We start from the raw sequence: 53690 nt of genomic DNA on the forward strand, positions 1-53690 counted from the left end.
TGGTGCAAATCTTCTGTTCACACGCAACGATCTGTCTGCGCAGATGTGATGTGCGCAGACAGATCGTTGCGTGTGGACGGGCCTTTACACATTCAACATGGAGGTGTATGTTGGCAACAGCCTGAAGGCCCTTACAGACAGGACAACAGACCAGTTAAACTTGTTCAGAGACTTTGCCAACTTATCCTGAATACAGGCCACGCCATAACTTGCGACAATTATTTTACAAGTTACGAGCTTGCAAACACATTGATTACGAAGAAGACGACCATCGTTGGTACCCTGAGGAAGAACAAGAGAAGTCCCAAGAGGATTTATTAACACTAAAAACTGACATGAAAAGTCATCTGTGTTTGGGTTTCAGAAAAATTGCACCTTAGTCTTTTATGTGCCGAAAAGAATTACTATGTCAACGACGCACCACAATGGAAATATTGACGAAAATACAGGGAATGATAAAAAACCAGAAATTATCACTTTCTATCACCTTACTAAGGGGGGTGGAGTTGACATTTTAGACGGAATGAGTGCAACATATAATGTAGCTAGAAACACAAGAAAATGGCCAACGGTTGCTTTTTACAGCATCATGAACACAGCTGTCATAAATGCTGCTATTATTTTCAACTCAAATCAGAAACAACAACTGAGAAGGGGAGAATTTTTGAGGCAGCTTTCTTTTGCGCTTCTGCACGATTATCTTCAGCAAAGAGTAATGTCAAAAATATTGCCAAGGAAGATAACAGAATTGGAGAGCTTTGCAGTGTGAAAATTTCAGAAGTGGCATCAACTGCAACTTCATGTGGACGGTGTGTGGACTGCAGAAGCAAAAACCTAAAAATAAGATATATTTGTAAGAACTGCAAGAAATACATTTGCCTTGAACATTCTGTTACTGTGTGCCACGACTGTACCGACAAAATATCTGATTGAATACATGCATTATTTTGACAACAGCTAAATTTTATGAATCTCCATCTGTGTAAGTGTTTTTGACCAAAATATTAAATTTATCCCTTAAATATATTTACTAAACTGATTTTTAATGATATTAGTTCATTTCATAAAGCTTCCCTCCATAATATACATCTAAATGCAAATTCAGAAAGATAGAAACTGCAAGGGTCTGCGAGACCAGCTGCGTGTACTGCCGTCCTGTTTCCAGGTGCGTGCACCGCCGGGTTAATTACTTGTGAATGTTTAAAAGTATTTGCTGTGTTGTGCTTTCCACAATAAAGAGTACTGTTCGTATCTCCTAACAATAACTGTTCTTCATAGTACCCGTTATTATCCGCTTCCCGAGATTATCAATCATTAGATTATAGTTGTCTCTTAATTATTGAAGTTGGCTTCAACAGGCAGAAGACTTGCTTTGTTGGTGCTGCACATTTTGAAGATTTTCATCGATATGAACTTAACGATTGTGTTAGGTCTGTTGGTCGATTTGGAATAACCGTGCTGTGAGGCAGCCCAAGAGCTAACAGAAAGAGTATGAATCGGCATGAAATTTACGTAATGAGAGATAACTACTACTTGCAGTACTGGAATTAAAGGATAAATTCTTGTTGTAACTAAAACGGTGCCATGAACAGTCTTCCACGCAGCGTAAGAAAAATGCAATGAAGCGTACCAATACTAAAGTCACACAAACCTTATTTTGCAGCAAACTTGGTGCTTAACAAAAAGTCAATTGTTACTTCTAATCTTCTGTGGCTGCCGAACATATAATCCATCAACTAAATCTTGATTATCACATATATACTTTAAGATGTCTTGCAAGATGGAAGAAATTACTGCCTTTTCTCCTGATAGCAGGCAAAAGTCATGCTTGTGAACGAATATTGGCGTAATAAATAAAAATATTCTTGCGCCTGTGCTAACAATATATGTACTTTCTTGTCTTGTCACACATCATTTACTACGAATTTTTGACGCACAAGCAAAAATTGCACGTCCTTTTTGGGTGACATTTAAAGTATAAGTACTCTCAAGCGAAAATGAAACAAAAGTATTGTTGAAAATTGAATATTCCCCGAACATTTATCTTTTGTTACAAAGACAATTTTAAAAGGTCACCTTTGCCATCCTCTGCACCTATGTAAAAATTTCTTATTCTTAATGAGGAAAAGAAACCATTCATACACATTAATAACGAGAAAAAAATAAAAGTTATGATATTGGGAGCTGCTAGTTTGGGTATTACACACGCTGCAGTGTTCTGCTTCGGCGCGCTAGTGTCTTGCTTCAGATCAAATACAGCTCACCGAAGATCGAGAGCAGCATTTGTCATCTCGAGACGACGGAGTCTGCGACTGCGGCCGACGCTGGAATTAGCGGCACTGCTGACAGAGCTGTAATAATCTGGAGGTGCACTGACACTGTGACAAGGAGATGATAGCACCTTACAGTCGACATGTGCTTTGTTCTTCCCACTCATGGACTTATTTGCTCCTTTTAATGGGGCCACTTTTGAGAGATTCACCAATTTCCCGTCAACAAATTTACTTTTTGCAGAATTTGTTTATTTTCAGCGCAAAAGACAGTTTATACGATCCACTATTCCAAGTTGTTGCCTCAGTCGCAAGGGCCGAGGATGTCATGTTTTATTCTTTTGTGCTATATTTGGATTTTAAATCGAACTTATTTCTTTGTCTCACTTAAATCCTCGTATTCGCTGGTAGAGATGCTTCCAGCCTACCTGTTTCAAATGGTGACAGAATGGAATCCAACGCTGTACCTTTGTGTATGCATCATATGGAAGTGGACTGTGTAAAAGTTTTTATGGTCACCACAACTAATATGTATTAAATGTTTCACTATATCCGGATGCAACAGAATCCTATTTCTAAGATGCCAAGTTCACACCAGCTGGAAATCTCAAACACCCACTGCAAAATGAATTCACATGCTATTTTTCCATCATTGCGGATGTGTTTCACCTCCATTACATAATTCCGTCTTAGATTATTACTCTAGCACACGACTACAGCAAAGTTCACAATAAATACTAGCCTTTGTAATTTGTGCTTATAACAAGACTATTTGGTGCGTGCTATAATAGAGCAATGATGCTGCCTGTCTACATCTACATCTACACTCTGCAACCCACCATGAGGGGCATGGCATAGGGTACTTCCCATTGCACCAGTTATTGGGGTTCCTTCCTGTTCCATTGACGTATAGAGCATGGGAAGAATGACTGATTTAATGCCACGGTGCATGCAATAATTATTCTAATCTTATGCTCACAATCCCTGTGTGAGTAATATGTAGGGGATTGTATAAGTAGTACATTGCTAGAGTAATCATTTAATGCCAGTTCTTTAAACTTTTTAATAGACAATAGGTCATTAATATACAACATGAACACCAAGGATCCCAACACACTTCCCTGGGGTACACTTGACATTACTTCTACGTCTGACGATCTCCATCCAAAATAATATGCTGTATGCTCCCTACCAAAAAGACTTCACTCCAGTCACAAATTTCACTTGATACCTCCACCCAATTGTACTATTGATAATAAGCTTAAGTGCGGTACCGAGTCAAATGCTTTTTGGAAATCAAGAACTGCTACATCTACCTGGTTGCCGGGATCCAAAGCCTTCAGTACGTCATGTGAGAAAAGTGGGAGTTGGGTTTCACATGGTCGATGTTTTCGAAAACCATGCTGGTTGGCACCAAGAAGGTCATTCTGTTCAAGATACCTCATTATGTTTGAGCTCAGAATGTGTTCCAAATTCTACAACAAACTGAAGTCAAGGATACTGACAGTAGTTTTGTGGATCACTTCCACTACCGATTTTGTAGATGGGTGTGATCTGTTCTGTTTTCCAATAATTGGGCTTGGTTTTCTTTCAAGGGATATATGATTGACTATAGTTAGAAATATAGAATCTGACAGGGATTCCATCAGACCCTGGGGCTTTGTTCAATTTTAGCGATGTCCGCTGTTTCTCAACACCACTGTCACTAATACTAATTTCACTGATCTTTTCAGTGGTACGAGGATTAAACTGGGGCAATTTGCCTGGTTTTCCTTTGTAAAGGAACATGGAATTAAGCATTTCAGCTTTTGCTTTGCTATCCTCAATTTCAGTTCGTCTCACTCACTAGCAACTGAACACTAATTTTGGTGCCACTTTACATATGACCAGAATTTCTGTGAATTTTTGAAATGGCATTTGACAACATTCTGCTACGATTGTCACTGAAGGCATAACACATTGCTCTCTTGACACCCAAACACATTTCATTCAGTATCTGTCCTTTTGTTTAGAGGTTTCTTTACAGGGACTGTATACCATGGAGGTTCCCTCCCATTATGAATTGTTCAACTGGGTACATATCTATCCAATCCATTGTTACTTATTTTTTTGAACTTTTATGCTCCTGACCTGTGCTTAAAGTTTCAAGTTCCTCATTGAGATATGAAATTACTGACTGCTCTGTGTGTTTTAGTTTTGTCCTTTGCATTTTGGTAATCTCTGTTGCCACAATCGCATCATGGCCACAAATACCAGTTTCGATGTGGACATCCTGAAAGAGGTCTTATCTATCTGTTGTCATTAAATCCAATATATTTCCGTCATGAGTGGGGTTCCTAAGTATTTGTTCTAGGTAGTTTTCGGAAGAGACATTTAATAAAGTTTTACAGGTTGTCTTATCACACCCACCACTAACAAAGTTGAAATTTTCCCAGTTAATTGTCGGACGATTACAGTCTCCACCGATGATTACAGTACGACTGGGGAACTTAGTACAAGTGAACTGAGTTTTCTCTGAAATTTTCAGGTACATAGAAAGACCCAGTTAGCATTTTATGCTCACCCCTAGTACTGAGTCCGGCCCAAACATCTCTCATGCAGCTTCAAAAATTCTATCTAGGCGGATTTGAGTTTTTTTGTCTACTGCGACAAATACACCACCTCCATTTCCCATTTGCCTATCCTTTCACTATAAATTTAAATTTTTTCCAAAAATCTTACATCAGGTTTCAACCAGCTTTTTGTACATAGTATTACATGAGCGTCACTGCTTTTCATGAGTGCTTCAAACTCTGGCACTTTCTTGCAAATGCTTCTGCTGTTACCATTAGGATTTTAATACTCTTACATTTGGGAGACATTTTTTTTTTATCTTACACTGATACTTCTGGGTTTCCTACAGCTGTTGTCATATGGATTGGATGGAGGACCACCTAAAAAAAGGGTGTGCAGCCCACACACAGTAGCAGCCTCTGCTATGTAGTGCACACCTGATCTACTTAGGGGGAACCTACAGTTCTCAACCCTATGGCACAAGTCCAGCAAGTCACAGCCTAGCTTTTCACAGAACTTTCGAAGTCTCCAGTTCAATCCTTCCTCTTGACTCAGAAACAAAGGGCAATGATCACTTCTGGGAAAATTACTACAAATTGTGAGCTCCGTCAAAACTCCATGTGCAAGGCCGGCCTTCTCAACCATCTCTGCCAGTCGTCGGAATGATCCGAGAATGACCTCAGTGCCCAGACAAATGGCATCATTTGTTCCAACGTGTGCCACAATCTGCAGATGGTTGCACCCTGTTCTCTCAATGACTGCTGGAATAGTCCCTTCAAAAAGTTGAATGAAACCCCCACGCATACACTGTGAGTGCACCTGGTGGCCTTTCCTGTCCCTTGTTGCCATTTACCTAAGAGGTACCATCATTCACCATACGTTGGAACTGCTGATGATTAATAGACACCTACCTTTTCACGTTTGTCTCCTCCTGACACTCGACGAAACAGGTTTCCCCAAAACAAGTGAATGTGTCTCACTGGCCCAGTTTCAGTGAAAGACAGCACCTCAAACTTGTTGGCGCGAGGGATCAGTACAACACCTTGAGTCCTCCCTGGTCCCCATCCACCCTCTAGAAGACGTGTAGATCTACCATTAACACTCCACTCACAGTCAAGTGGATGGGTAATGACAGATTGTGTACTTTCTGCAGAGGAGGCAGGATCCACAGGAGAGGATAGTACTTGAGGTACCTTTGATACAGGTAGCATAGGCCCAACTTTCAGGAGCCCTTCCAACACGCCGATTCACAGCAGCTTTCAATTGCTTGACAGTAGTGAGGGTAATTTCCAGATGCTGCGTTTTGGCTGTTTCCAGATGCTGAGTTTTGGCTGGTGCAATGTAGTACAAGGCAGTGAACAAATGACGTTAAGCTACACCTGCTGAATATCTTTTAATCTGTTGAGCTAAAAAGTTGCTAATTCCCTACAAGAATTGAAGCAGAAACACAAACAAGATTTCTTAAAGCAACACAAAACCTGTGGTAAAAATTACTAGTTTCCTAAAGTGTTTTGACGTTAATTATACTTACTAGCAAACTCTAAAACGGAGGTAATTTACGACAAATACAGATAATATCTAGGGCTATTCCACTTTAAGGGAAAACTAGATGTAACACAAAATTTCAGTTGGAAAATCTGCTACAGTAATGACATTACGCACACCGATTTGTTACAAATTGCTCGTACATTATTCAATGGACAATGGCAGCTTCCGAAAATTCTTAAAGATATTTCTCAAGTAATTGTACAATGAAATTAGAGGAAGATTCTTTTACAAGGATAAGTCTCTAGTCTTTGAAAATTTTAAAAGAGCTCAATTTAATTTAAGACTAAAATTAACAATAAAAATACTAGTTTATCACTGCACTTGGGAATGTTTATAATGTTACAATACATCACAATGCAAACGTGTAAAGATACAATCAACGAAAGATTACGCAGAAGAAGCGACGCAAACAGTAAAATATGTGAACATATAACTTTAAATCGATACACGATCTAGTACAAGCAGCCTCACACACAGGAAAATTCCTAAGTCAGCTTTTATATATAAACAAACATGCTTATTGGGTGAATTTTTTCACTTAGCTGAGTCAGCACTGCTGCTAACTCGAGCGTCGGCCGCTGTTGCAGACTCCGATGTATCGAGGTGACAGTATGCAACTAGCAGTGGAGAAAAGGATAGGGGGGCGATAAGAGTCTGAAGGAGGCAGGATGTAGCAAAATTACTTATTCTACAGTTATTACCTGAAGATGTTGGCAAACTATGCTGTTGAAATATCGTGTTATGCAAGTGACTGCATCAGGTTCGACACCTAACAGTACAAACCTTCTAATATGTTAGAAGGTGTTCATCAAACTCACCCAATTAGAATCCTGTGGTAGTGTACTTATTTTGATGAAGGTTTCTTGGGTCTCCAGCCGGGTGGTAGCGTGAATATCTCGCGACGTTTCGGGAAGTGTCATACTACCCATCTTCTGGCGAAATGTCGAGATTCGCGGAGAGCGGGCTATTTATATGCGCGGTCACCCCTCTCCACTAGACCTCGGGTGGCTGCGGTGGACCAGCGGCATGTGCGTGGTGGTGAGGATGGCGGTCGCCCCTGGCGGCCGCGTTCGGTTCTCGGTGTAAGCATTCTGTTTGCGTCCGCAGCGGAGGACCTTGACGGGCGTGCTCCCGACGGATTACCGCTATCGCCGGGTTCCGTGCTGCACTGAGTTGGTATCCCTTGTCTCTGTTGACCAGATTCTCATGAATCCTTATTTCTACGGATTCTTTGATCACGCTTTCCTAAAAGCCAGATGCTCAGCACAGTAGCTTCATGTTTTCGAAGTTGAAGGTGTGTTCTTCATTGATGCTGTGTTCCGCTATGGCTGATTTTTCTGTGTGGCCTAGTCGCACACATCTGATATGTTCTATGCAGCGTTTAGATATGCAGCGCTGTGTTTGTCCAATGTATTGCTTTCCGCATTCGCGTGGTATACTGTATACTCCTGGTGTGCTAAGGTTCAGCGCGTCTTTGGCAGAACCTAGGAGCTCCCTCGTCTTCGGTGGTGGTCGGAGAATGGTTTTCATCTTGTATTTTCCCAGAAGTCGTGCAATTTTGGTTGAGAGCGGACCCACGTACGGAAGGAAAGCGAGTCTTATCTTCTTCTTCTCCTTCATTATTTTCTTCTGGGGTTCTCACTGCTTCTTTCTTTCTTTTAAGCGCCCTGTTAATCTGCGTTCTACTGTAGCCATTTTGTTGGAAGACTTCTCTCAGGTGTTGCAGCTTGGATGGTAGGCTGTCTTTGTCGCAGATGGCGCGCGCCCTATGTACCAGCGTGGTCAGTACTGTTTGTCTTTGTGCTGGATGGTGGCAGCTTGTTGCATGAACGTATAGATCCATATGTGTTTTCTTCCTATGTACTGCATAGCCTAGTGATCCATCTGCCTTCCTCTTAATATATCAAGGAAGGGGAGGCATCCATTTTCTCCCAATTCCATTGCAAATTTTAGGTTCGGATGGATGCTGTTGAGGTGTTCAAGAAACTCACCTAGTGCCTGTTAGCCATGTCCCCACACGACAAAAGTGTCGTCGACATAGCGGAAGAAGTGCTTCGGTTTCCGTGTGGCAGTTTGAAGGGCCACCTCCTCGAAATATTCCATATAGAGGTTTGCAATCACAGGAGCCAATGGGCAGCCCATTGTTGGGAAACTTGCAGAATAATCGACAGATCTCGATTGCCTAAAAATAACATATCCGCGGAAGAACGAGCAGCTCTCCGGTCCCTTAGAGATGACCCTGATATAACGATCCTACCAGCGGACGAAGGGAACGCTACAGTGCTGTTAAGTACTGCCGAGCACCGACAGAGAATAAACCTTCTGCTACAAGATGAGGCCTACAAGAGGCTGAAGAAGGATCCAACCCCGACGATGAGTAGAAAGACGATAGCTCTGCTGAAGAAATCGGACTTACCAAATCAAATGAAGAAGCGACTGCACCTCAGAGCTCCAGCGATACTACGCCTCTATGGACTCCCCAAGATCCATAAGGAAGGGGTACCTCTGAGACCGATTGTGCACTCCATCAACTCTCACAGTTACTAACATGCTAAATACCTAGCGACACTGCTCAAACCCCTTGTGGGATACTGCAGCCACCATGTGAGAAACTCAGCCGAATTCGTAAAAATACTCAGGGACAGGCGACTGCAAGGGGAGGACCTACTCGTGAGCTTCGACGTGACGTCGCTTTTCACGAAAGTACCTCTTCAAGACTCCTTGGCACTTTTAACCCAGCACTTTGAACCACAAACAGTCAGCCTCTTCGAACATGCACTAACAACCACGTACTTTCAGTGCAACGGGGAATTCTTCGAGCAGATTGATGGTGTGGCGGTGGGCTGCCCATTGGCTCCTGCGATTGCAAACCTCTATATGGAACATTTCAAGGAGGTGGCCCTTCAAACTGCCACACGGAAACCGAAGCACTTCTTCCGCTATGTCGACGACACTTTTGTCGTGTGGGGACATGGCAAACAGGCACTAGGTGAGTTTCTTGAACACCTCAACAGCATCCACCCGAACCTAAAATTTACAATGGAAATGGAAGAAAATGGATGCCTCCCCTTCATTGATATTTTAATTAAGAGGAAGGCAGATGGATCACTAGCCCATGCAGTACATAGGAAGAAAACACATACGGATCTATACCTTCATGCAACAAGCTGCCACCATCCAGCACAATCAGTACTGACCACCCTGGTACATAGGGCGCGCGCCATCTGCGACAAAGACAGCCTACCATCCGAGCTGCAACACCTGAGAGAAGTCTTCCAACAAAATGGCTACAGTAGAACGCAGATTAACAGGGCGCTTAAAATAAAGAAAGAAGCAGTGAGAACCCCAGAAGAAAATAATGAAGGAGAAGAAGAAAAAGATAAACGAGTCGCTTTCCTTCCGTACGTGGGTCCGCTCTCAGCCAAAATTGCACGACTTCTGGAAAAATACAAGATCAAAACCATTTTCTGACCACCACCAAAGATGAGGGAGCTCTTAGATTCTGCCAAAGACGCGCTGAACCTTAGCACACCAGGAGTATACAGTATACCACGCGAATGCGGAAAGCAATACATTGGACAAACACAGCGCTGCTATCTAAACGCTGCAAAGAACATATCAGATGTGTGCGACTAGGGCACACAGAAAAATCAGCCATAGCGGAACACAGCATCAATGAAGAACACACCTTCAACTTCGAAAACACGAAGGTACTGTGCCGAGCATCTGGCTTTTGGAAAAGCGTGATCAAAGAATCCACAGAAATAAGGATTCATGAGAATCTGGTCAACAGAGACGAGGGATACCAACTCAGCGCAGCATGGAACCCGGCGATAGCGGCAATCCGTCGGGAGCACGTCCACCAATGTCCTCCGCTGCTGACGCAAACAGAATGCTTACACCAAAAACCAGATTGTGACCGCCATCCTCACCACCACGTACATGCCGCTGGTCCACCACAGCCACCCGAGGTCTAATGGAGAGGGTTGACCGCGCATATAAATAGCCCGCTCTCTGCAAATCTCGACACTTCGCCAGAAGATGGGTAGTATGACACTTCCCGAAACGTCGCGAGATATCAACGCTACCACCCGGCTGGAGACCCGAGAAACCTTCATCAATAGTTTACGCCGGGAAAGCCTACAGTCAAATGTACTTATTTTGTTAGTGCATGCCTGCAATAACCAAGCCAAGGCGACAAGTGTCCCTGGGTGGTTATAGGATCGAAGTAAGAGTACAGCTGATTTAAAGAACAAAATGAAACTATCAAAACTCTCTAACATTCTGTATTACTAACTGAAGAACCGAATTTGGAAAGATGAAATTACGTTTACAGGCACGTATTAGGGTATCTTGGCAAGAGTAAAAATGAAATAAATGTTAAAATTACAGAGTTGCAATCAAGATGTTAACTTTCAAGAGTTACATGACAAGGTACATGAATAGTGCAATATAGTAAAAATATGGTTAATGAATAATTTCTTGATATAAATGACATAAATAAAATGTTGACAATTGACGAAAGAGTAATTTGAAATAGTAAAACAGCAAATCCCAAACACAAAATCGAGGTTGACTATACTACAACAAACCAAAGAATCGGATTTAACAGTTATTCCCCATCTCCTGCCCACTCAGACAGACATGGGGAGAAATTCCATAAAATCTGGGACATGCTCAAGAAAACTAAGTAAGAGAGAAATAAGCAGCAGCTAGTGGGTGGTAGTGGATTGTAAGGTGAGAAATTGCAACTAGGAAATAGAACAAGTTTTTCCAAACAATTTTGCGAGTTCAAACCAGAGGGAGAAGTACACCTGTCATCATTTTTTGAGTGTATTTTCTGGGCCATTGGCTAAACATTGGGATCATTCAAGAAAAATTCCCCTTATTGTGTCATGCATTCTATGTTCTATAGATGTGTTTTATTTACTAAGTGTTGTTGAACAGCATGATAGGAAGTAAAGGCTTAAGACTAGCATACTGCCCAAATCCTGGCAGTAGATATGTTGAGTGCACTGAATCATTAAAGATACGGTACACTTGAAATCCCACTTTTTGGACAGCTTAAAAAAGTTGAAGCCACACTTGGAAAAGTGTACCGAGTTAAAACGGAACTATGCTAAAAAACAGAAAAATTCCCAAAATAATATGTTTTTCTATCTTTTCTACGGACTTAATGAATGTCCCTTATAATGTCTGCAGATTCATAAGTAAGAAAAAAGGGTTGCTCTATGTGACTCCGTAAGTACGCTAGGACATACATTACGAAAGTCCATCACAGGCTTTCTTAAAATGACCACCTCCTTTAGTCAGCTTCTGACTATCCATCACCACCCACGGTAATTCTAAAGGGAACTGCAAGCGAGTGCACTAGTCATAACGAACAACTCACTCACCAGTCAAAATGCATCCATTGACCACCTCCAGCTATCATGAAACGTGTAGGCATTGGGTCGTTTAGATGCCATCAACACAAGGATGTATTACGGGTACCTCAATTTAGGGAAAACCAGCACTGCAACAGCGAACTGCTGCTGGCAGATTGTAATAGCAGATACATCAGCATCAGGCTACTGCAAATCAATTGAACTTCAATGCTGTGCTACAACAACAACAACAACAACAACAACAACAACAGGAGAGCAGCAAATCCATCTAGAATGACCTTGTTACGGGATATATGTCACCACCATCCCACGTATCTATGCTCACTGAACAAAGACTAGTGTGGGTGTAAGAACACTGCCGTTGGGCAGTTTAAGCATGTGGAAAGCTCACTTGGACTGACGATTTGTGGTATACATCAGATACATGGCACAGTACAAAACATCAAAAACCATGAGGTGATTCCTCTGTTTGCCAACAGGATGTCATTCAGGTAGGTGGTGTAAGTATCCTCATATGGGAATGTTTGAAAGGGATAAAATGGGGCACCTGGTACCTCTGCCAGTGTCTTTAATTGGAAAACAATACAGGAAATTCTGTGAAATAATGTGTATCTTTTTTCTTACAGCAACCAATTAGTGTCCTGTACCTTCAGCAAAATAAGGCCTCATCTCATTAATCACTATTATAATATTAATAGTGTGCCTTATGGATTACATGTTTATTTTTGTGGTGAGTACTGTTTTAAGAGGTAATGGGGAACATCTGACATTCACACTCCAACAATGGTGTACGTGAAGAGTGAAAATCTCCACTGCATAATCATTTGCAGTAATGTTTTTTAGGTGCACAGCAACTCTGCCAGATGTAATTGTGTTTGGATTATACCACTTTCCTATAGAGACAACTTTCGAATACAAAGGATTTCTTGTTGGGAAAAATTTAACATGGAAGGCGCTATTAAACCATGTTGTTCAGAAATGTGAGGCTACCATCAAAACTGCGATGATGGAATCTGGATTGGGATTGAATATCAACACAGCATATGCTTTATTGGGCTATGATACATCCAGTCACGGATTTCAAGTCTGATGCTACAGACTTATCTGAGACAGCTGCCTTGACAAATGGAAACACAAAGTTGAGAGTGTGTTGCAGAGCTTCCCACCCTAATAATGAATTATTTGTCGAAACATTGATCTTCCAATTTATCTACCTCAGTACCAGTTTTCTTTCAATAAAGAGCTGAGGCAAATCATTCTTTATCTTTTAAATTTGTCCATAAAGCTACCAAGTCACAAGGCAACTATTCCTAATTAAATGTTAAAAATTCCAAATCTTATAATTTTTGTGTAGGGCTTCATCAGAATAACTGTACAATGCATTGGCATTACTCAGCAGCAGTTTAGACTTACAAAAAAAAGTGCATATATTAAAGACTGCAGATTAAGATAGGCTCCAAAATATTCAAACACTTTAGGACTGGAAACTTTCAAAGAGCTAATATTCCTATGTGTTATCTAGTTTAAACACTACTAAAAAGTAAACAGGTCCCTCACGTGTATTACTTTGGCAACTCTTCTTATTCTTCTGTGTCTCTCCATTTCACCAATTATTAGTTTACTATAAAAAGGGCAGGTTTGTTCAAAACATTACTCATTTTTATGTACCAGTACTATTTTTAGTGACAAATCTTCATAATTAGTTCACCGACATCGTCTAAATGCTTCAGACAACTTACCCTCTGAGCCTGTATAACCCAGAAGGGTGTTGAGCAAGTTGCTGAAATAAATTAGTTCCTGGTGATACATATTAATGGTGGTAAATTATACTAAATAGCTACAAAATTTAAAATTATTTTTATTTTTATCAACAAGTTTGTCTATTACTCAAAAACTGAGGAAAAACAGAACAACAATGTATTTTGTGTGATTTCGAAAGGGCAATCAAATGCAGAATGACAAAGAAACAATACAAACTGCCATTCACAACTTTCTAATGACTCAGCTGTTCTGTCAATAAATACTGCATTTACTAAAAAAAAAGGTAATTTATGTGTAAAGGATATAAAACAGAGTATCTATAAATCTCAGAAGGCACAAGAACTTTCACCTACCCTGTTTTAAGAACAGGTTTAACAAATGCTAACAGTCTGAAGCCATAAAGAGTGATATAAAATTTGTTCCTCTCCTGTACTCAAACTCCAGTCACAAACACACACAGAGATTCACACACATTTCAAACTCACAGATATAACTGGGCACAAAAATGTTTAGAAAATTCTCACATGTTGATATGATCAGGAACTATACTCTCTGTTCACAATGTGTTGAAGGCAAATCATTCGTTGGGAACCGTTTTATGAATGTTATCCGTATCATCACTATTCCGGCAGCCACCATGAACAAACATATCAGGAATCTCTGATCCATAATAAATTTTGTTGTTATGACTTATAGAGTCATATTTTTTCAGTTCTAGATATTCTTTTGTTAAGAGTAATTTATTGGCTTCTGCTTGCTTGTGCAGATTGTAAAATTCTGCATCTGCAATACTCTTCTGTTTTGCTAGATGCATTTCATCTGGAAAAAAGAAAAAAAAGGAAAATTTACTGTTTGAGAAGATATTACTCTAAGAGACTTGATTTTTCTACTTGCATCTGTAAAAACAAAGTAAATAATCTCATTATTAGAAACTTTGTGTGCCATGATTGGTTTTCCATTATTGTTTGGAGTAATATGAAGGACAGTCTATGCAATTTATTACTGAAAGAGCTTTTAACAGAAATACAATCTAATAATTGACAGTTTATAACAGAACATAGCAAACCTTCAATCTGCGACATTCTTTGAAGAGATTCTTTTTCCATGATTTTCTGTTCAAACTGAATTTTTGCTACAACTGCTTCTTTTTCTGCATCTATGATAGCTTTCTTCCGCTCTGTCTCTGCATCTTTTTCTACTACTTTTTGACGTTGAACAGCAATTAAAAGTTTAGTCTTTTCTGCTTCCCTGCAAATTAAGCATTTCACATGCAATTTGTATACAATGAAAATTTAATAATTTAATACATAAACATATCTTGTAGTTATAAACTACATTACTTTCACATACGTACATGAGTTCATAATTTTTCCTAATTGCTTCTGGAATTTTTGGCTTGGTAACACGCACAGCTTGAATAAATAACCCAGGTGCCATTTCATTCAAATCTCTCTGTAGAGCAACTTTCAAGTTCTCATCAATTTGATCAAACAGATCAATATATACCTAAAAATAAAACAGAAGAGATACTGCTGAGTAACTTTCATATTACGAAATGCACACAAATACTTCACTGAAGGTGAATTTCGTATTTATTCTTCCATTTGTCAGTTAATAAAAATCTTTCCTATGCTACTGTTTCTCCAAACATGAGACAGTGCATTAGGTACATTGTCATTTAACAATGATCAATAAGCAGCTTCATGGAGTGTAAATACAAATGAATGACATATGATTTAGTATTAGTGTCTAAAATGTTTTCTCACATGATAATCTAAGTACAACAGTACATATGATAAATTGTGTTACTGTTATTGTCTTCAATCCGAAAACTGGTTTTATGCAATTTTCCACATTATTCTACCCCGTGCAAGCCTCTTCGTCTGCGAATACCTACAGCAACCTACATCCTTGCTTTTGTTGATGTTCATCTTGTATCCTCCTTTCTAGACGCTGTCCACTGCATTCAACGGCTCTTCCAAGTTCTTCGCTGTCTTTGACATAACGGTATCGTCATTGGACAACCTCAAAGTTTTGTATGTTCTCCCTGAACTTTACTTCCTTCATTATTTTTTTTCCTTTACGGCTTGTTTAATGTAGAGATTGATATACAAATAGAAAATCCATAAGAGTGCAATCCTTTCGTAGTCTGTTACTTCTTTCTTGCAGCTAAGTGTTAAGTGTGTTTAAGAATTGTGTTAGGTCACAAAAACTGAAGCTTACAAAGGAAAAGCAAACAATCAATAAAAACAAACCTCTTGTAAACTGTGAACACTGCAGAACTGATTCAGTTCATGATGTACTTTATTGAAGATTAACGTCTTATCATAATCAGCAGTGTAATTTTTTACAATATCATATACTGAAAAAGAAAGACAGGAAGAAAACAGTTTAGTTTCATTATGCAAAATTTTTTAAAGGAGTAATGACATCTTAAAAGCACTAAACATTGCTATTCAAATTTAATAGATGTTATTCAGTCTGCTTAAACAAAGGACAAATAATTAGAACAGGGAACTGGATCTTAAACATCAAGATATTTAGTACTGCATAGTGGAACAGGTACAATATGGGACACCAGTGTTTCTGGGCCAAATACCCAGATGGACATTTAACTTACAGGTATAATTGCATACAAGAACTGGAACGCAGACAAACTTGCCAAGTGGGCACATTTGAAGAGTCAATAAATTTGTTCCATGATTATCCTATCTGTTTATTTTTTTTGCAGTACAAATAACTGTCTGGAAAATTTATGTCATTACTGAATTTGAAGAGAAGCAAGAAAATAATTTGAAAAATTTGAAGAGAAGCGGAAAAATAATGTTAGCATTCCACTAACACAGCATTCAAATTCATAAAAAATAAAGGATAACCATAGTCAGAGGATGTACTTACCACTAGAGGCACTAAGAATATTAACAACTTCTATTCGATCAAAATATATCATGACACCACCACTGGTACCACATGGTACATTTTTTACCTCATCAGTTTGAAGAGTAACCTGCAAAACATCATACTGAATTAACAATCATAACCAGTATAAAGGATTTCTTTCTTAGCAGAAATGTTTACCTACATTCATAGCAAAATAGAATGTCAGCAAAATACACCAAACAACATCACACAAAAAAGGCGGCAAACTGCAGAGCTTCTACTAAAGCCACAACCAGAGGTAGCGGGTGGGACTAAAATGTATCAGTATAGTAAATAGGAAAGAAAAAGTGCTACGATGAGGCAATTGTAAGAGTGGTATAAGGTATCCACAGACATCATTAATGAAATTAGGAATAAAAATATGACTTATAGACAAAAAATACAAAATTATTATTTATGAACAAAGAATGACAGGAATGGTTGTTAAAAATAATTCCCACAAACACAATGCCTAGTGGGTTTGTTTGAACAGCAACCTGGATCCATTATATGAATGTGTATGCACAATGTGAAACATCTAATTACTTCCAGCTCTTTCTGATTCCGAGCTGTTTGAGCAGCAGCTACAAACTAGTAATATGTGGTTGGCAACCGACAGAGATAGTGTGATTTTCCACAAACTGCTTCATATTGCTAGTCTCACGCATGAGCATAGTTACTATTTCATCTCATTCTTTGACTTCTTTACTGCAAGTAATTCTGTTTGTACCTGGTGTAGAGACCTTTAAGTGGACTAATTCTGATATTTTAAATTCATTTTTAGATTTTATTTTGTGTTAAAGGAAAATTCTCCAATAAAGTTCATTTTCTTATGGTAGCCTATAAGAATAGAAACATTTGGGGTATTCAGTTGATGGAAAAGTGAACTTTACCACAGATTTTACACATCCTTGCAGAACTTAACAATATACAAAATTGGCAATGTGCACTGCAAAATTTTACCATCTGTAAGTCAGTGTTCAATTACACAAACTATATCAAGAGTTACGAGTTTCACGTTTCAGGGTCTTGTCTTTGGTTGGCCACACTAGTCTTTCCTCTGCAAAGACTATTTACTTCTGTGTGTAACTCCCCTGCCACTTCATGTATTTTATCTTCACTACCTTCAGGATTCTGACGAGCGTATTCCAGTCAACACTGGCAAAATTTTTATCTACTTTTGGTTATTTTAATTTTAAAGCATTTTTTAATATGTCATTTCTGGTCTGTTCCGTATCAGACTTACAACTGCTTTTAAACTAACTTACTGATACTTCCTGGCAGATTAAAACTGTGTGCCCGACCGAGACTCGAACTCGGGACCTTTGCCTTTCGCGGGCAAGTGCTCTACCAACTGAGCTACCGAAGCACGACTCACGCCCGGTACTCACAGCTTTACTTCTGCCAGTACCTCGTCTCCTACCTTCCAAACTTTACAGAAGCTCTCCTGCGAAACTTGCAGAACTAGCACTCCTGAAAGAAAGGATATTCATTCTGGTAACTTACTGATGATCTAGAAACTTTTAACATAGCTGAGAACTGGATGACAACGCATATTAAAACCGTTTGGAGTGTGGCAGAGGATACTTTGTGTTCCACTGCCATTTCCTCCTTTTCCTGTTCCACTGGTGGACGTTTTGTAAGAAGAACGATTCTTGATAAGCCTCTGTGAGCGCTTGAATCTCTCCAATTTTTACCTTCACAGTATTTTCAAAAGATATATGTAATAGAAAGCACTATACTGGTTACCTCAAGTGAAGGGGGAAAATAATCTGAAATTCACCCCACACCTGTCACAAAATCTTCAAAATGTTTGACATCAATGGACTAAACATTATAAAGTAATTTCTCCTAGACCCACACAGATCGCTACCACCATACTGATAGTCCTCAAAATTTGTGACTGAATTGTTATAGTTATGAAAATACTCTTAATATTCAAAATATAAAAAGTGGGATGCATACAATATACAATTGATGTCACGAATAGCTAGCCTCCTCATTATCTCCCCGCCCCACATTTCTTGCTTTGAATCCTTCTAGTACTTTCATAGCCATTAAAAATTCAGTCACAAATTTTTAGAACTGTCAGTACGGGGTTAGGAAACTATACTGGACTAGGAGAAAGAGAGGTGGTCTCTGGAATAACAACTGAAATGTACTCATATCAAACCACGGAGCATCAGAAGCTTCAAATACTTCAGCAACCAAATTTCAGTCAGATATAAATAAAATACTGTAGCTTCAGACTATATGATGTGATAGCGCGGTAAGTAAAAATTACTGACCGATTTGGATTTCACTTAAGTCGTTATACCAGAGAATGCCTCAATTATTTTATACTTTTTAGACCTATTTAAAAACATGGTGTATTAAAACCGATTTTTATTTAAATAATTATTTGCCTTTAAAAAGCAGACACTAATGTCATTATGTTGGTTCCTTTCCATAGCCTCATTTGGGTTATTACAGAAAGACATAAATTTAACCTTAGTACTTTTTCTCTGTGGAAAGATTTGTTATTGCCTCACAGCATAAATTAAATTTATTTTTTAAAGATTCAAATATGAGTGACACACTGTGTACACAGTGTATCTGTAGCATCTAGTCAGTAATAATAACGAAGAATGTAAGAAAATAAGAATGTGCTTTCTGTATTCATTTGTATTTGATTCAAATAGTCAGTAGGTTTCTGCACTGGGATGCAATGGATGACTAATGCTGCTGGTAACTAAAAGCAAAATAGTCACTATAATTTTCCCAATGAGGCATTATTGTAATATCTTTCAGTTACGTTGTTAATAACCATTACTCATGTCTTTCCGGAGAATACCTAATATAATCAAGATTGCTCTAAGACAAACTTAACAATGGTATTTTGTTTTTCATTTGTGTGCATGTACAATAGGAATTACTGTATTGGAGTTTTCTAATGGCTGTAACCTCTGTGTATCAAACGTAAATTTTTATTTGTAGGACGCACAATGTTTCAAGAACTGAACGTTCATTTCACTGTCCACCAATACATTCTCATACAAAAGAACTGCTCGAAAAACTGAATTATGCAACTAGAAATAAATTTTGCTTCGTGTGTTCATCAACTTATAAGTAACTGCTGCTGCGCATGAGAAACAAATGAATACCTCTGCATGATTTGGAGCGTTCCTTGTGGCACAAGATTGCTAAAATGTTTGAGTAGCATAGAAATCTTTAACTGTTCCTGACCATTTATGCACAGAAGAATCAACTTACAAATGTCAACCGTTATCAGTAATTTGATGCTTGAATAAACACTGTACTTTGAAGGTAATGGAATACACAGGAACAATTTGAGTGTAGCAGCCTACTGTAGATACATCAAGTGACAAGCACAAGTGACTTAGAATAGATGGTAAGCAACTTCAGCAACAAGGATGTCATAGAAGTGTGTACACATCTCCTGCCACATTTCTGAACTATTGTACAGTTTTCGGATATACCACAATTCACACGAAATGCTAATGACTGGCTGCAGGATTTTCTAACTGTAAAGTAAAGTGCACTGTGTTGAACTTCAAAAATAATTAGAACTCTGAAATATCTAAGAAGTAATTCCTTTTTTAAGTGTCTTGTCTACCGTAAACAACAATAGTTTTTTTGGCTGTCACAAATACAGCTACACAGCATAATATGAAGATAATAACAAATTCAAACTGAAGTATCTGGTAGGTTACCAAATCTTATTATAACTCAATTAGTAATTTATATACAGACTGAATGGGTAAGTATTAGAACATGTGCAAAGCTTTAAACACCTCAGAAGCAAGAAAGAAACTAGCTGGAAGAGCAGCATAGAAATTAAAAATAAACTAGCAATGGTGAAAGAGGTATTTTATAAGAAAAGGAGAAGTTCCTGCAGCAACATGGACAAAGATTTTGAGGAAAAGGCTAATAAAATGTTTTGTATAGAGTGTCTTCCTGATGCTCAAATGTTGTCATTGAGGAAGGAAGATAGAGCATGGCTTGAGACTTCTGGAATATGGACATGGCAAAGGGTAGAAAGAATAAGTTGGATGGATAAAGTGAAAAATGAAGAGGTACTGAGAAGAGTGGGAGAGCAAACACAATTACTAGGTGTAATAAGAAGGAAACAAAACTGGATTGGACATATATTAAGAAACAAGGAGATGCTTATAATTTTATAAGAAGTCTTAGAAGTGTACATGTAAGGAGGTGAGAGAGGAAGAGATTTCAGATCCTGGATGATGTGATGCATGGCAACACATATACCAACATTAGTTTCAACTGATGATGATGATGATTATGATGATATTATAATGTCCTTGAAACATTTTAAAATGTGGTATAAGTAAATGGCTAAACATAATGGAACAAATGCATTACATGACAGACAAGACAAACTCTTTAAGTTTTTCTTTTAATGTGGAGCTGGCAAGTTAGCTTGGAGAACTGTAGACAGGTGTGCTACTGATCAGAATTGCTGAAATGGTGGTGAACCAGGCAGAGAAAGCACTATTGTAAATCATTAGTGAATGTCCCAAGAGATTTCTGCAGCAAGTTTCACATGATACTACCAGTTTACAATAGCACAGTGAAGTGGTGCATAAAATTCAAGGATAGTTGTTCAGGTGTTGCAAAACATGAGGGCTGACTGGCCATCAGAACCGGCAGCTGACTGTGTTAGGAACGTCAGTGTGGGAAGTCCCACAATGTCTACCTACTGAGCTAGCACAAAACTGACCATCCCTCAACCAACAACTTGAAAATCCTGTGAGGTGATTTTGAGTTAAGATCACAAATTACAGCTCCTGCAAACCATAAAGCATGACGACAAACTGTACTCTCTGTATTTCTACATTTATATACAGAACCATCATGAAAATGATAACTTCACAAGCAAATTAATCTCCAATGTCAAAGACACTTCATCTTTAGGAAAAGAGCAATCAACACACCATATGCATATGGCAGACAAAGAATTCACGTATTCTGTGTCATGTCCACTAATACAGTCTATGGACCTCCTTCACTGAGACAATAGTCAACGGTGGCATCTGTCTTGACCACTGCAGTTGTGGCTTATACCATAACTTAGAACTGATAGCAGGGCTTTCATGTTTCAACACCATGGTGAGCGTCCATATTTCTACTATTGCATACGAGATTATCTGGATGACATGTTACCACATCTCTGGATATGTCGTGTTGCAGCTCAAGTGGGCACTATAGTCACTGGACTTGACATCGTCCAATATTTTCTAGCAATTTACATCAAGGATACTGTTTATGTTTCACCTGTGCCAAAAAAAAACCCAAGAATTATGAAATTGCGTAACAACAGCAATTCTTAGCATCATTCCTGATATGCTGTGTTGAGTATGGGCAAAACTGCTCCACTGATTAAATGCGTGTCATCTGACAAAGGGTGAACACACAGAATATTTATGAACAGTGTAAAAAAACTGAGGCAATATTATGAAAAGAAAAGTTGCTACTCACTGTACAGCAAAGATGCTGAATCACAGGTAGGAACAAAAAGAGACTGTCACAAATAAGCTTTTGGACAATGAGGTCTCTGTCGAAAATAGGTGCACGCACACCCACGTGCAAGCACACCCACCCACGTGCACTCTCGGGAGCATGTGCACAAATGCAGACAGTCAGCTTGTTGGTTGTCATGCCCACATGGAATGCAGCACAGTGTTTCCAGCTTAGCTTTTAGATCACATGACTAGTTTCACAGGCAGCCCTGCATTTGGTGAAATAGCTGATGTTTGTGACCAGAATGGAGTGGGTGGTGGTGGGAGAATGTATGAGACAGGTCTTGCATCTAGGTCTATTACAGGGATATAAGCCAGGAGGTAAGGGGTTAGGAGTAAGGGTTGTGTAGGGATGGGCAAGTATATTGTGTAGGTTCAGTGGACTACAGAATACCACTGTGGGAGGGGCGTGAAGGCTAGTGGCCACGACATTTCTCATTTCAGGGTGCGACAAGAAGCTGAAACCCTGGAGGAGAATGTAATTCAGTTTCTCCAGTTCTGGGTGGTACTGAGTTACGAGGGGAATGCTCTGTGGCCAGACAGACTTTGGGAGGTGGTGGGAGACTGAAAAGATAAGGCACAGGAGATTTAATTTTTACAAGGTTGGGAAGATAATTACTGTCAGTAAAGGCTTCAGTGAGACCCTTGGTATATTTCTGAAGGGACCGCTTGTCACTGTAGACGCGAAGACCATGGATGGCTAGGCTGTACGGAAGGGACTTCTTGGTATGGAACAGATGGAAGCTGTCGAAGTGGAGATATTGCTGGTGGTTAGTAGAGTTAATATGGACATAGGTACTAATGTAGCCATCTTTGAGGTCGAGATCATTGAGGAAGGTGGCTTGTTGGGTTGAGTAGGACCAGGTGAAGCAAATGGGGGAGAAGTTGTTGAGGTTCTGGAGGGATGTGGATAAGGTGTCCTCACCCTCAATCCATATCGCAAAAATGTATAAATGAATTTGAACCAGGTGAAGGGTTAGAATTCTGGTTGTTCAGGAAGGCTTCCTATATATGGTCTGTGAATAGCTTGGCACAGGACAGTGCCATGCGAGTGCTCACAGCCATACCCCGGATTTGTTTGTAGATAATGCCTTCAAAGGAGAAGTAACTGTGGGTGAGGATGTAGCTGGTCATGGTGACTACGAAGGGAGTTTTCAGTTTGGATTCTGTCATGCATTGGGAAAGGTAGTGTTGAATAACGGTAAGGCCATGGGCATTAGGGATGTTAGTGTAAAGAGAGATGGCATAAATAGTGACAAGTAGGGCACCATGTGGTAAATGGACAATAACTGCGGAGAGTCAGTGGAGGAAATGGTTGGTGTCTTTTATATAGTAGAGTAGGTTCTGAGTAATAGGTTGAGAGCAGAGATTCTCTCAGTAGGGGAACAGTAACTAGCCAAATGGGGGATCGTGGGTGATTGGGTTCATCAACTTGAGGAAGTACGTAGAAGGTAGGAGTGTGGGAAGTGGTAGGGGTGAGCAGAGAGATGGACTCCGAGGAGAGGTTCTGGGATGGGCCTAAGGTTTTGGGGAGTGACTGGAGGTCCTGCTGAATTTCTAGAACGGGGTCACTGTGACAATGTTATATACTTGTCCATCCCTACACAACCCCTGCTCCCAACCCCTTACCTCCTGGCTCATATTCCTGTAATATGACCTAGATGGAAAACGTGTCTCATACATCCTCCCACCACCACCATCTACTCCAGTTTGGTCACAAACATCACCTACCCCATCAAAGGTAGGGCTACCTGTGAAACCAGTCATGTGATCTACAAGCTAAGCTGCAAACACTGTGCTGCGTTCTATATGGGCATGACAACGGACAAGCTGTCTGTCCACATGAACGGCCAATGACAAACTGTGGCCAAGAAACAACTGGATCACCCACCTGCAAAGCATGTCACCCACCATGACATTCTTCACATCAATGACTACTTCACAGCTTCTGCCATCTGGATCCTTCTCATCAATACCAGCTTTCCTGAATTGCGCACACAGGAACTCTCCCTGCAATATATCCTACGTTTTACCATAACCCTCCTCGACTCAACCTTTGTTAGTCATTGTCTCTCCCATACACCCTCTTCCATGTTCTCATTCCAGCACTACACGGCATTCATTCCACCAAGGTGCCCAGTCTTTTTACTTCTCTCCTTTCTCCCCCCCCCCCTCCCCATCTCTACCCTGCCCTCCGTCTAACCTCCCTACTGCACCTAGCTGCCCTACCCTCTCTTCACCTCGTCCCTACACACTCCCCAGCTGCCACTCGCAGTGTGGCTTTAGCAGCCAGAGACTGCAGTTTTGTGTGTGTGTGTGTGTGTGTGTGTGTGTGTGTGTGTGTGTGTGTGTGTGTGTGTGTGTGTGCGCGCGCATATATTTTCAACAAAGGCTTGGACGAAAGCTTATTTGTGACTAATTTTGTTGTGCCTATCTGTTACTCAACATCTCCACTATATGGTGAGTAGCATCTTTTATTTTTACATTCTATCCTGGATTTTCCATTGTTCAAAAAACTGAGAGTTTGTCTTCCACATATTGTATCATTGTTCTCCGCTATTTACCTGTACTGATTTTTTCAAAATTTTCCATGGACTTTATAATTACCCTGTGTAATTTATGTAAGTGAATTTCATTTAACACAAAATTTTTTAAAAATGTCATTGTTTCCCCTGAAGAGGTATGCGGAAGTTGACTTCACGTTGAAATGGCGAGCCATTTTCTCTACTTAAACATGTGTAACTGCACAATAAGCAAAAGTCGCCGACTCCTTTTAGCAACACGTTACTGAGTGTGGTATCTGGCTCTGGTGGTGACCTGTTTTAAATGGATCAATGTACTCTCAGTATAACTGTGACACAACAAGACATGAAACGCCCAGTAGCTGCATGAAAGGGATGGTGTCCCTTGAATATGAAATTTCCATGAGCAGTCTTGCTACAATTCTGGTTGTTTTCTTCAGACTGCTTCACGCAAACACCACACAACTTCCAGGTATATGAGTGTGCAGACTTTCTCGACGAATTTCATATATGAAGTCTTCACGGGTTGTCAGGCGAGTAGCGTCATCTCTTCCAGGTAGTACTCCTCACTGACTACAACAATAACTCATGTTGCACTGTCCCATTGTAATCAAAGAAAACAGTGAGTAGAACCTTCACATATAATTGAACTTTCCCAATTTTTTTCATTTTTGGTTCATCAGGCAGTTTCCTTTGGGATGATTGGGCTATGGTTTCAATGTCATAACCACATACCCTCATTTCATCACCTATTATAACCTTCTTTGCAAGTTCTGGATCGTTGACAATTTCGTTCAGCAATTCCCAAGCAATGTCGATGCAACGTCATTTTTGGTCGAAATTCAACAATTTTGGAACATATTTTGCTGCTACATGTTTCATATTTAAAACATTTGGGGAAAAAAAATTGTTTGGCATGAGCCAAATGATACTCCAACGTCATCAGCAACTTCTCTGGTGGTGATTCAGCAATTGTCCAGAACCACTTTTCTTTACTTCTTCCACATTGTCATCAGTAACTGAGGTGCTAGGGAGGCCAAGGCATTCGTCAACTTCAATGTCTTCTCGAAACTCTTTGAAATATTTATACCATTCACAAACACTTAGTCTTATTCACAGTAGTTTCACCAATAGCCACAGTCATGATTTTGAATGTGGTGCTGCACTGTATTCAATTTTCTAAGCAAAATTTAATGCAAAGTCTTTCATCCACGTTTTTTGAAAGTAAATGTCATCCCGTATCTGCACAGGGTCAGCATGTTAATCTGGATATGGCAATGTTAGTGCTACACTGTGAAACACTGCCCGTGACTAGTGTTATCCCAGAAGGAAGTGTCAGAATGTTTTTGGAAATGTTTGTGTATCATGTACCACAGGTGAACCATGTGTACCAGCCTAGTACAGTATTCCCTTTGTCAAACGTGGAAAACGGCCAAAAGACTGCATCCATGCTAACTGGCGCACCAGCCCTTGTTAATCCGCTGGACAGATTTAAGCTGGTCAGGGATACCTCCTTGAATCCCAGAAGTGACATGCTAACAAATGCAGCTATCTGAGTGGGTTATGGAACTACAATGACTACTTATTAAAACACTATAAGTCACTTTTCCTTCAATACTGGTGACTCATCACCAACTACAACTAAAATGGGATTTTGTCTTAAGATTAAAAACTGAGCAGTAGAGTTCACTTCAAAATTAAGTTACCGTCTATTCTGACAAAAAGTTTAATACTCTAGGGGCCCCAAGAGTGATTTTTGGTGATACTGCTGCAACTGTAAGAACCAATTTATCCTTGATTTATTATATTTGTCCGACATTGGTTTAAGTTGTATATTACATAATTAGACCTCTGATTCATTTGTTAAAAAATATAAAAAAGATAAAAAACTTCTTGGATTGCTGGCAGGACCCACTTGGTACACTACATTAAATATTTTGATTTCTCTTTTTGTTATTTTTCATAATGTTAATGTCATAAATTTTCAAAAATACCCCACAAGCGAATCTCAGACCATTACGTTCTTGAGATGTTCGACGAATGTGATCTCAGGGACCTGAATGATGTCTCGAGTGAACCTGATGAGGACTTCATTTCAGAACAAGATGTTTCAGAACTGGAAGATAACCTTTAAGTGAATTCAGAAGAAAGTGATAAAGCTAATGAAAATTCTGATGAAGGACGCGAGTTTACAGCAAAATCAGGAGGAAAATTAACATGTTCAGTTTTCCCAGTGATTCGCTGTTTCCAATATGACACTGTAAAAGGACTTCCCAGGATCGCACACGCAAGTGATCTTGCTCTCACAATGTCCAAAGATTTCAACAGTTCTTTGATGGCCAAACTGTAGATGCCAGATGCACGTTCACCAATCATGTACTGTTTGGCATTACAATGCAGATAATGCTCAACAGAATGATAATTTGGACGGATGTAAATTCTATCAAACAGAGCATCTTTTTGGTGTGCTACTGATGGCTATGTTCTTTGCTGCTGAAAAGAAGCAATTTCTGAAATGTGAAAAACAGATTAAAACATTAGTCTTGGAGTTTTTAAAACATTTGTCTCTCAGTTTTACTGCTGCCATGGCACGGAATCAATTTGCACGTGTTCTTCAGTTTATTAGGTTTGACAATAAAGCAATACATCCATTATGCTTATTTAATTTAAATACAACCTTAGGAATACAAAGAATCTAATCTGAGTAAACTTCTACACCTCTATGTTGAGAAATGCAGGAAAAGGGGTGGGGGGGGGGGGGGGGGTGTGTTTGGCAGCAAGAAGACACCAGCTTTGTAAACAATATTGACTACTTAGGCTTTTATGTTAAGGGTTAAATATGAATTACCATGCAAATTTCACAGCTCAGACTGCACCTCTGACTGCCATACAGTAATTTATGAAGCCATAAAAATTCGTTGTGTGTTTTCAACCAAGTTATTTCTCTCTAATAGTACAACATACTTGCAAAAAATAATCTTTCAAAATAATACGAAGAACAATGTGTGGGCTTAAGAGTCATAATGACATATCTAGAAAATTTTATATTTTTGACATATCGGCTTTACTACTGTCTTAATGTTAAAGCTGGGAACTGTTGATTGAATGTTAACACTCTCCAAGAACCATGAGATATCACAATTATCAGCAATTTGGATTTGGTGGTAGTAGTGATAGTGTTTCTAATGTACCAAATTTCTTTTGCCTTCATCTCAAAACATGCATTTTGTAGATGACTCTTAATCCCTGAATGTTAAGTACATAAATTACTTTTTTGTACACGGTACTGAATGATTCTCCTGCTACAACCATCTATTGCATGTTGTTATTGTTGTTGTTGTTGTTGTCTTCAGTCCTGAGACTGGTTTGATGCAGCTCTCCATGCTACTCTATCCTGTGCAAGCTGCTTCATCTCCCAGTACCTACTGCAGCCTACATCCTTCTGAATCTGCTTAGTGTATTCATCTCTTGGTCTCCCTCTACGATTTTTACCCTCCACGCTGCCCTCCAGTACTAAATTGGTGATCCCTTGATGCCCCAGAACATGTCCTACCAACCGATCCCTTCTTCTAGTCAAGTTGTACCACAAACTCCTCTTCTCCCCAATTCTATTCAATACCTCATCATTAGTTATGTGATCTACCCATCTAATCTTCAGCATTCTTCTGTAGCACCACATTTCGAAAGCTTCTATTCTCTTCTTGTCTAAACTATTTATCATCCATGTTTCACTTCCATACATGGCTACACTCCATACAAATACTTGCAGAAACGACTTCCTCACACTTAAATCTATACTCGATGTTAACAAATTTCTCTTCTTCAGAAATGCTTTCTTTGCCATTGCCAGTCTACATTTTATATCCTCTCTACTTCGACCATCATCAGTTATTTTACTCCCTAAATAGCAGAACTCCTTTACTACTTTAAGTGTCTCATTTCCTAATCTAATTCCCTCAGCATCACCCAACTTAATTTGTCTACATTCCATTATCCTCGTTTTGCTTTTGTTGACGTTCATCTTATACCCTCCTTTCAAGACACTGTCCAATCAGTTCAACTGCTCTTCCAAGTCCTTTGCTGTGTCTGACAGAATTACAATGTCATCGGCGAACCTCAAAGTTTTTATTTCTTCTCCATGGATTTTAATACCTACTCCGAATTTTTCTTTTGTTTCCTTTATTGCTTGCTCAATATACAGATTGAATAACATCGGGGATAGGCTACAACCCTGTCTCACTCCCTTCGCAACCACTGCTTCCCTTTCATACCCCTCGACTCTTATAACTGCCATCTGTTTTCCGTACAAATTGTAAATAGCCTTTCGCTCCCTGTATTTTACCCCTGCCACCTTCAGAATTTGAAAGAGAGTATTCCAGTCAACATTGTCAAAAGCTTTCTCTAAGTCTACAAATGCTAGAAATGTAGGTTTGCCTTTCCTTAATCTTTCTTCTAAGATAAGTCGTAGGGTCAGTATTGTGCCTCACGTGTTCCAACATTTCTACGGAATCCAAACTGATCTTCCCCGATGTCGGCTTCTACTTTCCATTCGTCTGTAAAGAATTCGCGTTAGTACTTTGCAGCTGTGACTTATTAAACTGATAGTTCGGTAATTTTCACATCTGTCAACACCTGCTTTCTTTGGGATTGGAATTATTATATTTTTCTTGAAGTCTGAGGGAATTTCGCAAGTCTCATACATATTGCTCACCAGATGGTAGAGTTTTGTCAGGACTGGCTCTCCAAAGGCTGTCAGTAGTTCTAATGGAATGTTGTCTACTCCCAGGGCCTTGTTTCGACTTAGGTATTTCAGTGCTCTGTCAAACTCTTCATGCAGTATCATATCTTCCATTTCATCTTCATCTACCTCCTCTTCCATTTCCATAATATTGTCCTCAAGAACATCGCACCTGTATAGACCCTCTATATACTCCTTCCACCTTTCTGCTTTCCCTTCTTTGCTTAGAATTGGATTTCCATCTGAGCTCTTGATATTCATGCAAGTGGTTCTCTTATCTCTAAAGGTCTCTTTAATTTTCCTGTAGGCAGTATCTATCTTACCCCTCATGAGGTAAGCCTCTACATCCTTACATTTGTCCTCTAGCCATCCCTGCTTAGCCATTTTGCACTTCCTGTCGATCTCATTTTTGAGACGTTTGTTTTCCTTTTTGCCTGCTTCACGTACTGCATTTTTGTATTTTCTCCTTTCATCAATTAAATTCAATATCCCTTCTGTTACCCAAGGATTTCTACTAGCCCTCGTCTTTTTACCTACTTGATCCTCTGCTGCCTTCACTATTTCATTCCTCAAAGCTACCCACTCTTCTTCTACTGTATTTCTTTCTCCCATTCCTGTCAATTGTTCCCTTATGCTCTCCCTGAAACTCTGTACAACCTCTGGTTTAGTCAGTTTATCCAGGTCCCATCTCCTTAAATTACCACCTTTTTGCAGTTTCTTCAGATTTAATCTACAGTTCATAACCAATAGATTGTGGCTAGAGTCCACATCTGCCCCTGGAAATGTCTTACAATTTAAAATCTGGTTCCTAAATCTCTGTCTTACCATTATATAATCTACCTGAAACCTTTTAGTGTCTCCAGGGTTCTTCCATGCATACAACCTTCTTTCACGATTCTTGAACCGAGCGTTAGCTGTGATTAAATTATGCTCTGTGCAAAATTCTACCAGGCAGCTTCCTCTTTCATTTCTTAGCCCTAATCCATATTCACTCACAATGTTTCCTTCTCTTCCTTTTCCTACTGTCAAATCCCAGTCACCCATGACTATTAAATTTTTGTCTCCCTTCACTACCTGAATAATTTCTTTTACCTCATCATACATTTCATCAATTTCATCATCATCTGCAGAGGTAGTTGTCATATAAACTTTTACTACTGTAGTAGGTTTGGGCTTCGTGTCTATCTTGGCCACAATAATGCGTTCACTATGCTGTTTTATAGTAGCTTACCCGCACTCCTATTTTTTTTATTCATTATTAAATCTACTCCTGCATTACCCCTATTTGATTTTGTATTTATAACCCTGTATTCACCTGACCAAAAGTCTTGTTCCTCCTGCCACCAAACTTAACTAATTCCCACTATATCTAACTTTAACCTATCTATTTCTATTGCAAATTATTTTAAATGAGTGGAAAATAACATAGTTGGAAAAAAAAGCGACAAGGTTTGCCCACAAGTTAAGGTACTGTTACAATGTTTCGAGTCTCTCTTATAATTAATTATCTGTAGAGACACTGTGCTTACTTGCAGAAAAAAAAACTTTCATACAAAATCCACATGACAAATATTTTTTGACAAGTTGGATAGAAGCATACTGCTCTGTGAATTCCTCAATTCCAAATTGTTTAACATGTGGAACAACACTTACACCAATACTCTGCATGAAGAAAGGTGATCCACGACAGCTGGCAGTGCTATTTGCAATTTCCAAGCATGAGGTGCAAAAAGCTGCAGCCAGTACTGTCCAAAAGCCATGAATGCCTACAACAGCAGCAACACTGAGGGATCATTACCAAATCACACAACACATTTTTTTTTGTTGTAGTATGCATGGGAAACAGATGTGCCAAGCCCATTTTACCTTTTAGGGGTGCAACTAACGCTTTCCTGTCAATTACAGTTGATTATCAATAACATTTAAAAGCCTCCTAGTAAGAGACCCCTCTGGCCACAGAAAATAATTGTTACTTTTGAATCTCTCCTCACATGATTCTACATGATTGATGTGTATGCATTCTTACAAGGGGACATTATGGACTATTCCTATTATTTCAAATGAAATGTATTAATATTTGTTTTTAAAGCCTCTCATTTCAGCTTTGAATACAAAACTAAACATATACATATTAATGCACAATTTATGCCATTAGCAGCTGATAAAATCCATTAAATACACAAATGCAAACAAACTTAAAGTATGTTTGATTAACTTATATTCTGTTAAATTATTTTTGTAGGTGTTTTGAAGATAATTATTTCAAGTGTGGACAATTAAAAAATTAAACAGTTCATAAATTATTGTTTGATGCTTCATGCCTACCTGTACTGCTCGAAACGATGTTATGAATGGTATCATCATATGAAATCCTGGCTGGCTTACATTGCTCAGCAATGCACCACCCTGCAAAATGATGGGTAACCTGCTTAAAATAACAACTACAAAATATTACAACCTAAGTAATGCAGAAGATACAATTAAATATGGTTTGAATCAGAAAATGTACACTGAAGATAAAAATTTAGTTACAAAACAAACAAGAACATGAAAGGCATAAAAAACATGAAATTATTGTGGTATAAACTACAGATGGGGGAAGGCAAAAATACAGAAGAAAGTATAAAAGTAAGAACAGAAGTTTTTAGCAGTAACTCAAGAAAAGCATAAATAAATGCTGACCTGGCAAAGTAACAGGAAAAGTGAGGAATGTGGCAGCAGGGTAACAACTGGAGACCTTTCACACTCAGTGGTGATAGAAAAAGAGTGGCTAAATACCACTTCCCCACCAATGAAGCCCTCTTTATGGAAGAATTTACCTACATCATGGTAGCGTAACAACACATTATTAGCAGGGTAAAAAAGAAAAAAGGGATTATTCATATGCAGAGCAGCCGCTTACAGGATTTACAAGTTGGAAAAAAGAAAGCAGTAAATCACTGTCATTCACCCTAGCAGATGTGAACAAAGCATATTGTCGGCAAAGAAACAATACTGCGTAACAGACAAATTATCGATTTCGCATTTTTCAGTCAGTTTGAAAACAGCTAAGGTCATACGTGCCTGTGTCAGAACCACAGAAAATGAAGATGAAACAAGTTAAAAGCAACTACACTTTAAGCACAATCTACGGAACGAAAGACAGCTAAAAACAGGGACTAGGAGAAAGGTCCATAAAACACGCTGTACAGACAATGGATGTCCTGAACTAAAGATTAAATGTCCTTTGCCCTATTGCTACAAAGGATAAAAAGTTGCTGACAGACAGCAACACAGAAATCATCGGCGGGAATAGATCAACTAGCTGGCAAAATAGGACTGCAGCCTTGGCAGCAGTGCCAGTAGCCTCATTCCCCATTGCTGGGGACCACGGACCCACATAAACATAACAGTGGCTCCATCAAGAGTGAGCATATGGAAGCTATCTTTACTGGACCAGTTGCACTTAAGGGATTGGTGGTGTACAGCACACAGAGTCTCTGAAGGGCACAGAGAGTAGGAGCAAATGACAATTGAAAAGCCTGTGTCACCGTATGTACAGCATGGCTCGATACAGGGCGAAGAGCTGCGCTCCAAATACTGAGCAGTGTTCCAGAAGACAATGCTGAAAATCATAGCAGCAAATGACAAATACAAATCCTCCACTAAGGTCAGTCCGAGAGTCATCAGTGTACACAAAGGTACTACAGCAACATTCTGTGCGAAGGTCGAGAAACTTAGGGCAATAGAGTGAGTCTGGAGTAGTGTCCTTAGAAATGAATGAAATCCAAGGTGAACATGGGCTGCCGCACACAGCCAAGGTGGTGAAGGGTTCACGCCCACTGGGAAAGTGGCAGGTAGCTTGAAATCAAGTTGCTAGAGCAATAGCCGAAAGTGAACTCCAGGAGGTAACACAGAAGAGGGACGCGCACAATACTGGCAGTCAAAGGAGTCATTGAAAGAGGCAGCATAGGATGGGTGGCCAGGCATGGCAGAAACAGCATGCTTATCCACTGAGGAGAACATCACATCGGTATGACGGCAGTAGTTCACAGCTTCTGCATGCACACACACAACCAGGCCAGTGTAAAATGTGCTAGTGGCCAAACGGAGGCAAAGATGGTGGGTTCTATTGAGACAGCATAATATGGACAGACGTGCATATGCAGAAACAAAACATCGGTACTCTATTTTCGAATGGACAAGAGATCGGTAGAAACGGAGGAGGTTGATCTGATCTGCTTCCTAGGAAGTACTGCCGAGGACACACATGACAATAAGGGACCAGGTACAGCAGGCAGTCAGGTAAGAAGTGGGAGGACCAAGAAAGTTTCTTAACAAGCATGAGCCCCAGGAATTTTGTAGTTTCGACAAACGGAAGAGCAACATGTCCAAGATGTAAAGACGATGGAAGCAACCAATTGCGTCACCAGAAACTCATACAAACAGTTTTGTCAGTGGAAAAGTGAAAACCATTGTTGAGGCTCCATGAATAAAGATGACCGAGACAATGCTGAAGATGCTGCACAAAGACAAGTCCATGGAGAACTGCAACAGACCGCAAAATTGTTGATAAAAAGAGAGCGAGACATACCTGGTGGGAGCCAGGCCATAATAGAGTTAATGACGATAGCAAGGAGGACAACACTCAGGATGGAACCATGAGGCACACCGTTTTCCTGGATAAAGATATCTGAGAAGGCAGAACCAACATAGACCATGAAAACTCGGTCTTTTAAAAATTCCTGGAGGAAACAGGGCGGGTTGCCATGAAAGTCCCACATGTAGTAGAGAGTACGGAGGACACCAGTCCTCCAGCAGGTGTCATAGGCTTTCTCCAAATAAAAAAACACGGCCACAGTCTGGTATTTCCGCAGAAAACCATTCATGATATGGGTTGACAAAATGAAGAGATAGCCAACTGCATAACGGCGTGCTCAAATTCACATTGTGCGGTGGTTAGTAAATTGCAAGACTCGAGCCACCATGCCAGCCGGGCATGAATAACACATTCCATCACCTTGCAAACACAGCTTAAGAGAGAAATGGGGCAGTACCTAGAAGGAAGGTGTTTGTCCTTACCCAGCTTAGGTATGGGTATGACCTTGGCTTCACACCAACGTATGGGAAACGTGCCCTCTGCCAAGATGCAATTGTATATGTGAAGGAGAAAGAGCTTGCCCGCAAGAGAAAGGTGCTGCAACATCTGCATGTGAACATTGTTCTTCCTTGGAGCTGAGGATCGGGACGAAGTGAGAGCACGGTTTAGTTCCCTCACAGTAAAAGTGGCAGCAGCACTTACAATTCTGAGAAGATTAAGGGTAGCACCCACACCTCCTCCACTTGTTTCCAATCGAGAAAGGCAGGGTGATAGTGGGTGGAGCTCTAAATCTCTGCAAAATAGCGGCCCAAGGTGTTGGAGACAGCAACAGAGCCGACCGTGACATCATCTGCTACGGTCAGGCCGGAAATTGGGGAATGGATCTTGGTCCTAGAGAGCCATCGGAGGTTGGCCCACACGACAGAAGAGGGAGTGGAACTGTTAAAAGAACTAGTGAATGAAATCCAGCTAGCTTTTTTGATATCCTGAAGAACACGACAACACTATGCATGCAACTGTTTGTAATGAATACAGTTCGACATCATAGGATGACAGTTAAAAATGCGGAGAGCACGTCTCCACGTGCAAACTGTGTCATGATATGCCTCAGTCCATCAAGAGTCTGCGACATGGTGTGGTAATGATGAAGTGCGAGGAATGGAATGTTCTGCGAAGGTAAGGATAATGTTCGTATGGTATTCTACCTGGTCATGGTTGGTTGGTCGGTTTAAAGAGGGGGGCGAGGGAAGGGTCCAAACTGCTAGATCATTGAATTCCACAAGAGAAAGAATTTAAAAAAAACGACACTCACAGCACAAAACTGGGAGACAGGAAAAACGACAAGAACGGCAGAAGGGCAACAAACACTACAGTGAACAAAATGGGGCAGGAAAACCAAAGAGTGACGCAAGAGACAGGCAGAAGAAATTAAAACAAGAGAGCCAATGGCTGGCAGATCATGAGAATAAAAAGGATAAGCCAGTCACTCAGCAACACACTAAAGCCTCCAGAATAAAAGCACTAGGGTGGAGGACACAGAGGGGCAAATGACATGTGCTAAAACTTAAATAGAATGATAAAACCAACTCTCACACATAAAACATAAAACTAAAGCACCCGATGAGGCATCGTCAGCTAAAATTAATGGTAAAGAGTCTAGTAACTAAAGATTTCATTGCAGGGCAGCCGAAGTAAGACAGCGCAACAGAATAGGGCCACTTTCAACCGGGCACCACACCGACACTGAGGTGGGTCTTCACGGTGCAGGAGATAGCTGTGGGTCACCCAAGCAGGGCTAATGCGGAGCCGGCAGGGAACCGTAGAGTCCCTGTGAGAGGCCCTCATGGAGGACTTCCACACATTCATAGTGTCCTTAATGGCATGCAGTTTGTCGTGCATACCAAAGTTATGCCATTCCATCTCCCAAAGACGAAGAACCTTGTGGTGTAATAATGAATGCAGGTCAGTTACGGGGATGCCGATCTCCAGAAGCGGTTTCCATGTAGCCTGTTTGGACAGCCTGTCAGCAAGTTCATTTCCTGGGATTGCGATGTGACCTGGAGTCCAGAGAAACACCACTGAATGACTGGACCATTCCAGGGCACGGACTCCTGGATGGTCGCTACCAAAGGATGGTGAGGGTATCACTGATCGATAGCCTGTAGGCTGCTTAAGGAGTCAGTACAGAAAAGGAACGATTCGCCAGGGCACGAACGGATGTGCTGAAGAGCACGAAATATGACCACCAGCACTGCAGTGAAAACACTGCAGCCATCTGGCCAGGAGTGCTGTTCAATATGTCCTCTATGAACATAGACGAAACCAACGTGACCATCAGCCATCGGTGTAAACCACTTCAGAGTCCTGGGACATATCAAGAATAGAGAGGAAGTGACAAAGGAGAGCTGCGGGATTAACTGAGCCCTCAGGGCCATGCGGAAGGTCCAGACAGAGCTTCGGCCTAGGTTTACACCATGAAGGTGTATGTGAATGGATCTTGAGTAGAGGTGGTAAAGGGAAGACTCCAGTTCAGACAGAAGGGATTGGATGCAAACCGCAATTTTAAGCCCTGACCTGGGCCGCCAATGTGGGAGATGAACCGCCATGGTTGGGAAAAGGAGAAGTAATTTGGATGCTCGTGAGAGCTATGAATGTGTGCAATGTAGCTGGAGAGCAGTTTTGCATGTCTGATCTGCAATGGAGGGTCTCCAGCCTCCACCAGTATGCTGCTCACCAGACTTGTCCTAAAAGCTCTGTCACTAGTCTAACTCCATAATAGTGCACTGGATTGAGTAAACGTAATGCTGAGGGGTACCGCCAAACCATAAGCCAGACTCCCATAGTCAAGGCGGGATTTGACAAGGGCTCTGTAGAGCTGCAGCAGCGCAGAGCAATTTGCATCGCAGTTGGTGTTGCTCACACAGCGGAGGGCACTGAGATGCTGCCAGTACTTCCACTTATGCTGACGCAAATGAGGAAGCCAAGTCAATCGAGCATTGAAAACCAGTTCTAACAATCGATATGTCTCCACTAACGTGAGTGGATCATCATTAAGGTAAAGTTTTGGTTCCAGATGAGTGTTAGAACACCGACAGAAGTGCATGACACGTGACTTTGCAGCTGAAAACTGGAACCCGTGGGCTACAGCCCATGACTACGCCTTGTGGATGGCTCCCTATAGGCGCTGCTCAGCAACACCAGTACTGAAGGAGCAGTACGGAATGCAGAAGTCGTCCACATACAGAGAAGGTGAGACTGACGATCATACAGCTGCTGCTAGACCATTGATAGCCACTAAAAATAAGAGAGAGACTCAATATGGAGCTCTGCAGGACTCCATTCTCCTGGATACGGGGGAACTATGACCCTGACGGAAGCTGCCCTGACATGGAGCCAACACATCTGCTGCCTTACCATACATTCTCACAGCTTACAAAGAATGTGGGTGACTCTGATGGGCCAATAGCTATCCACATCAAGAGGGTTTTTACTAGGTTTGAGCACTGGAATGATGGTGCTCTCCCACCATTGCAATGGAAAGATGCCATCGTACCAGACCCGGTTGAAGATGACGAGATGTCGCTTGTAGTCCAATGAGAGATGTTTCATCATCTAACTGTGGATCCGATCTGGACTAGAGGCTGTGTTGGGGGCAATGTGCAAGGGCGCTGAGGAGCTCCCAGTCTATAAACGCAGCATTATAGGGTTCACTGTGACATTCAGTGAATGGGAAGACTTTCCACTGTCTGAGGGTGCGAAAGGCTGGGGAGTAATTCTCTGATGCAGAGGCTCAAGCATAGAGCTCAGCAAAGTGCTTGGCAACTGCATTGGTGTCCGTAGATAACACACCATTGATGTTAATGCCAGGGACACCTGTCCGTCTGTCACCCAAAAACACGTCTCGTCTTCGTCCAGACTTGGGAAGGGGACGTATGGCACCCAATGGTCAACACATACCTCTCCCAATACTCCTGTTTCCGTCTTTTTATAAGCTCGTGAACGTGGGCACGGATCTGTTTAAAGGCTGTTAGATACTCCAGGGAAGGGTGCCACTTGTGTCGCTGTAAAGCCTGCCTACACTCTTTAATGGCCTCAGCAATTTCTGGCAACCACTAAGCTACTATTTTTCGCCAGAGCAATTTCAGGCAACCACCAAGGTATTGTCTTTCACCGGGGGCACCCTAAGGAACAAGGGATCGCATTTTCCGTCACAGAAACAATCGTCCTGGTGACTTGCTCAACCACCACATTGATGTTACCATGTGGGGGACATTCAACAGTGACAACAGACATGAAAGCTTCCCAGTCTGCTTTGTTTAAAGTCCATCTGTTTAGGCGTCCATGAGCATGATGCCAGGGGAGTGACAGGAAGGTGGGGAAATGTCACTACTGCACAAGTCATTGTGGGCTCTCCACTGGACAGATGGGTTAAGTCCTGGGCTGAAAATTGATAAATCAATGGTCAAGTAAGTACCATCAGCCACACTGAAATGTGTGGGGGGCCTTAGTATTTAAGAGGTAGAGATCAAACTGAGACAGTAAAATTTCGACTTCTCTACCTCGGCCAGTAAGCATGGTGCCTCCCCACAACGGGTTATGGGTGTTAAAATCTCCCAAAAATAGGAAAGGCTTAGGGAGTTGAATCAGTGCAGCCAATACATTCAGGGGTACTGTGCCATCTGGAGGAAGATATACGTTGCAGACTGTTTTTTCCTGTGTTGTTCTTATCCTGACAGCAACAGCTTCAAAAGGAGTTTGAAGGGGCACAGGTTCACTACATGCCGAGTTCAGGACATAGACGCAAACTCTATCTGACTCCCTATTATATTCTCTACAGTTCTCGTAATATCCCCTACAGCCACGGAGGGCAGGGGGTCCGCATTGCCGGGAACCAGATTTCCTGGAAGGCAATGTAGAAAGCAGGTTTGAAGCTTAACAGTTGCCGCAGCTCAGCCAGGTGGTGGAAAAAACTGCAGCAATTTCACTGGAGGACGATGTTATCGTGAGGCTGGGAAGGTATGAAGTGCGCAAGGAGGCAGGTTATGCCTCAGAGTCACCTGCTGCCACCGACTGAGTATTTGTTTCCATTTCTATTGCGGATGAGGCATCAGTGAGAGCCAGGTCCTCAGGGGAAGCTAAGATCTCCACCTCATCCTGAGACACAGAATTGGTAGGCAGTGGCAGTGTTGGGGCTACCGGAGGGTCCTATGTCTTAGCAGTCTTCTTCTTGGCAGTGTTGAGTCTACTGGAGGGTCCTGTTTCTTAGCAGTCTTCTTCTTGGATTGCTTGCCCTCTTGCTTCTCTTTAGGGTCTTGCTGGAAGGGTTTCTCCGAAGTAGCTTCAGGCATGGAGGAAGACTGAAGCTCTTCACCCAGCAGCGCTTGGCTCCTTTAGCCACTGGCAAGTACCTGCTGTGGCATTAGTGGAGACCTTGGAAGAGAGGATTCCAAGGGACCCCTTCCACACGAGAAGCTGGAGGAGGCTACTGCTTCTCCAACTGGGGGGGGGGGGGGGAGGGGACCAATGTCCCCTGGGTTATGGGGACATTGCTCGTGAAGTAGGTGCTTTGGGAGCAACGGAAGAAGATTTGACCCCTACCGTCAAGGTGGGGGTTGGTGAATCCTGGAGAAAAGGCACAATGGTTTACTATCTGAGAAATTATAAGGGAAAACATCTTTATGCACGAAATGTTTCTCAATACTCTTGGCATTAAAGAATGGACAGTGAGATACTGGCTGGATAATGCCACACATGGGATGAGCCAACATTCCCAAATAAAACAAATGAAGAAGAAAGATGAGAAAAACTTTGTAAAAGAATTTCTGGACTGCCTTCCAAAACTGGCATCACATTAGTGCAGGAACTTAGCTTATTCTCCCCCAAGAAAGACCAGTGCAATTTGTGTTGTAATTACAGGCTTAGAAACTTGAGTGAAGATATTTGAAAACAGCACATACAATGGAAAGATCAGCAAGGTTGCAGAAAGATCTAGTTAAGTAAGAGTCCCAGCACAAGCTCTGCATAATCTACACTATGGACTAACAGGTCATTAGAGTAGCACCACTTTCGCAGGCAAGTGCAATTTATTATACAACAAAATTGACTTTCCATAACTTTATGATGTGTAATTTAGAAAGTCATGATGCAGTGTGTTACTGGTTTGATGAAACACAAGGTAAATTGGTAGCATCAAGTTTTGCCTTATCTATCGTGGACACGCTTTCCAAAACAATTAAGGAAAATCTTGTCCCAGTCATTTTGTATTCTGACGGCTGCACAAATCAGAACAGAAATGAGATATTATCAAAAGCTCTTAAGATCAGCAATTGATTCAAGAGTATTGATTACATAAAAGTTTTTGGAGAAAGGTCACACTCAGATGGAATGTGGCTCCAATGCAAGCTCAAAGGACATGAAGCTTCTCTTCCTACCCAATATGCCTTGATATCTAAAGACGTGAGAAGAAAGCCATGACTTTACGAAGTCCATTACCTAAATTACTCCTTTTTCACTAGCTATGAAAAAAAAAAGGAGCTGCAAAGAATGAGCCTACAGTTATGGACCTGAGGGTGATACAGTATTGTCCAAAAGGTATTATTCACTGCAAGGGCACTTCAATGAGGGGTGGCAAGAAATACCAAGACATCTGAGAAAAATTTCTGGAAAAGTTTGCTTCTTGAAACTACACAAAGAAAGACTGAAAATCAGGAAAGTCATATGGGATCATTTACAACAATTTACAGCCATTGGTTCTAAGGATTTCCATTGCTATTATGACAACATTCCTTACAAATGACCAACTTGATTGCTACTGTTTCAGGAGGGACAGTGCAGTGTAGTTCTTTGTTCGGCAGTTTTTTCTTGAAGAAATCTACAGACATCATCATACCTACATTAACTGTGTGTATATTTAAAGGTTTTTGCATTAAGTCTTTTAATGAAGTCTTTCCATAATGATGATGTTACTGTTGTTTCAGCACCAAAAATATAAAAGTGGTAAGCTGCACAGGAGACTGATAAACCAATACTGCTTAAATAACATTCCTGTTCCACAAATACTAAGACAATTTTGTGTATCTGCCATAATTAAGCTGAGTATTTTCTTTATTTCACTTTTTGTTATGATCAGGAATATCATTGTAGTGTAACAAAACAAATTTCATGTCCATATGAAATGTATAAGGATTTCTAGACAGTTTTTCATCTCTCCTGTAAAATACATGTTTTGTTAGTAACAAGGTACTGTTTTTCACTGATGATGTCTTCTGGCAGGTTACAGCATTTGGCTTATTAAATTACATGACCTGTTGTATAATCCAGAACAGGCTTTCTAACAGAGTCCCGACATAGAGCAGGAGCATGACACTCACTGCTATGACTTTGAGAACATGTGGTGGGGGATGCTACAAGTGGTTGGCGATCTTATATGACACAGCCAACATATCACAAGGCTCCACATGCCAGGACATTTAACTGTTCATAGCAGGCAACAATGGCCATTTGACTGTTCATAGAGTAACAATTCTGTACTAGCTGGAGCACCCTGTTCTAGAATAATATTGCTGTCAAGCATGTTAAAAAGTTTCTGTCGGCACTTAAATATAACCATTATTTAGTTTCATAATATTTCACATGTCTAAATTTGAAGTTAAATGTTCTTGTTGGGAATAGTAAAAATACTAAAAGTATATTGAGGGAGGTCTTTAAAATACAAACCACAAGTAAAACTCAGATTTTAGATTAAACATTTCTTCCATCTAATGCTCTTCCAAACACTGTAAGAAACAGGTAAGAAATGAAAAATTTAACAATCATTGTGATAATGCAAAGAAAGACAGTAGAATAGGAGAAGCTACTCAGGAAGATAATACAGTCAATCATCTGTGGCTTCAAAGACTTGCATCAGTTCTGCATTACTTGACCTGCAATAGAGCACGCAGGGAAGCACTGTATGGCTTTATAGTTTATTTTGAGAGATGCTTATGGGGTCTGAAGATTTCCCTGGATTTTGTGAATTCAAACTGTTCCACAAGTGCTTCATTGAAAGACTTGATAGCAACTCTTACCAAGTCTTCGAATGAAGCACTTGCAAAATGGTTTGAGTTCACGAAATTCAGGGATACAAGGCACTGTACGCCATTATCGTTTATTTTGAGAGATGCACATTGTGCCTGAAGACGGCATAGCGCAATGCTGAAACTGGTAGTTGTCAAAATAAAATGAAACACCTTAGTTACACGACTATTGAGAATTTCATTGCTACTGACAATTACTTAACCAGCTGATGTCCCTACAGAGAAAGTTTGGAAAGATGTGGATATATGCTTTCACATCCGTGCCACCAGGCTTTCAGATGGCCTCCTTCCGCAGCTTGGGTGTATACTGCTGATATACTTCAGAATAACATTGGGGCAATGGTGACGTCTCTTGCAGATTCATCTTCTGATGAATTCTCAAATTCACTGAAAAGTCCAACAGGTTCCTGCTTCTTTGCAGGAACCTCAGGGACAATCTCTCTGTTTTTGAACTGTGGACACTTCCTTGCAACATAATTGCTAGCTTCTTTCATAACCTCATCTTCCTTGTCACTGCCAAGAAATTTTAAACACCCACACTTAGGATTCAAAAACATTGAAAGTTTGTGCATCATTATTTCAGACGTTTTGCTTAAATATGATTTTGCTGCAGTCTTTAAAGATGTTATAAACGGAATTTCTCCCTCACTTTTTGAGCAGTTTCACCATCCACAATACACATAGATACAGTGTTGGTGCTTTGGAGGCTTCGAGATCACAGGAGGCATTTTTAAATGGTGTCAGCAAACTTGTTACATCTTCCAACATTTTTTGTCAATGGTGTCAATTAAATTGTCGTGATTTTTCTCGGACAAAATTACGAGAACTTTGAACCACACAAGTTAACTGACTCCTACATGTCTAGTTTGCTATTCCATCACCTGTCCACATCTCCATTCAACAACTTCTGCAGGTTGTTCTGAACACAGATTTTTTTAAAAGTTGTGACAACTTGACAACAATTCATTATCATTGTACATCATTCTTATCATCACTGATAGCTGCTCCAGTCGCATACTCTAGCGGAGTATTGAGGATGTTCGCTGAGCAAGTGTGTGCCATATTGACGAAGTGTTGCTACAAAGGTTGGGTTTCTGTTGGCAACAAACATGACATTTGGTACAATGCTGAGTAAACCAAACAACTTTAATATCTTAATCAGTTCATGTTTAATGTTTTCTCCAGATTTTTTAAATATCACACTCAATTTTTTCGGGTGCACATCACTAACCTCAAGCTTTCCTTATTCAGTTAATGTAATGTAATGTGCAGTCACTCCCATGTAGCTTATTTTATGCTATGAATCACTCCATAGATTGACTGAAAACATTCCCCACCTCCATAGAAACTGCTTTACACATATGGTCAGTGGTTGGTTTCCTTTAAATTTCTTGAAATGGTGGTTGGTTGTGGTAGCAATTCCTTGGCACTCAACATGCCACAACTGGCCCTCACACCAAAAAGGAACTGTGCCATATTGAAAAATCCATTTCCACAGGCAACTTCGAAAGTCAATGTGTCCTCGCTGATAAGATTGATGAGCTTTTTCCGCAGCAGTTATCTTCAAATTCGAAGGTAAATCAGGAAATTTTACGTCTTTATTTAGTATTTAAAAAGTAATTATACACTTCTGTCCAGCCTCTCACAAATTTTAGTGAATCTGAAGTTGGAGATTTGTTTCCAGTGTAAGAATACATTTGTTTACATGCAAAACAGGCCACTGTATCTTATTTTCTCCTCGTTACCAAATACACAACCAAATTTCTTCCCAGTCAAAGTTTTCAAATCTGGTTTCTCTTAATAAAGCGATGCACCTTGTTTCAGCTTACATGAAATTATGTCCATGTTGTTAATTTTATTAAAGCACTTGCACTAATGTTTACTCTGAAACAGTCATTATGTGGTCACTCAATGACAAAGAATTAACTGAAGGCAGAGAAACTTGGCAACTCAACACCTCACAAGTAGCCAGTGGCCAGGCTTGTCACTCAGAATGTGCTTCACAAACCACATTAAAGATAATACTGTAGCAATACGTTTTCACTAGCTACAGTTCTCTTGGTGAGAAGGGGAGCAGACAAGGGAGGGCAGCTGAAGTAGTTGTAGCCAGAAAGTGAGAATGGAAACAGACTTCCAATCTGTCTGAGAATGGCCACTCATTTCAAGCTAACGTTACAATAGTCGTACGGTGCCGATTCGTGGAATCTTGTTCAGCGACCATAGGTAACAGTTTGACAAAAGGCATATGATACGACTGATAGTGTCCTTTAATTTTTAGTTAGAAATGAAGTATTATGTGGGATATCCACAGATAATGCAAGGATATCCACAATGAAATGTGTTTTTATCCTAAAGGAACAATTAATGCGGATTTGAGGATCTGTGCAGACCTATCTATGGCTCATGTAGACCCTGGGTATAAACAAACCTACAGCTTCAGGATTATGGTGTGTAAAAATTCAAATGATTCTCTAGAATGGATATTTTATGTTCTCTTAGAAGGGGACCTTACATAGCACCCCTCTTTGATTTTCTTCATACTTGTATCATTTGAATGTCAATGCCTGGACATCACTTTCCTAAAGCAAAATGGTAAAATTTTCGGAGGATTTGAAAAAATCTTTTTTGAAGATTTGACAATCTCCGATTATGGTTAACTACAAAGCACACCACAATAAATAGAACAACAGCCAGTAATGGAGAGGATAGTAATTGCTTTGCCACTGGCTCGAATCTTGCTAGCGACAAACACTTTTTTACTTTGATTTCAGTTCCATATTAGTTAACCGTAAATATAAATTATCATATTGTATCATAATTGAGGAGCATCATTTGAAATCATATAATGTCAAAATAACTAAATTTTCCAGAAGATATTTGAAAACGTGAAGTTGTGTTTGAGATCTACTTCAGGGAACATGAAAAATTGAATTGTATTTGCAATTTTGCTCTCCAAATTTTCAGGAAAACGTATTGGACTTAATATGCTTTGATCAAATATTTTGTAAAACATACAAATATTACACAAAATTACTGAGGTAAATATGTAACTAAGCATTTATTTTTGCTGTTATATAGTAGTATTACCTGATCATACAAAATTAAAGTTTTACAAAAAAATTCTGATGTATAGTGTGTCCGTAAGTTCCTTTTTGCTGCCAATTTACTTTGAATACCATTTTATTACACAATAAATATATTAATTTGTTACAGGCCGCCTCCTTACAAGCTGCCATACAAACTTCTTCCTCACTGCCAATTACGATAGGAAGTGCATCGGTAATGTTAGCAGAGAAATCTTAAGCTTCTATGCTTATCCAATCATCACCAAAATGCTTACCTACTAAATTCTTCACATCAGCTTTGTTCGCTTCATTTGTTCTACAGCATGATGAAATTACTCACTGTTCAGCAACATGGTACTTTTCTTTCTTTTAAGCTGACTCCCATTTTTATTCTGACCTTAACATTTTCATCTTTGACTGACTTGTGTAAAATAATTTGTTTCATGCCACTGATACCATCCATCTTTTTAAAATATTCACAGATTGCTTTGTTGTCCCTCACACTCCAATCCTCATCTAAAATGTGAACTGTCCCTATGGATTTATAAACTCTGGTAATCTTTGGCAGAGGATCAAACTGTGACTTAGACCACTTTGATTTTATCACAATCTTGAGAGAGAAAATGGCAAAAGAACAGGAAAGCTGATGAAATGGAATACTGACAAATTGAAAATACCTGATGAAGTGGAACAATACCACGTAAATGAGGGAAAAGTTCTATGAATATGGTATAGATCTGCATTTCCTATTCATTGATTTCAAACAAGCCTTTGACAGCATAAACTGGCAAGAACTATACAGAGTACTTGAGGAAATTGGTATATGCGCTAAACTAATAAGATTAATCAGAATGACGACAAGAGCAAAAGTAAAGGTTCTTAGCAGAACAAGTGAAAGCTTTGGCTTTATAAAAGGTGTGAAGCAAGGTGATTAGTCTCTCCACTGTCCTATTCAATATAACCCGGAATAGTCTCAGTATAAACCTGCATTGTGTAGTAAATAAAATCAACAAAAGAGGCACCATACTTACGAAAACTAGCCAGATACAGGCATACACTAATGACATTACTATAGCAGGAAGAAATGTCAATACACTCCAAGAAACATACAGGGCAATGGAAACAGAAGACCTAAAAATTGGCCTCATAGTAAATGAAAACAAAACAAAATATATGGTAATGTCACAATCTGAGGCCAGAAGGACCCCTCAAGACACAAACATCAATTGGGAATGCTTCAAAGGACTGTCCTACTTTAATTACTTGGGAACAAATGATAATGATATCATAAAGACTATACGGGATAGAATACAAGTAGGAAAGAGAGCTTACTTTGCAAATATCCAACTTTTGAGAAATAGCTTTGTTACACGAAAACAAAACTCCTGATATATAACTCCCTAATCTTCCCAGTTATCACATAACATGTCAGGGGTATAGACGTTGACAGAACATGACAAACATGTACTAAGAACCTCTGAGTGGAAAATACTACACAACCCCCCCCCCCTCCCAATAAGGAAAGAAGGCTGGAGAATACACTACAGTGCCGAGTTACATGGTAGGAATATAGGAATACAATTACATGGAAGGGATATAGTGAAATTTGTGAACTCCAAAGGGGATATCCTGGCCAATAAATGCCATATGATCATTTCATTGTGAAATCACATTGAATACAATGGCTAGGACACGCGGAGAGAATGGCAGAAGATCGAATTCCAAAGACAATGATGAAAGATGTGATTCATTCATCTAGGCAAAAACCGAGACCTAGAAGAATGGATTGATGACGTGATAGCAGATCTCACCACTCGGGAGTCAGTGGTTTGAAAAGAGCAGCAAACAACCGAGATATGTGGAAGAAGCTTGTTGAAGCCAAGGTTCATCCAGGGCAGTAGCACTACTGGAGAAGAAGATGGTAATCTTTGCGTGTCAGTAACTCAGATTTCTTTTGAAAATGTTTTTCCAAAACTCCAAAGATTCTGTCAGCAGTCAAAAGTGAGTGGCCTCGTACTGGAAAAAGATCAGTGTTATGTTCATAAGCTGCTGAGGAGCTTTTTTAAGTAGAGAGGAAGTCCAAGCACATACCACACGATCATTTTTATTTTGCCCTCCACAGTCATCTGCCAAAAGCCTCAAGCTATCATTCTCAACAGGGATTTTAAACTTTTCCAGAAAATCACAGGGACCTCAAGCAATCCCAACAGAACTTCTGCCAACTTTATTTTCTGTCCACACATAGAAGTGTGAATTTTTATTATCTGTGTCTTTTACACAGAGAGTGTGATAGTTTATTTGTTGTGAATGATATGCCTCACTGATCAACATCTTTTGGAAGGACCTGTATCTGCTGCATATCAGGGCATAGGGTTGTTGAATTCTAGGGCTACTCCTTCATAAGTCGATGAAAGTCTCTGCTCTTAATCTAGAAGCACCCAAGTTAGTCAGAATTTGTGACTTAATTTTGGGCAGCTGTAAAAAGTCTACGAGACATTTTAAGGCTGTAGCTACAAGTATCCGAGGTATGTGTTCCAAAACAACAATTTTGAACAACTTACTGATATTTAGTTCTGAAAAAAAAAAAAAAAAAAAAAAAAAGTACAATTGTTGCTTTTCTCTAACCTTTACGCTAGAGATGAAACTAATAATCTTCTCTCTCTTTGCTGCAAACTTCTCTTTCTTGTGGTCACTCCCTGTGTATTCTTTACATCTTTCACCACCCGTTAACTGAGTTAGCAATAATATTTAGATTACTCTACACAAATCCAAACAGCTCCGCAAAAATTTTTGCATGCACTCGTTCCAAATCTCTATTTACTGGAATGTGATACTTAACGATCATTGCTATACATTTCCTGTCAATTCTGAATGCTTTATTTTTTGGCATTTAGTAGAAAATATGCTAGTATATTACAGCAATGAAAATGACTTTCTCTGTGCTGGAATACTGGTGTGAACAACACAATCACGAGATAACTGTCATTACTGAACACACAGCATTGTTGAGAAAAGTACACTAGTTGTCAGTATAGCCAACTGAGCTGCTTCATGTAGAATAGATGTTGGACACAATATCATTTGAAGCACACACTATAGAAGGCTAAATACGATCTGAAATAAATGCTAGTTTTCAGAGACTATTTACACTGCCAGTGACTCTGATGTGTTACATTCTGACTTCACAGCACAAAAGAATGGTATGGTGGACATAATACAATTTCAAATGGTGCTCCTCAATTTTTTAATAATAATAGTAGCTATTTTTAATTACTGGTCATGTGACAAAATTTTGTACAGACATTTGAAATGGCTCATTGTCAAATGACAAAAAATATATAGCCTAAGTAAATCAATAATACAGTTCAATCTCTAAAAACTTAGAAAGTACTTCCTTTTCTATCTTTCACATTTCTGTACCAAATTTTCACTGATTGTGAATTTGTTTTCATGCAATTGGTTATTAAAAACGAAAACATGTCATCTTTTATTAAAATAAAATTCAATATACATTAATTTCTATTTGTTAAGAAATATTGAATTATAAAAAGGGTGCTACTAGTGAGGTTTGAATGACCAGCTATACAATTACAAGATTCCTACAATACCTACCCAGGCCGTGGCTGATTATTTTTAATCAGGTGAAAATGTTTTGTACTTGGTTCAGAAGTCTTCTGATTTTTTCTCAGAGTATGTGTTGAACTGCTCTAGAAAACTGAAGCCCGGGTGCTGAGTTTCAAACCTTTCGGAACACAACTAACATGCATTACCTTCTTATGAAGAAATTAATGTGCATTTTTTTCGGTGGCTTATTCATTATGTCTCTTACACACGTTCTTACAAATGTTTCCATAAAGTTTTGCTGTTGTACGATCATGCATGTGTCTCAGGCAGCAAAAATTTAATTACAACCACACTGTATGTACAAAGCTAACTACTACTCTTGTTTGAAAAATAATGTTCAATGGTAATACTTTAACAACAAAGTTACTCTACATAGATTTAAAACATCTTATTTGTTTTTGAAAATACCACACTAGATATACAATCTGCATTAGCTTATCAGGCACCGGCATTCTCTATCAATTTTAAAAATTTCAAAATAAATGTGTGGCTCATAGCAATAACAAACCAGCACTGAATATGACATGAATTTGCTTCTTGTTGCAATACTAAAGGAAGCAAAGAGAAAAGCAGACCCACAGTTTTTCACAGCAGAGGAAAGAGCTGGAAACTATGCATACGCACTCGGAAACATGCAGCCACAATGACAAACATTCCCTCGTTACGTGTGTTTATCAAAGTAACTTAGTGGCTGCTCCTAATTCTCCTGTAAACATTAGTTTACTAACAGTTTCATCAGCAAATCTGTAACTTATCAGCTATTGTTACTCTTAAAAATTCCATCATTACCATCATCCATCACTGTTCCATGCCATAGCGCAATAACCTTAAGTACATGAGAAATCATCATAGGAACAACCTTTGAATTTTTGTCACAGAAATTATTAATCCATTTTGACAACAACTTCAAGCATGATACTGTGAGAAAGTCAGCGAAGCACTACTTTACACTGAAATTAGTAGAAAGGAACTGAAGCTGCAATATTCAACACTGATCTCCAACACGTGCATATTCAAATATGGATCGGTATTTATATACTTTCTTAAAATCTGATTTGAGCAACTGGCAAATGTACAGTTATGCGACATATTCTTGTGTGTATGTTACACTCCATCATCAAACATGCAGTGGCAAACAGGGATGCCTGATAACCCATCTACAATAAAGAAGATTCTCGTGTCCGCCAGTGTGCTCGAGGTGGTTGTGATCAAACATCAAATAATACAATAATGGAACAGATTTTTGCAAATTTCCTTATGCAACTCCACACCAACAGTTTCCAAAGCAGACTATAAAGAGTGATTTGTAACAAAATGACTCAGCAAATTCTTTCAATGAATAAGTCAAACTCCTATTTCTTTAGTCTTTCACATTTCTCAAAGCTTTCCCCAACTTCTTCAGTAAACTAAATTTTCTCGAGACTTTTTAGATTTTCCAGGTACATTGCCAACCTACAGAATGAGGAAATAAAATACAACAGAGCTTGATTGCTGGAAAGAACACATGTCAATGTATGAAAAACAAATGAAAGGGAAATCTGAAAAAATAAGAAAGGTACGAACAGGTCACTTACACCATTTTATAAGTTGCTGTTCTTTCCCGACATTTGACAGTAGAAGAATCAACAATTTTCTATATCATTTGATATCACTCGTCAGCATTCATTTCCATTCATCTTCCAGACACACAAGAGCAGTTAGAAACTGAGGACTAAACTTTCTTTCAACCATTACTTTATCTGTATTGTATGGCGCTTTTATTTACATGTATGAAACTTGTGTTGATTGTTTCATAATGACAGCAGTTGTATACAGATTTCTCATTTGGAAGACATGTACAAGATATTTGTAAAATAAATTATATTTGCCACAACTGCTCACATTTAACCATGAGTCATTGTGTCCGGGGCCAGTTTAAGGCCCAAGTGACATAACTCGCTACTGGAAGTGGCATACACTGAGGAGTGCCAGAGGTGGCACAATTATACAACTGCTTTACAGTATGTATCACAATTAGTGGCAATATTTAGGGCCACCAAGCTGAGAGGCATCAGGGCCACCTACATGCAAAAAGTACATGATTTATCACAATTGGAACGAAAACTGACATGTGTGAAAGTGTATGAGGGGGAAAGTGGGGAGAAGGTGTCAAAAGATAAAATGCTTGTATGGAAAAATGTTCAAGCCAACCCTGAATGTACTAAAAATATACTAGAATTGGATACTTTATTTGCCATGATGACAATGAATCTACATCAAGTGGAAGCTAGGATGAAAGTAAATGCTGTGGAAACAAGTTGTAAGTAGCTTCCAAGTTTAGTAAATACAGTGCACAGGTTTCACAGTAATAAAAGACAGACTTACTCTGTAGTATACACCAACATGACCTTCTTCCAGCTTATGCAGGGAGAAGTTCACAATAATTATAAGCAGGATCACAAGCCCAGCAACAAATCCTACAGTTTCTGCCATGTCTTCATATGTTCTAGAAACAAATACGAAAAATATAAAGTAGTATAACAGAAGTATTACAGAAAACTTCACTTAAGAATCTAGTAATATTAGAACTCGAAATTTAACAAATACAATTAATTTTGATACAAATGGAAATAAGTAAGGTTTTTATAACACACTCCTTCATTCACCAAGTGAGGGTTGAGAGGTTTTGCACATATTATAACAAAGAACTGAGCTGTTATCACATGAACAAGACAGTAGAAACTTCTAATGTCATTAAATACCTTGAACTGTGGATACCAGGTAACCTAAAATGGATCGAACATGTGAACTATAAACATAATAAGAGTTGAATATTGTGTGTTGCTGTGTCAAAATTCTAACAGGATGCATAAAACAGCAATTTATAAAAAAATGTGTACTGTGGGCAGATGGAATCATCGTTAAGATTGTTTAAATATGTCAGAGACCACATACATTAATGAGGGAAGACATCTGCTTAATTTAACATAAATCAGGATGAGCACACAAACAACACTAGATACATGGAGAAAGAGAAAAAAAAAAGCGCAAAAAATGACCACTGCAAGCAGGAATAATGCTTTGCAACAAATTACTTGCCCATATTAAAACAATATAAAATATTCCAAAACAACTCTAACTATACATTCCAAATAAGTTAAGCAACCTAGTCAATGAAAGAAAGCTCTGTAAATTGGTGACATTCCATTAATTATGATATTTTAAATTTTTTGAAATTATTTTTTGTTTCACTGCGAGCAAAACTAAATTCCCCCCCCCCATCTCTCTCTCTCTCTCTCTCTCTCTCTCTCTCTCTCTCTCTCTCTGTGTGTGTGTGTGTGTGTGTGTGTGTGTGTGTGTGTGTGTGTGTGTGTGTGTGTTTTTCTGGTAATGGTCAAATACTGGTAGCTATTCAATTAACAGATAATACTCTTTGTAGATCTTCACAAATCACTCTGCCAAAATGCATTCTCTAAGTCCCTAGGAAACTTCCACCCATATATATATGTATATATATTGTATCATATTTCACTGTAGCTATGTAGGTCTATAAAAATATGAAAGAGGCACATGTCATACCAAAATGTGAAGTAGAAATTACATTCCTTTACGATAAGCTGATGGATACAGATGTCTATAAATTTTTACCCAATTGTTGGTCCCTTTATTAGTGTTACTGGATACATCATGGTATAAATAGACGATTTGTAAAAACATCTGTTGTTTAACGGGCTATACAAACAAAGTGCTGTGTCAGACAGTTATGACGGAAACATGTAATACTGTGTATATACGAATTGCTTTCCTGATTCACACAAATTAAATTCATACAGTTGTACACACATTAAATAAGGAGCATTGTGATCTTCCAAAAAACATTACTAACTGCTTCTGATACGAATGCTGGCACCCAACTGTGAATACTAAAAGCACAATATATTTACCATGTATATAGCTGATGGTCATTAACTCAACCTGACTTTATTTACGTTGTGAAACGGTTGTTGCACAACACAATCCTGATGATGTACAAATCTTCGGCCTTAGAACGGAACTGATTACACATCGGTTTCATTTAACACTTCCAAAGCTATTTTCATTTTACTACCGACATATCTGCACTCCACTGGTCTACTGAATCAACTGATTACGAGTTACTTGAATTTAATTTTCAACCAGTGACGACTGAAGTAGCAGCAATTCTTTGCTGTGTCACTCACCACAGAATCTTTCTTATACAGGAATATTGTAATTACTTAATGTTTACATGTACTTACCAGTAAAAAAGATTAGTCACAGCAGGTATGGCACTGAAGCAGGTTTTTGGCTGGTGTCACACATACGAATTTATCAGGTACTTGATTTTATTTTGGAATTACGATTTGTGCACGACCTCCAACCTGCCAGCATTCTTGTGGCTGGCAGCAAAAACAACGCTGAAGGCCGATTAACCAATCGATTGTAATTACCGATAACTTAATTGAACCGGCACTGCACTTGTAAGTGCCTGTCTATAATACCCCCACACAAAGATGTTCACCTGCCACTCCCACGGTGTACTCCCCCCCACTTCTCATAACATTACAGCACAGATGGTAATGTGAATAGTACACCATAGTGTATGCTGTTAAGGGTGCCAAAGTTGTTGCTCATTAATTTTAATGCCTGCGGAAACGCGGCTTTAGAGCACGGTACAACATTCGGCAAATACTATTTTAAGTGCATTTATGTGTGGAAACAATCTTTCAAGAAGGATTAAGTGATTATCATGACTCGCTGCGCCACAAAATTTCTACCTAAGCTCTACAGTTTTTTGGTGTATATTGATCCTGAAACAGATCGACAAACAACTGTTCTCTCGATCCCACATATTAGCAGAACGGGTAACAACTACTGGAAAATCAGCTACTGAACTTAGCGGACATTTAAGAAGGAACAGTGCAAATACGCCAATGACTACGTGAATATTGGTGACATGATCCGCCCCAAAGAGTTACGATGTACCTTACTTTCAAATGGTGTTTGATTCTGTAAGTAACAAATTTCTCCAGCAGATTTCAGAAACAAATGCATCAGAGGACTGTCATCTGACATACTGACTGAAGCGTCTTATCTTGAAGGAAGAGTACC

The 53690-nt window shown here is 39.6% G+C and overlaps 1 protein-coding gene across 2 annotated transcripts; it reads right to left on the reverse strand.

Annotated features, from left to right (window-relative positions):
- Positions 1–13395: 13395 nt before the first annotated feature.
- Positions 13396–53142, reverse strand: LOC124595904 (erlin-1-like). Of its 2 annotated transcripts, none has more exons than XM_047134814.1 (8): positions 52838–53142; positions 50946–51066; positions 31564–31644; positions 16418–16526; positions 15775–15881; positions 14874–15025; positions 14586–14767; positions 13396–14338 (listed from the first exon to the last, which is right to left on the reverse strand). In XM_047134814.1, exons 2-8 carry the CDS (start codon positions 51051–51053, stop codon positions 14097–14099), a joined length of 981 nt encoding a protein of 326 aa, XP_046990770.1. In that variant the 5' UTR covers positions 51054–51066; positions 52838–53142; the 3' UTR covers positions 13396–14096. The 2 variants fall into 2 exon arrangements, with proteins under 2 accessions (XP_046990770.1, XP_046990771.1); XM_047134815.1 differs by lacking the exon at positions 52838–53142 and adding an exon at positions 52505–52687.
- Positions 53143–53690: the final 548 nt, after the last annotated feature.

Source organism: Schistocerca americana, chromosome 2, assembly GCF_021461395.2.
Source record: "Schistocerca americana isolate TAMUIC-IGC-003095 chromosome 2, iqSchAmer2.1, whole genome shotgun sequence".
NCBI lineage: Eukaryota > Metazoa > Arthropoda > Insecta > Orthoptera > Acrididae > Schistocerca > Schistocerca americana.

Bases quoted from the DNA above. Each gene is read 5' to 3' on its own strand.
- LOC124595904 (XM_047134814.1), bottom strand. From the start codon at position 51,053: ATGGCAGAAACTGTAGGATTTGTTGCTGGGCTTGTGATCCTGCTTATA. The intron at 15,882-16,417 runs GTAAGTACATCC...TTTCTTTTTCAG, and splicing joins TATTCTTAGTGCCTCTAGTG to TATATGATATTGTAAAAAAT. The intron at 14,339-14,585 runs GTTTGCTATGTT...TCTTTTTTCCAG, and splicing joins AAGAATGTCGCAGATTGAAG to ATGAAATGCATCTAGCAAAA.